Source organism: Rhinatrema bivittatum, chromosome 1 (genome assembly GCF_901001135.1).
Source record: "Rhinatrema bivittatum chromosome 1, aRhiBiv1.1, whole genome shotgun sequence".
Taxonomy (NCBI): Eukaryota; Metazoa; Chordata; class Amphibia; order Gymnophiona; family Rhinatrematidae; genus Rhinatrema; species Rhinatrema bivittatum.
Window position 1 is genome coordinate 72544074 of NC_042615.1, and position 72089 is coordinate 72616162.

Consider the following 72089-nt stretch of genomic DNA (forward strand, 5'->3'; position numbering starts at 1 on the left):
GTTCCCAAGCATTCAATGAGTTCATCCATGCGGGACATTGGGTATGCATCCAGCTTCAAAGTCTCATTGAAGTTCCAGAAGTCAATACAGAACCGGATACTTCCATCCGGTTTGGGTACCAGTACAATGGGCGAGGACCAATCGCTATTGGATTCCTCTATGACCCCAAGTCGAAGCATTTGTTTCACCTCAGCTTCTACTAACTGCCTCCTGGCTTTGGGAATCCGGTAGGGCTGTTGTTTAATTATTACTCCTGGGTTTGTAATAATGTTGTGACACGCTAAGTGAGTTCTCCCAGGCATAGTCGAGAAGACATCTTTATTCCGAGTCACCAGTTTATCTAGGTCCACTTTCTGCTTTATGGAGAGTTGGTCCCCATATGGGATCATCTGGGGCCCAGAAGTTTGTGAAATGTTTGGACCAAAGTCTTGTTCTTGGACCAGACTGCAAGTCGGAGCAACCCATTTTTTAAATAGATTCACGTGGAAGATCTGGGCCTTCTTTTGTTTGTCAGGTTGGGCCACTTTACAATCCACCAGGCCCATCTTCTCCAGTACCTCATACGGACCTTGCCAATGGGACATCAATTTACTTTCTGAAGTCGGTAGTAACACCAGTACGTGGTCTCCCGGCTGGAAGACCCAATGAATAGTGGAATGGTTGTATTGCTGGGCTTGGGTAGCCTGGGCCTTTTCCAGGCATAATCGGGCAGCCTCCCCTGCCCTCCATAGTCTTTCCTGCATCTGGATCACATAGTTGACCAAATTCCATCCAGAGTTGGGTTCCTCCTCCCAGGTCTGTCGTACTACATCCAGGATTCCCTGTGGTCTTCTTCCATATAATAATTCGAACGGGGAAAACCCGGTCGAACTTTGAGGGACTTCTCGAATGGTGAACAATATATATGGCAAGAGTAAATCCCAATTCTTGCCATCTTCCGCGATGAACTTCCTCAATATCTACTTGAGCGTTTTGTTAAAACGCTCCACGAGCCCATCAGTTTGTGGATGGTAAACTGATGTCCGCAGGGTTTTTACCTGAAATAATGTGCAAACTTGCTTCACCACTTTAGAGACAAACAGGGTCCCTTGGTCGGTTAATATCTCTTTGGGTAATCCCACCCAGGAAATCACCTCCACCAAGGCCGTGGCTATTGTTTGAGTCTTCATATCTCATAGGGGAATAGCTTCTAGATACCTGGTTGCATAGTCGAGAATGACCAGGATATATTTGTTTCCATGGCTAGACCTTTCTAAGAGGCCTACCAAATCCATAGTGACCCTCTCAAAAGGTGTCTCTATAATTGGCATGGGCAGTATGGGAGCTATGTGTGTTGCTGCCGGTCTGGTCAGCTGATAGGTAGGGTAGGATTGACAGTAGTCCTGAACATGTCGATATAAGCCAGGCCAATAGAACTGGGCTAGAATCTTTTCTCTTGTTTTCTCTTCCCCTAGGTGGCCCCCCAAAAGATGACTATGGGTGAGCTGTAACACTTGCTGACGATACTGCTGGGGAACCAAAAGCTGCTCAACTGTTTCGACCTCCAGATGCTCCTTTGCTACTCTATATACTAGATGTTTCTTGAGTACAAAGAAGGGGGGGGGGGGGGGGCTGGCTTTTGACCCTCTACCCCAGAGACTAATTCCCCATCTATCAGCTGTATATTCTCCCGGGCCCCTTTTAATGTCCCAGCTTCTTGTTGGGCCCACCTAAAATTCCCAGGGATTCCCTCACCTATCCAGTCTGAGGGAACCTCTATGGGTTGGGGAGCCCCCTCTAACTCCACAAATGCCTCTAAACCTTGGGGGAATAATTGTACTTTTCTATCCTATGTTGTCTACGAGGCTTGGGTGTCTTAGGATTATTAACATACAAGTCTAGGTCTTCTAACGGAAAGACTTCCGGAAATGAGGTCTCTTCCTTGCTGAAGTCATCTGGGCCCCCTCATGAGCCGGGCCCAAAGAGTCCTAAAGTCTGGATAATCTCATCCCAGTATCACCGGATATGGTATTCAGGGGAGCACTCCCAATTCTACTGTAGCTTGTCCCACTGGAGTCTTCAACAGGACCTGACTGGTGGGGTATTGTCTCTGGTCTCCATGTATGCAAGTGAGGGTCACTGTTCATAATCAATCTGTGTTCTTTTGATCAGTTCCCTCCGAATGAGAGTTTTTATACTTCCTGAGTCTACTAAGGCTTGGGTTGGGTCGCCATCTAGCTCCACTGGAACCACGAAGGTTGTAAACCCAGAGCGGGGAATATCCACAAATGAGCAGGAGTGAGGAGGCACCAAATTTACATCCATAAATTCATCCTCCACTCAATAGCAGTCCCGGGCAAAGTGCTCCCTCTCTCCACAGTTGAAGCAGGTCCCTCTTGGCTTCACTGCTTCTGGGCATTTACTCGTTTCGCCCTCAGGCCCTTCTAAGGTGCTATCGGGGTCTCGTGAGGTAGGGAGACTCTTCACTTCTCGGCCGATATAGTGGCTTAGTGTTCTGCCCCTCAATTCTCTCCTTCCTTTCTCCAAGCCCTTTATTTGGGAATTCTTCTCTGCTAGAGTAAGCCCATGGCCTGTGTCTGTATCATCCAAATAACGCTCTACTAGGGAAACGACATCCTTCAGGGTCACCGCTGTCTGTCGCCATACCCATTCACGCACTCAGGAGGAGAGAACATCCACAAACTGTTCTGCCATGACAGTCTCCGCAACTTCAACTCCCCTTTTATTATCGGGTTCTAGCCACCGCCAGCACTGGTTCTTTAATTTCTGAGCCAAAACCCGGGGTCTTTCTCCTTGTGTAAAGGTTAAGCCCCAGAAGCATTTCCACTAAGACTCCTTAGACAGTCCCAGTCTATCAATAGATGGGGCCCCATCTTTGTCAGATGAATTTCCAGTGTTGGTGGGGTTGGATTCTGTTCCATTCCGGTGTACACCCCAGTGGTCCCTAGCGCTGGTGTCCTTCGTAGTAACTGTCCGTTAAGCTGTGCTTGGGCTTCCAGGTGTTGCTGCAATTGTTGCTGGAGCTGTTGGTGCTGTGCATACTGGGTCTGAACGGCTGCCTGGAGCTGTTGTTGTCCCTCCACCAGGGCTTGCAGTAACTGTTCCATTTCTCAGGGAGGTTCCTGCTCCTTCAAGGCTGGAAACCTTTCTCCTTCTTTCAAGAAAATAAACAAATAAAAGAAAAGCCTGCTTCTCCAGCTCTGATTCACTTCTTCTGTTCCCTCCCTCCAGTGGAGCTTCTCTCCTAGCCGGTACCAATAAACAACCAAAAAAATCCTGTGTGGCTGCCGTTGCAGCTAGGCCCCCCTCCAAAAAAAAAATTTTGTTTTTTTCTTCTAAGAACATAAGAACATAAGAAAATGCCATACTGGGTCAGACCAAGGGTCCATCAAGCCCAGCATCCTGTTTCTAACAATGGCCAATCCAGGCCATAAGAACCTGGCAATTACCCCAAAACTAAGTCTATTCCATGTTACCATTGCTAATGGCAGTGGCTATTCTCTAAGTGAACTTAATAGCAGGTAATGGATTTCCCTCCAAGAACTTATCCAATCCTTTTTTAAACACAGCTATACTAACTGCACTAACCACATCCTCTGGCAACAAATTCCAGAGTTTAATTGTGCATTGAGTAAAAAAGAACTTCTCTAGTGTGGGTCCCTGTCTGTGCAGACACTTAGAACAGGTATCCCACTTCTGCCACCATATGTGATGCCCTTGGAGTGGTCAGTGGCTGGAGAAGGCTGCAGAACAGACCAGGCTGGAGAATGGTCTGCCTTTCATCTGTTTATTTTCAAAATCACATAACACAAAAGAAGCAAAAGGCTGCTTACCTCAGCAGACTGACATGCAAAGAAAATGTCCAAAACAAGCACAGCATTGGATTGCAGCTTCCTTCTCCTTGCTGGGGTCTGTCTAACTCTCTCAGGGCCTCACCTTTGTATCCCTTACCTCAGGGAAACTCCTCCACCTGAGGATCCCTTTCCTGTCTGACTTAAGGTGGACCGGGCCAGATAGCTGGAGCCAGTCTGTTAAGGCAATCTGAGGCTATCATATATTCTATCACAGTGCTTTTGAATTCTGTAATGAGGATATTTTTTTCAATTTCATTTTCTACACTTCTGAGGTACACCATGCATGTTCAAAGATGGTGGCTTAAACTTCAGCATAGGTGGTTCTTCCATCCCTATTTGTGGCCTGGAATGCAGCTTGATTGCTACCTCTCAGCAAATTCCCAAGGCAGATGGTCCATACTGACTCTGACAACCCTGCTAAGTGGGTTGTCATTCAAAATTTACTAGAAAACTATCTGGGTCCTCTACTAGATTCAGCTTAAATATCATGGGAGGCAGAGGGATAGACCAGGCTGGGGTAGCTTGCACAGCCTGAGCTATCTGCATCAGTGAAGTCTGTTGTTTGTCCAATTGCTCTTACAGGACTTGCTGCTGAGCCACTAGCCTCACATGATAACTTGTAGCTGCTGCTTCCCTTCTGTGAGAGTCTGGAGTAAACACTTTATGCTAGCTTGACATTTTTGGACCATAGCTGGAATCTCCCTGTACTTAGAGAAATGCAGCTGTTTCAAAAAAGGCATGGAAAAAAATTATCTTCTTTTCAAAAAGAACAACTAGCCTGTCCAGCTCTGACTAACTTAATGTTCCCTCTCTAACTGAGCATGGCTAGGCCCTTTAGTCCAAATGATCCAACTATTGATCCTGCTACTGCAGCCAGGTCCAGAAGCCAAAAGTGTTAGAGTGGGTCCCTTCTTCTTTGGTAGGCAGACAAAATCCCTCTACATGCCACAGATGTCAGACTCACTGGTCTGTAGTTTCCTAGATCATCCCTTGATCCCTTTTTACAATTTGGCATTACATTGACAACACTCCACTCTTCAAGTACTATAGATAATTTTAATGATAGTTTACAAATTACTAATAGCATGTCTGCAATTTAATTTTTCAGTTCTTTTAGCACTCTGGGATGTATACCATCTGACCCAGATGATCTGCTACTTTTTAGTTTGTCAATTTGCCCTATTACATCTTCCAGGTACACTGAGATTTTCCTGTTCTGTTGAATCATCACATCTTCCTCAGTAAAGACTGGAGCAAAGGTAGAAAAAGAGTAGGGATAAATGGTCAATTTTCTCATTGGAGAAAGGAGACTAGCCGAATGCTGCAGGAATCTGTGCTGGAACCACTGCTGTTTAACATATTTTTAAATGACTTGAGATGGGAATAAGGAGTGAGATGGTCAAATTTACTAATGATGCAAAATTATTCAAAATTGTTAAAACACAAGAGGATTGTAACAAATTGCAAGAAGACATTGCAAAACTGGGAGATTGGGCATGCAAACAGCAAATGAAATTTAATGTGGACAAATGTAAAGTGATGCACACAGGGGGTAATTTTCAAAGGAGTTACGCGCATAAATGTAACTACTATTGTAGCAATTTTCAAAAGCCATTTACTCACGTAAAGTGCACTTATGCGAATAAATCCTATGGACGATTCAATGGCATATATTGTAGCAATTTTCAAAAGCCCACTTACTCGAGTAAAGTGCATTTACATGCGTAAAACCCAGATTTACGCATGTAAATGCATTTTAAAATCCGCCCCTTAGTGAAGAATAATCCAAACTAAAACTACACAATACAAGGTTTCTTTTTAGGAGTCACCATTCAGGAAAAATAATCTAGGCATCATCGGTGAAGCCTGGAGAAGAGAAGGCTGTGGGGAGATATGATAGAAGTCTATAAAATAATGAGTGGAGTAAACGTTAATCAGTTTGAAGAGTATAAAGACTAGGAGGTACACAATGAAAATTACTAGATGATGCTTTTAAAACTAATAAGAGAAAATATTTTTTTACTCAATGCATAATTAAACTCTGGAATTTATTGCCAGAGGATGTGGTGAAAGTTATTAGTGTAGCTGCAATTAAAAAAAGAGTTTCTGGAAGAAAAGTCCATTCACCATTAAGCTGGTTTTAGGGAAATCCATTGCTTGTCCTGGGGATAAGCAGCATGGAATTTATTGAACTTAAGAATTCTGCCAGGTACGTGTGACCTGGATTGGCCAATGTGGAAACAGGATGCTGGGCTTGTTGGACCATTAGTCTGACTCAGCAGGGCAAAACTTAAGTTATGTTCTTATGTTGTGTTAACCAGAGAGTTCAGTCTACTTGATTGTTTTGAGAGCATGTCAAAACTGTAACCTTTCTATTTGTATATGTCCTAAACTCAGTCTCCATTGAAGTCTCTTGATTCAGATATGGCAGGTACCTACTGAAATTCATAATAAAGGTTTTATTTTTGTTTTTCCAGAACTGAACAATTGGTGTGGATCTCAAAATGAGTTAGAGTTTTTAAATCTGACGTTCAACTTTGAAGGATATTGTAGGGAGAAATCAGTACCATCAGTAGAACAGCTTGCCTCGGACTCAAACTTTCTTTAAACCTGTGTTGATATGGAGACTTCAAGATAGAGCCAGACTTCAAGCCAAAAAGTTCTAGATAGCATAATTTAAGAGTACAGGGGTTGATGAATTAGTTATACAGCTGGCTAGCAGATGGAGACACCATCTCCATCTTTCTTTCATTGGGGGGTCACCTTCCATCTCCATCTCCATTTTCTTTCATTGGGGGTCACCTTCAGAGACTGCCGAACACTAACCAACTGATTTTATCCTCTGGAAAATAGCACAAATTTGTGTTATGAGAATGATTCACTTGCGAGGCCTGAGGAATTACCAGAAAAATGCAGTCTATATAAAATGATGTATTCCAAAATAAGAAAAAAAGAAATTTATTTAGAGTTCAAAATTCAAAGTACAGTAAAAAGACAGAAAAATTAGCAAACAGTTCAAAGTGCACAAAACACAGGAGAAATAGCTTCTTAGATGGTTCACAAAGATCAAACTGATTACTCATTCTTCTGTCATGCAGCTTGAGTCATCAAATAGAAGAATTTTCCACAAATCAACACCAGGACATATTTCTTCCTCAGGCCCCAATGTCAGAATGGAAAACCTTTTCCCCTTTATCTGACACAGAGGCTTATGATTTCCACAATTAGAATGGTGTCCTTAAAGGTTAGGGATCCCACCCCTTCCAGCTAGTCTGATGCCTTTAGCAGAGAGATAGTTCTCTCCCCAGCAGACCTCTAAAACGCAATACTGGGCACTATACTGAGTAGGGATGTGAATCGTGTCCTCGATCGTCTTAACGATCGATTTCGGCTGGGAGGGGGAGGGAATCGTATTGTTGCCGTTTGGGGGGGTAAAATATCGTGAAAAATCGTGAAAAATCGTTAAAAAATCGAAAAATCGAAAAAACCGGCACATTAAAACCCCCTAAAACCCCCCCCCGACCCTTTAAATTAAATCCCCCACCCTCCCGAACCCCCCCCCCCAATAACTTAAATAACCTGCGGGTCCAGCGGCGGTCCGGAACGGCAGCGGTCCGGAACGGGCTCCTGCTCCTGAATCTTGTCGTCTTCAGCCGGCGCCATTTTCCAAAATGGCGCCGAAAAATGGCGGCGGCCATAGACGAAAAAGATTGGACGGCAGGAGGTCCTTCCGGACCCCCGCTGGACTTTTGGCAAGTCTCGTGGGGGTCAGGAGGCCCCCACAAGCTGGCCAAAAGTTCCTGGAGGTCCAGCGGGGGTCAGGGAGCGATTTCCCGCCGCGAATCATTTTCGTACGGAAAATGGCACCGGCCAGACGCGTATGGCCGGCGCCATTTTCCATACGGAAAATGGCGCCGGCAGGAGATCGACTGCAGGAGGTCGTTCAGCGAGGCGCCGGAACCCTCGCTGAACGACCTCCTGCAGTCGATCTCCTGCCGGCGCCATTTTCCGTACGAAAACGATTCGCGGCAGGAAATCGCTCCCTGACCCCCGCTGGACCTCCAGGAACTTTTGGCCAGCTTGTGGGGGGCCTCCTGACCCCCACGAGACTTGCCAAAAGTCCAGCGGGGGCCCGGAAGGACCTCCTGCCGTCCAATCTTTTTCGTCTATGGCCGCCGCCATTTTTCGGCGCCATTTTGGAAAATGGCGCCGGCTGAAGACGACAAGATTCAGGAGCAGGAGCCCGTTCCGGACCGCTGCCGTTCCGGACCGCCGCTGGACCCGCAGGTTATTTAAGTTGTTGGGGGGGGGGGTTCGGGGGGGTGGGGGATTTAATTTAAAGGGTCGGGGGTGGGTTTTAGGGGGTTTTAGTGTGCCGGCTCACGATTCTAACGATTTATAACGATAAATCGTTAGAATCTGTATTGTATTGTGTTCCATAACGGTTTAAGACGATATTAAAATTATCGGACGATAATTTTAATCGTCCTAAAACGATTCACATCCCTAATACTGAGGACTAACCTCCCAAGGTTCCTAAACAAGGGGTGATGCATTCTCAAGCCAGGCTCCTTAAGCACCTCTCTGTGCCTCATGGAAGCACCATATATACCACCCAAAATTGTTTATCCTCTTGTGGAAGAATCTTCCTATCATTCACACTACAATCCAGCAACCCTTCATTTTAAAGATTGGTTAACCCAGACCAGAGGGTCACATATGCTCTCCAGAAAAGCTCTTTTATCCAAAAAAGTAGTATTAGACTGAATTGTCATTCATTCCTACCTACCACAATGGATCCATGGCCAATTATCACAGGAGGGGATCTCCCGAAGATGCTAAGAGGAAAAGAGAAGGAAGAGAGTGTTGTTATGCTGGAGTACTAGGAGCAAATTATATAAAACATCTCAGGTTATGACCATATTCAACAATGTAATAAATGGTTTCCCCACACTTAGGCCTGGATTTTCTAAGTTCGCAGAACTTAGAAAATCCGGCGGAAATGGGGGTGGGGGGGGGGGGGGCGAAGCGGGGGGTGGGCCTGCGAAAGCCAGCAGTGATCGCACCACCACTCAAACCAATAGCGCCACCGTGAAAGGTGGTGCTATTGGCCGCGTTATTGACGGCGATAAGGCTCCTTACCTTTTCGCCATCAGCAATGTCTTCGCGGCTTCCACCCCGGTGCCACCCTGACTCCTCCCCTTCCGGTGCGGACGCTGCCCAGAACCCGCCCCGATCTAGGTAGCGCACACATGAGATACCTTTGGAAAATGACCCTCTTAGCAAGGGCTATCCTATTCTTGGCAAACTTCTCTGCTCCAAGAATTCAGTTTTAATATACTAATCGTTCTTGCTCCAGCTTTGTTGTCTGCTTTATGACTCTATCTCCCTTGCAGTTTCAGCGTCTTCCCAATCCTTGTTCTAATCTTGTGACTTGCCCTGCTGTCTCCTGGTTCAGTTCCACAGCACTGGTCTACTTTCAGTTCTGCTTTAGTTCCTGCTACCTGCAAATGTGCAACAGAAAAAGAGAGTGTTCATTGTGGAGGATAATAAGTACAGGTGCTGTTGGGAAAAGGGGGTAGAGCTGCATTGGATATACACATGTGCTGTGAGTAACAGGCAGTGCTGCTTTGACTAAAATAGATTTCCACAGTGGCAAAAATTTTGTTCAAACTTTTTGTACTCAGTTTCTGAAAATGGTACACGTGTTGCCATTACTCTGTATGCACTACCATAGCAGAAAGTACATCTTAACTAAGATTACATTCTACCTGGTGAGCTCACTAATCACATCCAGCATCTTGATGGCAATCCAAATTATCCAAGTTATCACTGCTTCAACTGGACTATTTTACTCAGCTAAAATACTTTAGAAATATCTCAGGTAAATATAATCAGCAAGCATATGGTATATTACCAGGTCAGTGTTATAAGATATAAATAGATGGCAGACTGAAATGGAAAACAGAAAATCTCTGATTTTATCTGATCATGGCTCAGGCCTGCTTGCTTGAAATTAAAATTTGTTTTCTATGTCTGCTAGACTGAAGTATCTCATTTCCTCAGTGCCCATAAGCAAAGCAATTAATTACCACTTGTCCAGTTCCACAGACTATGAATTATTTCGTGCAGATGGTTTGTCAAAGAATGTCAAAATGAATAGACATGGTGGATTAAAGGCATCCTAGTGTTTTCCTGTCTGTAGTTCATGGCAGATTCACAAATAAGTTACTATTCCATTCTCCACAATTTACATTGCAACTTTCACCTTGTAGAATAAAACAATGTACCGAACAACCTGGAAGTACAGGATAAAGAAAGTTTATAAATTGTATTTCTGAGATTTGTATTTGTTTGAAACAAAAGGGGAAATTTTAATAAGATTTCCCATTTCATTTCAATTTTGTTAAAAAAAAGAAACAAAAGAAAAATACATTTTGTTTGTTTTTATTTGTTTCATTACAAATAAATTAACACCATTGCTGCAGTCAAAAATAACCAACAATCCCAGGCTCATTTTGTAGCAGTTTATAAAACAGCCAACAAAAAAGAAAGTGGAAAAAACCTTATTGTGCTGGAATATAACACAATAGAGATGTGAATCGTGTGATCGATCGTCTTAACGATCGATTTCGGCTGGGGGGGGGGAGGGAATTGGATCGTCGCGGTTTTGTTTTTTTAAATATCGTGTAAATCGTAAATCGGGGGAGGGCAGGAAAACCAGCACACTAAAACATCCCTAAAACCCACCCCGACCCTTTAAAATAAATCCCCCACCCTCCCGAACCCCCCCAAAATGCCTTAAATTACCTGGGGTCCAGAGGGGGGGACCCGGTGTGATCTTTTACTCTCGGGCCTCCGGTGCATTGTAGAAATGGCGCCGGCGCTACCTTTGCCCTGTCATATGACAGGGCAAAGGTAGCGCCGACGCCATTTTGTTTTTTGTCCCCCGACGTCAGGAGCGTAGGAGATCGCTCCCGGACCCCCGCTGGACCCCCAGGGACTTTTGGCCAGCTTGGGGGGGGGGCCTCCTGACCCCCACAAGACTTGTCAAAAGTCCAGCTGGGGTCCGGGAGCGACCTCCTGCACTCGAATCGTTTTGCCGTACAAAATTGCGCCGGCCATACGGCGTATGGCTGGCGCCATTTTGTACGGCAAAATGACGTCAGGAAACGTCAAGAAACAAGTCAGGAAACGTCAGGAAACGTCAGGAAACAAGTAAAAGCACCATATTTTCAACAGGCATATCTAATCATAGCTGATCTTTTGTGGCCGCTAGGCTTTATAGTTTACAGGAATAATCATTATGGGTTTTTTTCTGTAATTATTTGTTTAATTCGTTTTTTATTGGTTTATTTTTGTATGGCAAAATGACGTCAGGAAACAAGTCAGGAAACGTCAGGAAACGTCAGGAAACGTCAGGAAACAAGTAAAAGCACCATATTTTCAACAGGCATATCTAATCATAGCTGATCTTTTGTGGCCGCTAGGCTTTATAGTTTACAGGAATAATCATTATGGGTTTTTTTCTGTAATTATTTGTTTAATTCGTTTTTTATTGGTTTATTTTATTTTTGAATTTTGGCCAGCTTGGGGGGGTCAGGAGGCCCCCCCAAGCTGGCCAAAAGTCCCTGGGGGTCCAGCGGGGGTCCGGGAGCGATCTCCTACGCTCCTGACGTCAGGGGACAAAAAACAAAATGGCGCCGGCACTACCTTTGCCCTGTCATATGACAGGGCAAAGGTAGCGCCGGCGCCATTTCTACAACGCACCGGAGGCCCGAGAGTAAAAGATCACACCGGGTCCCCCCCTCTGGACCCCAGGTAATTTAAGGCATTTTGGGGAGGTTCGGGAGGGTGGGGGATTTATTTTAAAGGGTCGGGGTGGGTTTTAGGGATGTTTTAGTGTGCTGGTTTTCCTGCCGTCCCCCTTCCCCTCCCCCTTCCCCCGATTTACGATTTTTGACGATAAATCGGGGGAATTCCTATTAAATATCGCCTCTAACGATTTTTGATGATTTAAAATATATCGGACGATATTTTAAATCGTCAAAAAACGATTCACATCCCTATAATACAATAATTATAATCAGTTCATAAAGAGACATGGATATGGTATCATAAATCCCCCAAATGGTCTCAAGAGATAAGCTCAATGTTTTAGAGCCAATATATTTCAATTTAAAGTTGGAAGCATTAGTAATTTATTTATTTATTTTCTAGATTTAGAACCCACACGATCCAGAGTACTTGGTGGTTTACAGATTAACATACATAATAAAAGACTAAAATTCAAAAATTCAAAAATAAAATAAACCAATAAAAAACGAATTAAACAAATAATTACAGAAAAAAACCCATAATGATTATTCCTGTAAACTATAAAGCCTAGCGGCCACAAAAGATCAGCTATGATTAGATATGCCTGTTGAAAATATGGTGCTTTTACTTGTTTCCTAAATGTAAAGTAACATTCAATTTTTCAAATATCATCAGTTAAGTTGTTCCATAATGCGGGGCCTACAACATAAAAGATTTGTTCTCTAGTTTCATCTAGCCGTACTTGCCTAGCTGTGGGAATTTCCAATAAATTCTGATTTGAAGATCTTAAACTGCGCACAGTTCGAGGTGTCATTGTTCAAGGCACAATGTCTTAAGATAACAATTTTAAACTGGATCCTGCATTTAATGGAGAGCCAAAAATAAAGAGGCAAACACCAAGATGAAGTGATCATATAGTCTTGAACCAGTAATTAATCTAGCTGCTGCATTTTTTACCATCTGTAAGCATTTTAACATAAGCTGGCACTCCAACATATAGGGGTAGATTTTCAAAGGGTTACGCGCTTAACCCCCGAAACCCTACCCAAACCTCCCCCCCCCCCCCCGTGCACACTGAGCCTATCTTGCATAGGCTGCCGGTGCGTGCAAAGCCCCGGGACGTGCGTAAGTCCCAGGGATTTCCTGGGGGGGGGGGGGGGGGTCGGGGGCGTGTCGGGGGTGTGTCGCGGCGACACATCATCAGGGGCTTGTCGGGGCGTGTCAGAAGGCGTGTCACGGCCAGCGCATCATTGGGTCATTCCAGGGGCATGGCCGCAGCCTCCGGACCAGCCCCCGGACCGGACCATGGAGCACTGGCGGCCAGCCCGGCGCGCACAAGTTACGCCTGCTTCATGCAGGCGTAACTTGTGCAACAGAGGTAGGGGGGTGTTTAGATAGGGCCGGGGGGGGGGGGGGCTAGGTAGGGGAAGGGAGGGGAAGGTGTGGGGGGGGGGGTGGAGGGTAGAAGGAAAGTTCCCCCCGATGCCGCTTCAATTTTGGAGCAGCCTTGCGCGAGCCGACCCCGTATTTTAATAGATACGCGTGGCTATGTGCATATTATTGAAATCTGGCATACTTTTGTTTGCGCCTGGTGCGTGAACAAAAGTACGCGCGCGCGTGGTTTTATAAAATGTGCCCCATAGTGTGTTGCAGGAATCCAGCTTTGAGATAACCAGATAGTTTGAAAGTCAGAGGTGATCAGTAATGATTTTAGTCCTCGCAAGGCCTTAAGATTTTAAAGGCACTGGTTGAAACAGATTTTTTTGCTCTCTGAGAAATAGATTGGACTCTTCAGGGTAGATTTTATAATTTTACGCGCGCACAAAAGTACGCCGGATTTTATAAGATACGCAAAATAGGCTCGGCGCGCGCAGGGGGGTTTTAAAAGTGTTACGCGTGTACCTTATGAGTGTAACCCTTTTAAAATCCAGCCCTAAGTTTACACCTAGGTTTCTTACTACAGGTCATATTTTTATGTTACAATTCTTAAAACTCAGATGGTAAGATTCTGAAGGAAATCTACACAGTGCAATAATGTTTGTCTTAGATATTGTAAAGGCTAACTTTGTTTGCCTCTAATACTGGATGGAAAAGAGTACATCGAACTATTTCCAATGTACTAATTATAGTAGAGGTTACTGGTACAAAGAATTGTATATCATCAGCTTAGAATCTGTAGCCCACACCCAAATTGGGGCGTGGGCTACAGACAGATTTGAGATACACATTGAAGAGCAGGGCAGATAGAGCAGACCCATGGGGAACCCCAGTTTTGGTTGTATTCCAACAAGAAATGTGATCACAGACCTTTGATTTGTATGTATGATTACACAAATATGAAATAAACCACTGTAAAACATTCTCTGAAATTTCAAGATCTTTAAGATGGTGAAAAAGAATTTGATGGTTAATTATATCAAATGCAGAAAAGGTATCCAGGAGAACAAGAATGTAACCATTGAGCGTCTGAAAACCACATATGAAGAGATTGAACATTGCTAGAAAAAGAACTTCAGTGCTATGACCATGGTAAAAACCAAATAGGAAAGGATCAAGAATCTGCTGTAGTTGTTGCAAAACTAATTTTCCAATCTGTTTGGCAATGAATGAAAGAGAAGAGATTGGACAATAATTTAAAAAGTCCATTGGATCAGCTTTGACTTTTTTCATCACTGGGTTAACTATGGCCTGCTTTAACTGGTCAGGAAAAAACCTTTCATCCAAAGAAGCATTCAACAATGTAACTAAAAAGGAGTCAAGTTCATCCCGCATAACTTTCAAGATTGCAATATCACATGGATTTAGGTCACAGGAGATATTGTTCAAATTGTTTAAAGTTTGAACAATTTCAGTTTGGGAAACATATTAAAATCGATCCCAATTCGCAATGTTAACTACATCAGAAGATACCTATTTATTATTTGGGAAAGATTTTCAAATTGCAAACATTTTTTGGTTGAAAGAATTAGCAAAATCTTCACAACTAATGGTACAACTTTGAACAGCATTATTGTAATGCGAATTACAACTATATGTAAGAGATTTCACAATTTAAATAATGCACTGGTAGAACTGCCCACAGCATGAATTCTTTGCTTGTTCTGTGCATTCTCTGTAATTTTTAAGAGTCTAAATAGAATTCTTTATCATGAAATTTACAGTATCTTTATTCAGCTTTTCTTAAATCTTTCTTTGCTTGCCTGGGCTTTTCATTAAACTATTGGGCAATGTGTTTACATTTTGGATAAATTGATTTTAAAGGAGCAATTTGTTTCTTTGTATTATTTAATGGTTTGTACCAATGGGAAACCAAAGACATGAAGTTATTCATGGTGGCTGTCATAAGATTGGATAACAATATTTTTTTTTAATTGCTCAGGAACAATATGACCATAAACAATAAAAGAGGAGAGTGTTTCACAGTGATTAGATATATATTTTTCTATAATTGGTATTTTTATTCACCATGATTGAGCAGCATTGAAGCATACATACATACCATAAGGGAGAATACAGGAAAAAACGCAGAAATAGTAAACAACCATTAATGATCTAACAATACCTCATAAATCATACAAAACAAATATAACATCCCCACTCCCTCCATGCATTATCTAATATTCATTTATGCTGTACCCACACTGTGGTATTTTAAATTTAACTACCAACCCCCCCCTAGATATCCTCCCTTTTTCCCTTTGAAAAGAACCCTTTTAAAATCTGGCCCTTTATTCTTATCCTCCTATATTACCATGTTTTTTTTAAAATTTATACTTTATTACATTTTTCCATGATTTAAACATAGGTACAGGTAATAGAATACAGATTATGTGTTATACTTCTCATAATTACACACCATAGCAGGAAAATAAATCTACATGATGAACCATAATCGGGGGAAAAAATTCCAAATAATTATTTAACATAGTAATACATTATGTTACCATACCATTCTAATCTGGATTGAGGAGAGTAATTTATTCTTTATTTTGATCATCTATATTACCATCTCCATGATTCCTATCTAACAAAAAGTTTTCTAGATGGAGAGGGTCAGAGAAACTAAATTTTTTCCCTTGATAGGTAATCAAACACAAGGATATTTCAAAAAGAAATTAGCACCTAGTGCTATTAATTTACCTTTCAGGGAAAGGAAATGTCTCCGTCTGACCTGAGTAGATCTGGAGATGTCAGGAAATACTAGTACCCTCTGCCCACAAAATGCTAAATCCTTATTCTTGAAAAAGGCTTTAAAGATCTTGTCTTTATCTAATTCCTGAACAAAGGCTACAAAAAGCGTTGATCTATTATGGATAATATCAATTGACTCCTCCAGGAATGTAGACACACGTAGAGTATCTGAGTCAGTCGGATCTCCATTCTGTGATTTAACTATATTACCCTTTTTATTATTAACAAGATCAAAAATCTTGGATATCTGAGGCATTTTCTCATCTTTATATAATAGTATTTCTTTTAAATATTTTCTAAACATCTCTAAAGTTGAGAGTGACCTGGTCTTAGGGAAATTGACCAATTGTAAATTTTTTGTCCTTAACAATTCTCTACATTTTCCATTTCCTTATGGATAGCCAAGCTATCCCTTATATGGATACTTTCTGTATCCTGTAATAATTGAACTTTTGTAGATAAAATACACAGTGAATTTTCCAAATCAAGAATCTTTTTGGCCTGCTCTTCAATCATTATTCTATTTGAATTTACAATTGAAGATAAGGAGGCATTTGTTTGCGAAACATTTGAGTCTAATTTAGAAATCATCCTCCATAGGTCTATCAGAGGCACACTATTTGGGATTTCTACAGGCTGTGTTCAAGCCTGTTCAATCCCTTAAGCGTGTCATCCTTATCTTTCATAGATGCCTGACTAGATGTTAAATAACCATCCTGAATAGTGGATTTAGAATTCTCCAATTCCACCTCTTCACCGGTATGTGAAGCCTGTATTTTATTAATATCAAATAAAGGATTTACCAATGGTTAGGGAGGTAAAGACGGTCCTTCGCCAGGACTAAGTGGCTCCCTCACTGTCCTCACTTGGTGTTCCAATCTGTCAAACGACATGATTGTCCATAGGGCCCCAGGCTGCAATTGGAGATGATGACATAATCTTTGCTTTTCTCTTCCTTCCCATTTCAAAGGTAGGGAAAAGAAACAAAATATTCCAATTGCAATTACTCTAAACCCAGCATTAGTCAACAAAAACATATAATATTAACAAAAACACAAAAAGAATTATTGCAGGTACCTGACAAAGCCGTGTGCCCCTTTGGCGCACGCGGCTTAGGCAGCATGCCGGCGGTGACTGCTCGCCGCACTGCTGCCGCTTTTTTTAAAAATTATTTATCAATTTTTTAACTGCCGCCAATTTTTAAGTGGCAGTCGGCCGCTGATGACGTCACCTGGCTCTGCCCACTAGATGGGCTAACCAGCTCCAGCTAGTTTCAGCGAATCAGTTCCTGCACAGCAAATCCCCAAATGGGGTAGTTGGTCCAATGCTGGGTGGCCCAGACTCTCCTCACTCCTCTAGAGTCCCCCACTTCTCCGCTGCTGATTTTAAAGTGGCAGTCGGCCGCCGATAATGTCACCCAGCTCCCCCCACTAGATGGGCTAACCAGCTCCAGCTGGTTTCAGCAAATCAGTTTCTGCACAGCAAATCCCCAAACGGGGTAGATGGTCCAATGCTGGGTGGCCTGGACTCTCCTCACTCCTCCCTATATTACCATGTTTTAGTTTCTAACATCCATGCTTGTGTTCCCTCACTGCGGACCCACCGCTAATGGCGAATTCATCAAAAGAATGCTGGCACATGTGCACTCTTTTTATAGTTAAATGCAGCAAGAGAGAGAGAGAGAGAGAGAGAGAGAGAGAGAACCTTACTATAGTGCCTATGCCCTAGACAGGTATTTGTATCCCTATGGGAGGGCCACCTACTAACTCGGGGTGGGGATTAGGTAAGAGCGTCGGGGGTTGGGGGCCACTTTCGCATTCCACATGAGACATACGGAAAGAACAGTGGTCCCTAGTGAAGATTTGCTGGCCGTCGGAGTGAGGACGCTCACTCCAAGAAGAGGTTTGGTCATAGGGATACAAATACCTGTCTAGGGCATAGGCACTATAGTAAGGTTCTCTCTCTCTCTCTCTCTCTCTCTCTCTCTCTCTCTCCCCCAGGATGCTGGAGCCTGAAATAGGCTGTCCAGAAATGTCATGCACCGTGATAAACCTTTACTGCCCTGTAACGCAAATTAAAGGGTTGTAGCTAGGAGCCACGCTAACACTGCGGCTGTTTCGCCGCACACGATACCTGTCTCCCTGCTTTACATATACTCCACCCCCCTGAATTACAAATTTGCATGTGTTAGCGTGAATTTATCGCGCGCGGTAACTGCTTGGAAAATGAGGCCCATAATGTCCCAGAAATATGGATCCTTGATAATTTGAAAAATGTAATAATGCATCGCATAATCATACATTGGCCAACTAGAGAATCTTTTCCAAACACTGACAATATTATGGGCCAGATTTTAAAAACTACGTGCAGGCGTAGATTTGTGTGTGCAACCCGGCACACACAAACCTATGCCCGATTTTATAACATGCGCACGCGAATCTTTTCCCTGAAGAAGGAGATTTTCCAGCCGTGAAGAAAACCATTGGTTTTCCTTAATACTATATTGTTGTACATTGTTTAGTCACATTTCCCAAATCTTTTTTTTACAAGAAACGGTACTTAATTGAAACGGTACTCAATTGAAACGATACTCAAGAAGCTCAAGCCCTCTTCACACCCCAGTGACACTCTACCCACCAAAGCTCTGCTAAGCATCCCAAACACAATCGCCAAGCCTCTTGCGCAAATAATCAACTGCACACTCACCACAGGCATAGTCCCGGTAACCTTAAAACAGGCCGTGGTCAAACCCATCCTAAAGAAACACAGTCTAGACCCATCAGACCTCTCTAATTACAGAGCCATTTCCAATCTGCCCTTCCTTGCCAAAATCATGGAGAAAGTCATCAATACTCAACTCTCAAACTATCTCGAAACAAACAACATACTAGCACCCAGTCAATTCGGTTTTCGAAAACTCTTTAACACCGAAACCTTGCAGCTCACACTTACAGACACTATCCTGAAAGGTCTAGATCAGGGCCACTCATACATCCTTGCACTATTAGACATAGGCTCAGCGGTGCGCGCAAGCCCTGAGATGCGCGTAAATCCTGGGGCTTCGAATAAGGGGCTGGCCGGGGGCATGCCTGGGGTGTGGCAGCGGGCTGGGGCTTGTCTGGGGGCATGGAAGTTGGCCGGGGGCATGTCCGGGGGCATGGCGGTCATCCGTGGGCGGTCCATGGGCGGGACCGGAGGCGTGACGGTGGTCCGGGGCGGGGCCGAGTGCCCCGGCACAATGGCCTGTGCCGGGGCAGGGAGCCAGCAGCGCGTGCAAGTTACGCGTCCATGAAATAAGGTAGGGGGGATTTAGTTAGGGCTGGGGGGTGGGTTAGATAGGGGAAGGGAGGGAAAGGTGGGGAGACAAAAAAAAAGTTCCCTCCAAGGCTGCTCCGATTTTGGAGTGGCCTCGGAGGGAACGGAGGCAGGCTGCTCAGCTTGGCGCACGCAGGTTGCACAATTGAGCACCCCCCTGCATGTGCCGACCTTGGATTTTATAACATGCGCGTGGGAGCACGCGCATGTTATAAAATCGGGCGTAGATTTGTTCGTGCCGAGTTGCGCGAACAAATCTGCGCCCTCACGTAAGTTTAAAGATTTGCCCCATTACACCTAAGTTCCAACAGTTGTATATGTCAATGAAAATAAAAATATCTTTCTTGCCTCACAGAGATGAAGGCCTGCCTAGTTTAATATAGGTGTTAGAAGTATCTATAGTAACAAACCTATCCTTCCTGCTTATACTGGCTATCTTACCTTCACAGGATCCTTGCTTCCATCTCCAAATCCCTTCATTGACCTGCCCACACTTATTTCTCAGAAAGACTCACCTTCTACTGGAGATTTGACTGCAAGTAGCATGGTTAGCCCTGTGTTCGCCAAGGAATGTAGGATAATATTCTCTTTGAGGGCTCTCACACAAAAGCTCCTTACAGTTTCCATGACATCACCCCCTCATCCATCTTCACCACTTGTAATCTGTAAGGACCTTCACACTTGAAGCCTTCAGAGCTGGGCTATCTCTTGAACCATGTTCAGTATTGTAATTTCCCTCAACTGCATCCCATGCAAACAATAATGACACCACAAAAATTTTGTAAGGTAGATGAACCTACACACACCCAGTAGAAACTATTTGCTTGATATATAGTAATACATGGGGCACATAGAATTTCCTTGGAAATAGTTTGTAGTTGAATTAAAGGTTTAATGAATAAAATGCAAAGCCAAAATATAAAACATCCAGGCTTCTGATAATGAGGTTATCATTTAAACATGCCTTGTTTTCCTAATACCCAAGATATACATTCTGGAGGTGAGAAAGCTGCAGGTGCCATGTCATCAGGGACAAACAGAGCTGGTTCAGGTATTACTCACATTGCAAGCTATAGGCATAAACATGACCAGCTTTGGATTTCCCTGATTCTATGGATCCTGCTGCTATCCTATTTATAGATCAAATCTACACATTCCCAAGTTGAAAAATTATGTGACTTCCACTATATTACAGTGGTTAAATGCATTTATGTTAAACAATATATGCAAGCTATAAGAAACATGCATACATTTGCTATGAATTTTAAAATGTACACATATAATTATTACTCACATAAATACTGCCCCTTTATGTGCACAAATACATATCATTTAAATGCAGATTTGGGTATAAAGGGCTTGCTCATAGTGCTTGTCTTCCTACTTGTACCATGTCTGGAAGGAGGGAAGCCCTGCATAGGAAGCCCGACTTCAAGCCACGGGAGGAGACAGGATGCTGGGCTTGATGGACCCTTGGTCTGACCCAGTATGGCATGTTCTTATGTTCTTATGACTGTGAGAGGATGAAGGCATCATGACTAGATCCCAGAATCCTGGCCACAATGTCCATGATGACATCCTTGGCATAACAGATCACCTGTATTTGAGGGTGTAGAAGGCCTTCTGGTTGTGTTAGGTGGCTTTGTTGGCTCTTGGTGCCCTTATAGGGTCATGAGTGTAATTGATAGCCCCCAAGACAGATGGAAAGCATGCAATGTAGTAGAAATCAGTCATTATGTGCTGTTGTTGCCATCTGCTCTGAGGAAAAGATATATAGTGCTTTGTTTTGCTGAAAAATCCAACCAGGAACATCTCAAAATGTGTGGAGGTGGAAAACTGGCTTATTCTAGCCATGACTTCTAGAGGGGGAAGGTGCCAGTGGTCAAAACTGCAGGGTGGTAGTGACCTTGACATATACTGGCTCCTGTGACTGGAAGGATGCAGGTGCTACTGTATCTGCTGGCATAGGTACAGTATGGTTTCCTTATTGAGTTTGAACCTATGCATATCTTGCTCCTCTGACAGATCCAAAAATTGTGCCCTAGTCCAGTGGTTCTCAACCTTTTTTCTGTCGGGACACACCTGACAGATGGTTCTCACATGCGTGACACACTGACCCATGATCGTCACAGGGCTAGATGTAAATGTACAGTTTGCATCCACGGGAACCCCCCTGATCCACAATAATGGATGTAAAGCAGAATTATGACATTCCCCATTCAACTCATCTACAAAAAAGATATTCTGGTTCTGGTGTCATCTCAGTAACAGCAACTCAAACTCCTTCTACTTTCAGGCTCAATAGCCCTACTTATGAAAAGACAGCAGTTTACCACCAATGCATGTCCTCTTGAGAAAACGCAACAAATAAGACTGATAAAACACTTACATGCTAGTAAAATATCTCTGTAACAGACACAGAACCGACCTAACATACTCCCAGGATCTGTAGTAATGCACATAAACTAATCCACACACAGTTACACCTGTATTATGGAATACACTCAAACAGGAGCAACCCTATCTATGAAAAGGCAACACTATAAATATTAAAATCAGGCCCTAAAAACCAATACACCTCTTATTAGGAAAACAGAACTAACAAGCAGCTATAGATCCCCACACAGAAATAATTGTAAAACTATACTAATAAGCAGAATAAATGTTTCACAACAACTATGAACAGAATAACATCCAACAATTAAAAACTCATAAAAACTATTAAAAATTCTCCAAACACCAATAAAATATTTCAAAAAAAGCAGACACATCACATAATATTAAATAATTAAAATGGCAGTCAATCAAGAAAAATAAACTTAAAAAGCCACCTTTACTTACCCCCTCCAGCAGCTGTCCTACTCCTCTTCCATGCAGGCTGTAGCACACACCAGAAGCAGCAGTAGTGGCTAAGCTCTATACTCATGGTCCTCTTCCTTAGGGCCCATGTCTCTCACACACACACACCATACCAGTCATGCCCCCATGACCAGTTTCTGTCTCTCACACACCAATCATCTCCCAGTCTTTGACAAACACACCAGTCACCTTCCTGAACAGTTTCTCTCATGCCATACACACACACACAGGCTTCCCACTCCCGTGTTCCACTTACATATATGGGCTTCTCACTCTCATAATCACTTTCTCTTTCTCACATACACTCACCAGTCTCTCACTCCCATGCTTGTTCTCTCCACATGCACAGGCTTCTCATTCCCATAATCACTTTCTTTCTCTCACACATACACACACACCAGTCACCTGATCTCTCTCATGCATACACACACACAGGCTTCCCACTCCCATGTTCTCTTTCAGATATACAGGCTTCTCACTCCCGTGCTGTATCTCACACACTCCCATGCTCACTCTTCACATGCACAGGCTTCTTATTCCCATAATCACTTTCTTTCTCTCTCTCACATACACACAAACACACACCAGTCACTTGATCTCTCTCATGCATATACACACACACATAGGCTTCCCACTCTCATGTTCTCTTTCAGATATACAGGCTTCTCACTCCCATGCTGTGTCTCACACACACACAGGTTTCTCACTCCCATGCCCACTCTTCACCTGCACAGGCTTTTCATTCCCATAATCACTTTCTCTCTCTCACACATACACACACACCCGTCACCTGATCTCTCTCATGCATACACACACACAGGCTTCCCACTCCCATGTTCTCTTTCAGATATACAGGCTTCTCACTCCCGTGCTGTATCTCACACACTCCCATGCTCACTCTTCACATGCACAGGCTTCTTATTCCCACATACACATACACACACACCCGTCACCTGATCTCTCTCATGCATGCATACACACACATACACAGGCTTCCCACTTCCATGTTCTGTCTTACATACACAGGCTTCTCCCTCCCATGCTGTGTCTCACACACACCCAGGTTCTCACTCCCATGCTCACTCTCTTCACATGCACAGGCTTCTCATTCCCATAATCACTTTCTCTGTTACACACACATACACACACACCAGTCTCTCTCTCTCATTTCCATGCTCGCTCTCCACGTGCACAGGCTTCTCATTCCCTGAATCACATTCTCTCTCTCACATTCACATACACACCAGTCACACCGTCACCTTACCAACCAGTCTCTCTCATATACATGCACACACACAGGCTTCCCACTCCCATGCTTTCTCACATACCCAGATTTCTCACTTCCATGCTTTTTCTCTCTCTCTCTCTCTCTCACACACACACAAACACACATCCCTGACTGTCTCACATACACATCAGTCATCTCCCTGAGCAGTCACTTTCATTGTCTCTCACATATACACATACATCAGCTCTCTGACCAGTTTCTCTCAATCACACACATACTCTCGATCAAATACATTCTCTCACTTACACACAGGCTCTCAATCACACACATTCTCTCACACACAGGCTGGCTGGCTGCTTCTCTCTCTTTCTGTCACTCACTTCCTCTCTCTCTCCCTCCCCCCCCCCCCCCCAACGGTAGCTGCTCCTCCTCCTCCAGCCCCCGCAGGCCAATAAGGAAGAATTCCATCGATCGCGGGAGGCTCCTGCTGCTCTCTCCTCTCCCGATTACCGTCTGCTGCAATAGCTTGGGGGCCGATGCTGCAGCGGCCGCTGCTACTTCATCACGCGGCACGGCCTTTCTTCTTCCCGCGCACCGCGTATCACTTCCTGGTCCGGGGGGGGGGGAATGCAGGCGCGGGAAGAAGAAAAGGCCAGCCGCGGATGCCACAGATTTTTTTTTTTTGCACCGCTGCCGTTGCCGCTGGGCTTGAACGTGCTGATAGCCCGGCGGCAACGGCAGCGGTGCAAAAAAAAAAAAAAATCTGTGGCATCCGCGGCTGGCCTTTTCTTCTTCCCGCGCCTGCATTCCCCCCCCCCGGACCAGGAAGTGATACGCGGTGCGCGGGAAGAAGAAAGGCCGTGCCGCGTGATAAACTAGCAGCGGCCGCTGCTAGTTTATCACGCGGCACGGCCTTTCTTCTTCCCGCGCCTGCATCCCCCCCCACCCCGGACCCGGAACAGGAAGTGGTGCGCGGGAAGAAGAAAGGCCGTGCCGCGTGAGAAAGGCCGTGCCTGCTAGTTTATCACGCTGCACGGCCTTTCTTCTTCCCGCGCATCACTTCCTGTTCCGGGTCCGGGGGGGATGCAGGCGCGGGAAGAAGAAAAGGGCAGCCGCGGATGCCACAGCTTTTTTTTTTTTTTTTGCACCGCTGCCGTTCCCGCTGGGCTTGAACGTGCTGATAGCCCGGCGGCAACGGCAGCAGGGAAGAACGAGCAGCGGGAGGGACCGGGAGCCACGCGACACACCTGCCGGTGCTTGGCGACACACTGGTGTGTCGCGACGCACCGGTTGAGAACCGCTGCCCTAGTCTATAAGAGGTACCTCTTCCTCCTCCTCTGTGCTCTCTCATTCCTCATCCGTTGTATCATAAGCCTATTAGAGTCATTTTTAAGTTAGAATCTACACTACTCACTCCCCACCTCCAGTATGGTCTAGTCCAGCCACACTCACTTCCACACTCCCAGTATGTCACAGTCTATACCAGTCACACTCATTCCCCCACTCCTAGTAGGGCCCAGTCTGTTCCGGTCACACTCCCATCCACAGTTTGCCCCAGTCTGTCCAAGTTACACTTACTCCCCCTACCCTTAGTCTGCCTTAGTCCATGCACCCAGAGAAGCAAGCCTGCTAAATCCAAGTCAAAAAAACACCATGGATTAAATAGCTGTAGAAAATCTACTTGCTCAGTGTTGATGACATTCATGCATAAGTCACTTTTAAAATAGCGAATTACACACATGCATTGAAAGCATGCCCCACTTTTTTGCATATACTTTTTATTCATGAAGGTGGATATTCTTATGTGCATTCGTGACCCATTTTGAAAATAAGGATTGTGTGTAAATGCTTCATATACATGCTTATATGTCCATTTTTTTGCACACAACTTTTTGAAAATTCACCCCTAAATGGTTTTCTAATTGCCACTACTGTAAATGGATTTTAATGTGCACTAGACCCATTTAGCATGTGCTCAAATGTTTTAGGGTGCACCAAAAAAATGACAAAATGAAAAGAACCAAATGAAAAGAAATGAAAAATAAAATTATGTCCCAGGCACACCTCTAGAATATGTTTGCCACAAATATTCATATACGAAACCACAAACTATACTGCAACCTATACAATCTCATTGCATTCAAAGACCCCAAATAAATGTTGCATAAAATATCATCATTAAAGTAAATTCAAATAGATCAACAAAATGAATACAAATAATTAACCTGAACAATAAAAAAAATCAAAATATATACATATAAGGTTTCATCTTCAAATTCAATAGACACCAGAATAATAACATAAATAACGGAGTAGAAATAGAAACATAAAACATCAACCATCTTCTATTGCAGACCTGCAAAGAAACATGCCTTGGCAATTTTCCTGAAGCATAGATAATCATTTTCTTCATAAACATTTAATGGAAGCTGATTCCAAAACGGTACAGCACAAGAAAATGATCTGTTTCTGGATTCAGTTAATTTAAGCTCTTTAATAGAATGAATGCAGACTGACCTTTAAAAGCAGATCTTAATAAATGGGATGGATTATGCTTTACAGTTCTGTTTCTCAGGTACTGGGTCCCATGGCATGTAATGTTTTAAAAGTGACAATCTTTTATAATTTTTAATTGAAAATGCTATATAATTAGAAGCCAATGGAGTTCATTCAGTATAGAGAGAGTTTTATTCTTATATTTGTAAATCACCTAGGCCACTGCATTTTGAATCAATTGGAAAGCATGCATTGATACATTTAAAGGAAGACCAATACATAAATGAGACAAGATAAGTGCATGTAATACTGTTTTGAGATTGATTATAGTTTAAAAAAATGATTCAATAGTTAGACTACACGTAACTTGTTGAATACACGCTATGTTACTAAAGAAATAGTCTCAATAAACACTTTTGAGTCAAGATTAATACCCAGGTACCAGATTTGCAGGTTTATGGCTAGGCTAAAACCATCCAAACAAATACAGCATTTAAATTTAGATATGATATAAGCCAATAATTCACATACAGTGCCTATGATTTCTTACGATTCAGGCTCAATTTATTTGTCCTCATTCATATATTAACACTGTAAAGGTTATTATTTATAAAGTTCTCTGATTTCCCATGATCATTTCTCTCTGTTACAAATTGCTATACATCATTGGCATAAATATTCTAATGAACACACACATTCTCCAAAACCTTCCCAAGTGGATTAAAATTAAAGTTAAGATGTACATTCCTCGGTCGATTCATTTCATTCATTTCGGTGGTACACACATATCTCATGAATGGATACTAAGCGTGCAAAATAGATAATGAGCATGCACTATCCATTTGTGAGATACACGCATACTGCCAAAATAAATGAAATGAATCGACCAATGAATTCATGTCCTTAATTAAAGTTAAATAGAACAACTTGGACCCCTGCTGTAGAGACAGCCGGGTGGCTGGTGGGTGTGAGGATTGCCTGGTAACATGCCTACCTGGTGCGAAGGTGGCGGACCTCACGCGTCACCTAGATAGGATTTTAGACAGTGCTGGGGAGGAGCCGACTGTCGTGGTACACGTGGGCACCAACGACATAGGAAAATATGGGAGTGAGGTTCTGGAAGCCACATTTAGGCTCTTAGATAGAAAGCTGAAATCCAGAACCTCCAGGGTAGCATTCTCTGAAAAGCTCCCTGTTCCACATGCAGGTCCCCAGAGGCAGGCAGAGCTCCAGATTCTCAATGCGTGGATGAGACGATGGTGCAAGGAAGAGGGATTCAGTTTTGTAAGGAACTGGGGAACCTTTTGGGGAAGGGGGAGTCTTTTCTGAAGGGATGGGCTCCACCTTAACCAGGGTGGAACCAGACTGCTGACGCTAACCTTTAAAAATGAGATAGAGCAGCTTTTATACTAGAACAAAGGGGAAAGCCGACAGTCACTCAGCAGCGCATGGTTCGGAGGGAAGTATCTTCAAAGGATACTAATGATGCATTAGAATTAGGGCATCCAAACAGTGAGGTTCCAATAATAAGAGAAGTAGTCCAAGTGCCTGTAATTAAAAACTCACCTGAGCTAAAACATTCCAATGTATCCCTATCAATTAAAAAGCAGCATGAAAATACAAACAAGAAATACACTTTGAAATGTTTGTATGCTAATGCCATAAGTCTAAGAAGTAAGATGAGAGAATTAGAATGTATAGCATTCAGTGATGACATAGACTTAATTGTCATCTCATAGACTTGGTGGAAGGAGGATAACCAATGGGACAGTGCTATACTGGGGTACAAATTATATCGCAATAACAGAGAGGAGCATCTGGGAGGTGAGGTGGAGCTTCATGTTCCTGATGGCATAGAGTCCAACAGGATAAAGTTCCTGCTTGAGACTAAATACACAATTGAATCTTTATGGGTAGAAATCCCTTGTGTGATGGGGGAAGAGTATAGTGCTAGGAGTTTACTACTGTCCACCTGGCCAAGATGGGTTAGATGGACAGTGAAATGCTAAGAGAAATTAGGGAAGCTAATCAAATTGGTACTGCAGTAATAATGGGAGATTTCAATTACCCCAATATTGACTGGGTAAATGTAATATCGGGACATGCTAGAGAGATAAAGTTCCTGGATGGAATAAATGACAGTTTTATGGAGCAATTGGTTCAGGAATTGATGAGAGAGGGAGCAATTTTAAATTTAATTCTCAGTGGAGCACAGGATTTGGTGAGAGAGGTAATGGTGGTGGGGCTGCTTGGCAATAGTGATCATAATATGATCAAATTTGAATTAATGACTGGAAAGGGGACAGTAAGCAAATCCATGGCTCCAGTGCTAAACTTTCAAAAGGGAAACTTTGATGAAATGAGAAAAATAGAAAAAAACTGAAAGGAGCAGCTACAAAGGTAAAAATGTGTAAGAAGTGTGGACATTGTTAAAAAATACCATCCTAGAAGCACAGTCCAGATATATTATACACATTAAGAAAGGTGGAAGGATGGCAAAACAATTACTGACATGGTTAAAAGGAGAGGTGAACGAGGATATTTTAGCCAAAAGATTTTCATTCAAAAATTGGAAGAAGGATCCATCAGAAGAAAATAAGATAAAGCATAAGCATTGGCAAGTTAAATGTAAGACATTGATAAGATGGGCTAAAAGAGAAAAGAAGTTGGCCATAGAGGCAAAAACTGACAATGAAAACTTTTTAAAATATATCCGAAGTAGAAAGCCTGCAAGGGAGTCAGTTGGACCGTTAGATGATTGAGGGGTTAAAGGGACACTTAGAGAACATAAGGCCATTGCAGAAAGATTAAACAATTTCTTTGCTTCGGTGTTTACTGAAAAGGATGTTGGGGAGATAGCCGTTCTGGAGAAGATTTTCATGGGTAATGATTCAGATGGACTGAACCAAATCATGGTAAACCTAGAAGATGTGGTAGGCCTGATTAACAAACTGAAGAGTATCAAATCACCTGGACCAGATGGTATGCACCCCAGGGTTCTGAGGGAACTAAAAAATGAAATTTCAGATCTATTAGTAAAAATTTATAACCTATCATTAAAATCATCCATTGTACCTGAAGACTGGAGGGTGGCTAATGTAACCCCAATATTTAAAAAGGGCTCCAGGGGCGATCCAGGAAACTACAGACCAGTTAGCCTGACTTCAGTGCCAGGAAAAATAGTGGAAAGTGTTCTAAAGATCAAAATAACATAACATATAGAAAGGCATGGTTTAATGGAACAAAGTCAGCATGGCTTTACCCAAGGCAAGTCTTGGATTACAAATCTGCTGCACTTTTTGGAAGGGGTTAATAAACATGTAGATAAAGGTAAACCAGTAGATGTAGTGTATTTGGATTTTCAGAAGGCATTTGACAAAGTTCCTCATGAGAGACTTCTAGGAAAAGTAATAAGTCATGGGATAGGTATCGATGTCCTTTCGTGGATTACAAACTGGTTAAAAGACAGGAAACATAGGTTTAAATGGACAATTTTCTCAGTGGAGGGGGGTGGGCAGTGGAGTGCCTCAGGGATCTGTACTGGGACCCGTGCTTTCAATATATTTATAAATGATCTGGAAACGAATACGATGAGTGAGGTAATCAAATTTGCAGATGATACAAAATTATTCAGTGTAGTTAAATCACAAGCGGATTGTGATAAATTGCAGGAGGACCTTGTAAAACTGGAAAATTGGGCATCCAAATGGCAGATGAAATTTAATGTGGATAAGTGCAAGGTGATGCATATAGGGAAAAATAACCCATGCTATAGTTACACAATATTAGGAGCTATAACCCAGGAAAGAGATCTAGGCATCATAGTGGATAATATATTGAAATTGTCGGCTCAGTGTGCTGAGGCAGTCAAAAAAGCAAACAGAATGTTAGGAGTTATTAGGAAGGGAATGGTGAATAAAACAGAAAATGTCTTAAAGCCTCTGTATCTCTCCATGGTGAGACAAAAAGGTACATGTTCTTCCATACAAACCAACTTTCAAAACAACCAATCAATAAAACTAATAAATTTAAAGAGCATGACTGACACTTGATACAACTAATCTCTGTACCTTATCCATTTCTCTAAAAAAGATGCAATCTTACTCATTTTGCTTACCAAAAGAAAAAAAAATACCATTCATTTAGAGACTTAAGTCCACTTGGCTCCATGGAATTTAAATCAAAAAATCAATTTTTGTTCCTTCTGTTGTAATAATAAATCTTGACCACATCCTATGTCAGAACAAGGCACTTCTTCAATTACAAAGAAATGCACATTTTCTAAACAATGTTGTTCTCTAAACAATGAACTACAGAGGAACTTCATAATGTTCATTTAACAAACAACTTTAATGTTCTATTCTTCTTGTTCTTAATGTTTTGGTGGTTTTACCGACTTACAATTTTAGATGGACACTGCATGACAAATATATCAAAATTTGATGAACAATTTGTAAAGCTTCTCAAAAATATTTTGTCTTGGTAATTAGATGTTGAAAACATTTTAACTGAATTGTAACTTGACAAGCCTGCCAACAGCCACGTTTGAAATGGCCTGACAGCACTCGATCATTATCAACACATTTCAAAGTTCTTACTGAAAAATGAGAGGAACCTAAAAGATCTTGAAAAAGCATGTGTTAGGTCTCTATTGAAGAAGGATGGCTAGATCCATTCGACCTATCTAATTATAAACTGGTCTCCTCACTACCTGTTGTTGCCAAATTGCTGGAGAACATAGTTTTATCTCATCTATCCATGTAGAGCAACATCAGAGTTTGCATCCATGCCAATCTGACTTTTAGAAGTCCTTGAGCATTGAAACATTTTTGTTATCTTTGGTTGATACATTTAAAAGGGGATTGAATAGCAGACATAGCTATGTTCTTAAACTATTGGATATATCATCAGCCTTCTACACCTTGGATCACAACATTCTCATTTTTTGATTGCAAGAGTTCATTGTATCTGGTGTCATTTTGCCTTGGTTCCTTCTGCCATTCACATCAAAGTTCAGTGAATCCCAGCAGAGGGAGGCTGATCTTAAGGAAGACCAAGTTTTCCACTAAATCTGGTGCCAGCCATGATGTTATAGACCTGCTCCCCAGAGGGGAAGAGTTATCAATCAGTTATAGATCTGCTCCCCCAGAGGGAAGGAGTTAGCAATCTGTTTTGAATCTGGCTGCGGATACTCCCATTGAAGGAGGAGTTAACAATCTGTTAGTTATTACCCCACCAGGGGAAGCGGAGTTACACTCTGTTATGGATCTTGCTAAGGAGTAGCAATCTGTTAGTACTCTGCTCTTCCAGAGGGAAGGAGTAGCAACTGTTATGCTTTGTTCCTGTAGAAAGATGAACCAGCAACCTGTATGATTCCCATGGGGAGATAGCTATCTGATATGGATCAGCTTCCGCAGAGAGAGGAGTAATGGTCTGATGTGGGTTGGCTCCCACAGAGTAGCAGATGATAATACCACTCTATTAGTGTAGGAAGTAACACTTAGTAGAAATAGTGAATCCCTGGGCCGATGTCAGATGACAGCGCCCTCAAGTGGAGATCCTGAGAGGGATCACCGGCTAGGCTGAAGTATTGAGACAAACACAGATAGTTCTTTATTAGACTGGAAGTAGAACCACCAGAGGTGACAGTAGTGAGTCGATATGCCCGGCAGGGCTGAAGTCCCTCTGATACTGGAACTACGATCTCTGAGTTGCTGAGCTGTAAGGAGAGACTATAGGTAGTGAGTAGACAGGGTATGCTGGGCATAACCAGTGGTAGAAGATACACTCACAATTGTAGATCTCTGTAGTGTCTTCTTCATGCAACAGAGAGTCTTCAGTATACAGGAACAGGAGCCATAGGTGAGTACTGGTTTGTATAGGTAGTCTGAAATAGAACTCACAATAACGGTATATGGGATGGCTTCTGGAATAGAAGAGAGGCTAGAAGAGATTTAGGAACGTAGGCCCTCGAGGAGCGAGTACCGGTTCCTATCTGTTAATCTGTAATAGTAATCCATAAGATATAGGTATGCGATATCTTCTGAGGAAGAAGAGAGTATGAGAAAGGAATTAGGAACATAGGCCCTCGTGGAGCAAGTACCGATTCCTATCTGCAATCTGCAATGGTAACTCACGATCTCCATATCTGCGATAACGTCTTAGACTGAAGGGAGCCTGAGATTAGGAACAATGGCCCTCATGGAGCGAGTACCAGTTCCTGTCTGTAATAGGACTCACTGTATTCACATCTGTGATCACCTCCAGGCAATAGGAGTTTTCTGAGTCTTTGGGAATGTAGGCCCTCGAGGAGCGAGTACCGGATCCCGTCCAACAATCTGAAAACAAGAGTAGAGAGAGTGGAGCCCCCGAGGAGCGGGTACTCCTGGTAAGTTTGAAAAGGCCGAGCAGTGGAGAAGAATTCCCCTTGCTAACTCGGAACGTAGTTGCAAGTAGCGTGGACTGCCAAAGCAAGTCCCGTTGGAGTTCCTTGCTAATTCGCTAGTAGTTAGCAAACAAAGACCTTTTAAATTGAAAACGGATGACGTCATTACGGGGGGAATGCCCCCGAGGTTTGCGCCCTTGCCGGTACAAAGGCTGGAGCGTGCGCGTGCCCTTACATCATCAGGAACATGGCGGATCCATAGCATCAAGCCAGCCCGGGGATACCGGGACCAAAAGGCGGGGAGAAGCCACGGCTGCATCTGTCCTTCTGAGCCGAAGGGTGTCACCACAAAGGTAGAGAGGGTGGAGCGAGGGCGAGAATAGGCACGAACGCAACACATGAACAATGTGGACTCACAATATCCCCTGCCATTGAGAATACTTTTTCACTAGGCATGTGTGTTAGTGGGTAGGGAAGGAAATTCTGGGCTACTGTGTTGAGGGTCGGGCAGACTGTGGGCTTGTGTCCATGACATCGAAGGGCTCTCCAAAATAACACAAGACCAATATTCAAAGGTATCCAGCTGGATAACTTGTGAGCTATCTAATTAAATGCCAACTTTTTAATATGTAAGGCACTTATCCAGCTAGAAATGAGAGTGTTCCATGGTGAATTAATTTTATCTGGCTAACGTAACCAATTTTAATCTGTATCCGGCTAAGTTAACTGGATAACTTTAAGACAACTTCAGAGCTTATTAAGCTTGGACACAAAAAAAAAAATAACAAAAAAAACCAAAAAACCAAGCCCAGCCCAACAATCATGGCTCCCCTCCAGCAAGTGGATTTCAATAACAGACTGAGTGGCCTATGCTCCTCACTGCCCAAGCTCCCCAAAATGTTTTAAAGAACAAATGTAAGCTAAATTTCTGTTTGACTTTACTATTATTAATAAGACTAAAATATTAAAAAAGTATCAGGCCAAGAAGGTGAAACATCTCCCCCTTCAGCGATTCAAAAACTCTGGTAGAGGTCGTTTCCTCCCACTCAACCAAGTCAACCCCATTCCTTCTCCAGCACCCCAAATGTCAAAGGTTATATTCTTTTAATAGAGCCGCACAAGCTGCTACCTTTTATCAGATAACTTTAAACCTAATTGTGATATTCAAAGATAATCAATTAGGGTTAAGTTATCCACTTAGAGGTATCCAGGCAACCTTTTCTGGGGATATTCAGCAGAATATTTATCCTGTCAATATCCTGGATAGCTGCTCTCTTTTGCTTGGGGGAGATCACTGGTCTCTGTTGCCAACTCCTGAAGCTATGGCCTGTGGTCGGAGGGTCTATAGAGAGGGAGGAGGTGGCAGATAAGGATAGGAAAGGAAGTGACAGCTTTCAGGGGTGCTGCTGATGCTGAGAGTACTGCAAGGGGAGCCTGCTCTTTCCTCCTCTGCCTCCCCACTGCCCCTACACCTCTGGTGTTGCCATTCTAGCCCGCACTTTTCCCCAAGGCAATTTTCAAATTATGTACATGCTTTCCTTATGAGAACTGGTGCAAAGCTCACTGGCAAAAATACTCACGGACTTTCTCATCTATATGGTTACTTTTAAAACTTGTCCTCTATATATAGCACATCTGATACTTGTAAATGAGCGTGTAAAATCATACCAAGTGAAAAGTAAAAATAACATCTGGTGCCACTGCCAATGGAATATAATAACTTTCAAGCTGAGTTATCTCAGAAGCTGCAAAAAAACATTTATTTTCTCAGCTAAGTTAAGACCATTAGGGGATGATGTTCAAGAATTTTTACAATAAAAACACCCAAAAAAACTGTTTTGAAAATATCCCCATTATATAGATAAACATGCATGAGCTATGGGCACACATTCTTTTACCCTTCCTAAAAAAGGGACAGAGTTAGACTGGGGGAGTGAAAGCACACACAGATATTTCATTTTCATGTACTTTCCAGAGAAAACATTATACTTGCAACCATGCAGTGTGCAAAAGTACCCAATATGGGGTAGATTTTAAGAGATATGTGCGCATCCATGTGCGTGGGCTATACAGAAAATACAAAAATAAAATAAAATAAAATACAAAATCCTGCACAAGGCTCTCACCACCATCCACAAAACTATCCATAATCAGCTACCACTAGACCTCCAGATCCCATTCAAACTTTACTCATCCTCAAGACCCATCAGAGAAGCATATAAAGGAAACCTACAAGTCCCACCACCTAAATCCACATGTCTTTCATCTACCAAAGAACGAGCATGCTCCACAGCGGGCCCGGCCATTTGGAATAACTTGCCGACTGACCTCAGATTGGAACCCTGCCTCCTAACCTTTCGAAAAAAGACTTAGCTTTTCCTTCAAGCCTTCCCTTAATTTCTAAAATGTCAATATTCCACTCAACCAGACTCCGCTTACCCGACTAGACACTCCCACCTAGTCTCAGAATTTAGTTTCCTCCCAGTTATAGTTTCCTCCCAGTTATGCCGTCCTTTTGCTTCCCGGCTACTCTAGCCCCCCAAGTTCTTTCTCCTTGTTGTATGTAACTTTTTGCTCTTTGCCCTCTTGTTTTTATGGTTAATTATTTAGTCCCTATGTTCCATGTAAACCGATTTGATATGATTCTTTTTTCATGAAATTCGGTATAGAAAAGTTAAATAAATAAATACGGACATAATTTTATAACATGCGTGCGCAGGCGTGTACATGTTATAAAACTGGGGGTTGGCGCGTGCAAGGGGGTGCACAATTGTGCACCTTGCACACGCCAAGCCGCGCTGCCTTCCCCCGTTCCCTCCCCCCTAGCCTGACCTTCCCACCCCTTCCTCTAACCTTTCCCCTCCAGGCCTACTCTAACCCCCCCTGACCTTTGTCTTACCTTTTGCGCCTGCCTCCAGGCAGGACTTACACGCGTCCCAGGGCTTTACGTGCATCGCCGGGCCTTTTTAAAATAGGCCTGGCGCACATAGGGCTTTTAAAATCTGGCTCTGTGTGTGCACTGGAGTCAGTATTGCAAGCTCAAATTTTTAGGTCTCTGGCTGGAATAAAAAGATGTATTCCTATGGAGTGCTACAGTGAGCCTCATTTTTTTCCTCTGAGAAAAAAAAAGTCACAGCTACTCTGCTGAAAAATGATAACATTGCCCCATCTATTCAGTTTGTTCATTATATACTATTGTCACTAGAGGAACTTCCATAAAGACACTTGCTGTGCACATCTAAAGCCCAGAAAATTATAATGTTCAGCAGTAGCCCCTGTAATTGCTATAATTATCAGTATTGAGATGGCTTACTGTGTTTGATGAATAGGCACTTTTTAATGACTTGGTAGAGGTGGATTCCATTTGATTGTATGTGGAAAGGCTAGAAGAGTTTAGCAACTGGACAGAGAGGTTATCAGGGACAAAGAGTGCTGTACTTATCCTACTGATAATAGTTCTTGCTCATACACAGCAATTATGTATTAATTAACAGCATATTATTGCACAGCATCAAATAAACCAGGTGGAAATGGATGCACCTAGCTGTACAACCTCTTGTCACTAATGGAAACCTTTGAACACTTTTGTTTTCATAATTACAAGCAATAGCTAACCAGGATGATACATTAGATCAGTGGTTCTCAACCTTTTTTCTGTCGGGACACACCTGACAGATGGTTCTCACATGCGTGACACACTGACCCATGATCGTCACAGGGCTAGATGTAAATGTACAGTTTGCATCCACGGGAACCCCCCTGATCCACAATAATGGATGTAAAGCAGAATTATGACATTCCCCATTCAACTCATCTACAAAAAAGATATTCTGGTTCTGGTGTCATCTCAGTAACAGCAACTCAAACTCCTTCTACTTTCAGGCTCAATAGCCCTACTTATGAAAAGACAGCAGTTTACCACCAATGCATGTCCTCTTGAGAAAACGCAACAAATAAGACTGATAAAACACTTACATGCTAGTAAAATATCTCTGTAACAGACACAGAACCGACCTAACATACTCCCAGGATCTGTAGTAATGCACATAAACTAATCCACACACAGTTACACCTGTATTATGGAATACACTCAAACAGGAGCAACCCTATCTATGAAAAGGCAACACTATAAATATTAAAATCAGGCCCTAAAAACCAATACAACCTCTTATTAGGAAAACAGAACTAACAAGCAGCTATAGATCCCCACACAGAAATAATTGTAAAACTATACTAATAAGCAGAATAAATGTTTCACAACAACTATGAACAGAATAACATCCAACAATTAAAAACTCATAAAAACTATTAAAAATTCTCCAAACACCAATAAAATATTTCAAAAAAAGCAGACACATCACATAATATTAAATAATTAAAATGGCAGTCAATCAAGAAAAATAAACTTAAAAAGCCACCTTTACTTACCCCCTCCAGCAGCTGTCCTACTCCTCTTCCATGCAGGCTGTAGCACACACCAGAAGCAGCAGTAGTGGCTAAGCTCTATACTCATGGTCCTCTTCCTTAGGGCCCATGTCTCTCACACACACACACCATACCAGTCATGCCCCCATGACCAGTTTCTGTCTCTCACACACCAATCATCTCCCAGTCTTTGACAAACACACCAGTCACCTTCCTGAACAGTTTCTCTCATGCCATACACACACACACAGGCTTCCCACTCCCGTGTTCCACTTACATATATGGGCTTCTCACTCTCATAATCACTTTCTCTTTCTCACATACACTCACCAGTCTCTCACTCCCATGCTTGTTCTCTCCACATGCACAGGCTTCTCATTCCCATAATCACTTTCTTTCTCTCACACATACACACACACCAGTCACCTGATCTCTCTCATGCATACACACACACAGGCTTCCCACTCCCATGTTCTCTTTCAGATATACAGGCTTCTCACTCCCATGCTGTGTCTCACACACACACAGGTTTCTCACTCCCATGCCCACTCTTCACCTGCACAGGCTTTTCATTCCCATAATCACTTTCTCTCTCTCACACATACACACACACCCGTCACCTGATCTCTCTCATGCATACACACACACAGGCTTCCCACTCCCATGTTCTCTTTCAGATATACAGGCTTCTCACTCCCGTGCTGTATCTCACACACTCCCATGCTCACTCTTCACATGCACAGGCTTCTTATTCCCATAATCACTTTCTTTCTCTCTCTCACATACACACAAACACACACCAGTCACTTGATCTCTCTCATGCATATACACACACACATAGGCTTCCCACTCTCATGTTCTCTTTCAGATATACAGGCTTCTCACTCCCATGCTGTGTCTCACACACACACAGGTTTCTCACTCCCATGCCCACTCTTCACCTGCACAGGCTTTTCATTCCCATAATCACTTTCTCTCTCTCACACATACACACACACCCGTCACCTGATCTCTCTCATGCATACACACACACAGGCTTCCCACTCCCATGTTCTCTTTCAGATATACAGGCTTCTCACTCCCGTGCTGTATCTCACACACTCCCATGCTCACTCTTCACATGCACAGGCTTCTTATTCCCACATACACATACACACACACCCGTCACCTGATCTCTCTCATGCATGCATACACACACATACACAGGCTTCCCACTTCCATGTTCTGTCTTACATACACAGGCTTCTCCCTCCCATGCTGTGTCTCACACACACCCAGGTTCTCACTCCCATGCTCACTCTCTTCACATGCACAGGCTTCTCATTCCCATAATCACTTTCTCTGTTACACACACATACACACACACCAGTCTCTCTCTCTCATTTCCATGCTCGCTCTCCACGTGCACAGGCTTCTCATTCCCTGAATCACATTCTCTCTCTCACATTCACATACACACCAGTCACATACCGTCACCTTACCAACCAGTCTCTCTCATATACATGCACACACACAGGCTTCCCACTCCCATGCTTTCTCACATACCCAGATTTCTCACTTCCATGCTTTTTCTCTCTCTCTCTCTCTCTCACACACACACAAACACACATCCCTGACTGTCTCACATACACATCAGTCATCTCCCTGAGCAGTCACTTTCATTGTCTCTCACATATACACATACATCAGCTCTCTGACCAGTTTCTCTCAATCACACACATACTCTCGATCAAATACATTCTCTCACTTACACACAGGCTCTCAATCACACACATTCTCTCACACACAGGCTGGCTGGCTGCTTCTCTCTCTTTCTGTCACTCACTTCCTCTCTCTCTCCCTCCCCCCCCCCCCCCCAACGGTAGCTGCTCCTCCTCCTCCAGCCCCCGCAGGCCAATAAGGAAGAATTCCATCGATCGCGGGAGGCTCCTGCTGCTCTCTCCTCTCCCGATTACCGTCTGCTGCAATAGCTTGGGGGCCGATGCTGCAGCGGCCGCTGCTACTTCATCACGCGGCACGGCCTTTCTTCTTCCCGCGCACCGCGTATCACTTCCTGGTCCGGGGGGGGGGGAATGCAGGCGCGGGAAGAAGAAAAGGCCAGCCGCGGATGCCACAGATTTTTTTTTTTTTGCACCGCTGCCGTTGCCGCTGGGCTTGAACGTGCTGATAGCCCGGCGGCAACGGCAGCGGTGCAAAAAAAAAAAAAATCTGTGGCATCCGCGGCTGGCCTTTTCTTCTTCCCGCGCCTGCATTCCCCCCCCCCCGGACCAGGAAGTGATACGCGGTGCGCGGGAAGAAGAAAGGCCGTGCCGCGTGATAAACTAGCAGCGGCCGCTGCTAGTTTATCACGCGGCACGGCCTTTCTTCTTCCCGCGCCTGCATCCCCCCCCCACCCCGGACCCGGAACAGGAAGTGGTGCGCGGGAAGAAGAAAGGCCGTGCCGCGTGAGAAAGGCCGTGCCTGCTAGTTTATCACGCTGCACGGCCTTTCTTCTTCCCGCGCATCACTTCCTGTTCCGGGTCCGGGGGGGGATGCAGGCGCGGGAAGAAGAAAAGGGCAGCCGCGGATGCCACAGCTTTTTTTTTTTTTTTTGCACCGCTGCCGTTCCCGCTGGGCTTGAACGTGCTGATAGCCCGGCGGCAACGGCAGCAGGGAAGAACGAGCAGCGGGAGGGACCGGGAGCCACGCGACACACCTGCCGGTGCTTGGCGACACACTGGTGTGTCGCGACGCACCGGTTGAGAACCGCTGCATTAGATGGAAGAGTCATGGAAATTGCCGAAAATTTGTCATTGTTTTGATGGAAAAAAAATTGCTTTTGGTGAACCCGCATGTGAAAATATCTATAGTTATTTAGATTTTAACCCTAAAATGTACCATAAAGAACATATTTTCTGTATCAGTGATTCATAAGAGCACAGCTAGGCATTAAGAAATTATTCACAAAATAATAAACCATGTGATATTAATTGCCAATATTATTGAGCCTTTGACAAAACCCTCATTCAAGAGCAAATGTCCACAAACTGTGCTGTGTTTGACAATATTCACTTATAAGGATATGTGATCTATAACAAAATATAAAGTGAACTGCTCACCACAAATGTTTTGTAATCATCGGGTTTGTCAACAACATGGAATTTTTTGTGAAGAAGATTCTATCTTGATTTTTCTTTTTTTCCGTTTTTTCTTTTTTTAACACTTTTTGAAAATATTTTAACACTTTTAAATCATATAGATTAGAAACAATTTCGATGCCTTGTAACCACAGAAAAAAAGAGGACACATGATGTCCTGCAGCGGCACCAGACTTAAAAGCCTTGCCTGGAACGCCTGATTGAATGAGGCAGCATTAGCTTTAAATGCTCTCTCTGAAACGCCTGACACTGCACGTGTTTCGTAGGAAAACTTCATCAGGGGCTCGGACTTCAATGTCACTATAAAATAAAAATCGTAATTAAACCATGATAATAAAACATTCTGTAAAGTCCATTTTTAAGTAACATATGCGTCTCTCTGTGAATGGAACTCCTTTCAGCGTCTTGTTCATGCTCGGAGTTTTCAAAAATGGAGCCGCCATAGAGAAAAAAGGGGGAGTATTTAAACTGATGAATGACTCATAAACCAACCAATGGGAGCCCAAAACTGAACGATTACAACCAATAGATGCCCTAGAAAACAGCCTTTTAAATCAAGGACATCCATTCAATATTATCATTCATTCCCGCTGGATACTCATTTGCTAATTTAAAAATGCAACGTTATTCTTTATAATTTAATTCAGAACGTTTATATTTGGTTATAGATCACATATCACATATCATTATAAGTGAATATTGTCAAACATGGCACAGTGTGTGGACATTTGCTCTTGAATGAGAGTTTTGTCAAAGGCTCAATAATATTGGCAATTAACATCACGTGGTTTATTATTTTGTAGAATTTGTTACATTGATACTACGGTTCATATCCAGTTTGTGTGTTACAGTACAATATTAAGAAATTATTAGCATAATTTGTAATAACCATAAATGTTAGTCTAAAATGAGCTTTAGCATAGTAGTATTAGCTAGATTTCTTCCTCTTTTGACCTTTTCCTACATCTCAGACTTTTTGCCATTATGTATTTCATTTGTATATTTCTCCAGTATTATAGCTGCACCATTGGTGGTTAGTGAACATAAGAACATAAGAAATTGCCATGTTGGGTCAGACCAAGGGTCCATCAAGCCTAGCATCCTGTCTCCAACAGAGGCCAAACCAGGCCACAAGAACCTGGCAATTACCCAAACACCAAGAAGATCCCATGCTACTGATGCAATTAATAGACAGAGCAGAACCAATTGCATTAGGCGTAAGAAAGAACAGGACCAATCATGTTTCATCACTTTCTCTTCCAGCTTATCCCTGCTGACAACTGTATGTCATGACTTCATTTTTTTTTTAGCTGAAAATGAAATTAGAAGAACTTTGAGCAGTAACCATTTTGTTCTCAGTTATTATTCTGTTGGATCTTAGAGGGAAAAGACAGAGATTCTGAAGCTCCTTCCTTCAAACTTTAGAATTAAAGAAAATCTTATAAAAAAAACCTATTCAGATTAATTTACAGGAGAAAGGAAAGTAAGTTATTAGAGTCAGTAATTGACACTGTACCTAGATGTGATTTGAAGTGCTATCACATAGTATGAGAAAGTCTGTAATCTCTGTGGGAGAGTTACAATGTGTATCATAAGGGTGAAACTATTACTACAGCTGCAGATAGATTCTGCCTTTTCTTGCAGTGTGTAACTTCAGTGACATAGAGGTAGTCTTCTGCTTCTATCTGTAAAAGAATCAGTGTGACAGTTTGTTGATTCTTGTGTATGTGACACTTGTACTAATTCTGACTTATTTTCTTAGTGCACATAGGGGTAGATTTTACATACTTGCGCGAACGCGTACTTTTGTTCGTGCACCAGGCGCAAACAAAAGTACACTGGATTTTATAAGATACGTGCGTATCTTATAAAATCCAGGGTTGGCGCGCGCAAGGGGGTGCACTTTTGTGCAACCTGCGCGCGCTGCCTGTTCCCTTCGAGGCTGCTCCAATTTCGGAGCAGCCTCGGAGGGAACTTTCCTTTGCCCTCCCTTCCCCTACCTAACCCACTCCCCCGGCCCTATCTAAACCCCCCCCCTTACCTTTGTCGGCAATGTTACGTGTAACTTTGCGCGCGTCGGCTGGCTGCCCCGCTACGTGGTCCGGTCCCGGGGGCTGTATCGGAGGCCGCGGCCACGCCCCCGGAATGCCCCCGGGCCGAAACCACGCCCACGTCGCCGCCCCCGAAACGCTGCGCCCCGCCCCCTAAACGCCGCGTCATCCCGCCATGCTCCCCGCCACGCCCCCGACAGGAAGCCCCAGGACTTATGCACGTCCCGGGGCTCTGCGTGCGCCGGCGGCCTATGCAAAATAGGTGCACTGGCGCGCGAGGGCCCTGCGTGCGTAAATCCGGAAGATTTACGCGCGCAGGGGTTTTAAAATCCGCCCCTTTGTCACTCAGCAAGCATAATTCACCGTGCTCTGTTTGTGAGAAAAGTGATTGACTGGTCTGTTCTGTGTGTGTGCATCCACACTAGCAGGGTCATTTTTCAAATCACGTTAGGGTGTTATCACAGGCGTTAGGGCTCTAACACCAGCGATAACACTATAATACAAGCGTTATTTTAGAATGCAAATTTTGAAAAATTATTCAAAGGGGATAGCACCTAGGTAGAGAGTGCATCAAGCTAGGGCGAGAGTACATTGTAAAAATCTCATCTTTGTGTTCATTTCCTCACTCCAAATCACATCAAATGTTCACTGATGTGTACTGTACTGTTCATACCTCTGACTGTGCATGTAAAACTGGGCCTCAAACCCTAGACCACCACCTCTCCCTCTCTCTCCCCCCTTTTTTTTAACCTGAATATTCTGACCTCCTGTACCCAAGGACAGACAAATCATCATAACCAGAACAAATCAATGAACTGAGACAAAGTTCTATAAAAGACAATCTGATATTAAACTCTGGCACATCTAGCTAGAAAACAGATGAGACCATATAGAAGTGGTCCTCTGCCTTCGGAGAGGCAACTAGAGGAGTCTTGGACCATTGGCCATGGTACAGGACACTTCACTACGGGAGTGGTAAGAGGGAGGAAACTGAGGGCATTTAGACAGGGACAAGCATTACACATTATATGGTTGGGGAACTATATATATACACACACTCACACACATACACACACACACACACCATATATAATCACACACATAAATGAGAAATAAAGTAATTTATATATATTATCCTAGAGTCTTTGGATTTGTGCAAAGTGCCAGAGTAAGTGTGTACTGCCTGGTGATAGGTATATACTGCCGTTTATCCTGCTTTCCAAGTGGGCTTCACCACAGGGCACATGATATATACATTTATCACACAGTAGGTGGGTGCCCAACCCTTTCCATCATTAGAAATTTCTGTAACAGTAACACTAAAAGCCCCTACCAACTAGTGATCTGTTTCAATAAATTACACCATGTCACTGGTATCAAGAGTCAAATGTGACAATGGGAGAGGAAAATGAAGGTTTTTCCTCCAGCTAGACCTGGGGCTAGCACAGGTAGCATTGGTGATGATGAAAAGCAAGGGTGAGGACCAGTAGCCCACTTATCAAGTTCAGAAGAAAGTTTTTTAAAGAGAGGGCAACTAGAGAGACAGGGTTAGCTAAGAAGGTGGAAAACTGTCTGAGAAATTGGAAAAGAAGCCACCTGCTCCTCTCTCCGCTATTAGTATGGTATATGGATAGACTCAGTGAAGGATGGAGGCACCAAAGGGGGTGTGCTAGGACTAGAATGGAAATAACCAAAACCAGCATAGAGGACACTGTTCCATTCTGACCTGTGCCAGCAGCAAATGTTTGCCAAACCTCCTGATTCAGATGAATCATGTGACGATTTTAAGAATTCTAATCAGACAACAGAATCAATAGACATATGACTGAGTGTGTGTGTGTGTGTTGGGGGAGGGATGTTAAAAGGAGTGCTTATGGAGGATTAGGCCATTGCTGAAAAATAAAATTATTTCTTTACTTCAGTCTTTACAAATGAAGATGATGGGGAGATAAGCACATCTTAACAATTTTTTTTAGGTAATGACTCAAAAGAACTGAATCTAATCAGTGTAAATCTAAAAGAAGTAAAAAATGAAAAATTAAATAGCAACAAATTACCAGGACTTGATGGTATTCACCCTAGAGTTCTGAAAGGAATTCAAATATGAACTTGCAGATCTATTGTAGGCAATCTGTAACCTATCATTCATCAAATTTGCCTCTATATTGAGGACTGAAAAGTAACAAATGTAGCTTGATGTTGGTGTCTGATAAAATTGTAGAAACTATAATTAAAAACAAAATCACTGGTCGTATAGATAAACATTGTTTAATGGGAAAGAGTCAACATGGATTTAGGAAAGTTAAGTTGTGCCTTCCTAACTTATTAGAATTCTTTGAAGATGAAAATTAGCATGTGAATAAAGGAGGGCTTAGTGATATAGTGTATTTGGATTTCCAGAAGGTGTTTGACAAAGTTCCTAAACTCCTCAGGAAACGAAAAAGTTATGGGATAGGAGCTGTTGTCTCAGTATGGATCAGTTACTGGACAGGAAATCAAGAGTAGGGCTTAATGGTCAGTTTCCCAGTGGAGAAAGTTGAATATTGGAGTGCACCAAGGATCTGTCCTGGACCAGTGCTGTTCAATTTATTCATTAATGATCTAGAAAAATAAGTAAGTGATCAAATTTTCAGATGACCACCAAAGTATTTGGGGGCGTTAAAACAAAGGCAGATTGTGAGGAACTACAGAAGGACCTTGCAAGAATGGAGAGCTCGGATTCTAGATGACAGATGAAATTTAATGTGGGCAAGTACAAAATAATGCACATAGGGAAAAATAACCGCAGTTTTAGATACACAATGATGGGTTCTGCATTAGGAGTAAGCCTAAAATGATAACCCTGGACTCTGTCTGGACTGCTATCATTTCCTTAGAAAATGCTATTATCTCTTTAACAACGATATTTGTGGACACTAATCGTGTCTTAGCTACAGAAGGCCAAGTTGATTCATTTGGTGTAAAAATAGGTGATTTGGAAACAAGAATTTCAACTGTGGAATCATTGCAACATAAATTAGTTCAATCTAATATAATCCACTCAAAAAAATTGGAAAACATGGAAAACACCTTGAGAATTTTAAGCCTGAGAATATTGAATTTTCCTTTTGTTAAATTGCTTTTTCCTAAAGATTTATTTAAGAATTACTTGGCTCAAATTCTTAAATTTCCTCCTGAAGGGACTCCTGTATTAACTAAGGCTTACTATCTTCCCATTCCAGATGAAGGGATAGCTAAGGACTCTTAATTCGATTCAGCTCCAAATTTATCGGATATATTGGAATTGTCCTTAGAGATGTGTAATCACTAGGATTACTCAAGAACGCAGAGCAAAGTTTAATTTGAGATATCCATGCAAAAGAGTGCTAAGATACCAGAACTCAAACTATCTGCTTTTTGAGCCCTCTCAGCTAAGGGCATTCTTGGACTTCCATTCCTAATGTTCTCCGCAGGTTGTTCAGCTGAATTGATTTTTCTGGGGGTGTTAGCTCAGGATTCTGTTATTAGTACTTCTGTTTTATTATTATAATAAGTCTTGGCCTCCCCTATTTCTTAAAATTATGAGATACATTTTCTTTGGGGATTTATCCAAATTTTGCTTTTTGTTTTGTTTCTGTTCCGCTTCGTGGCCGCGTCCACTCTGCGGCCCAGGCCTGCTCATCTTTCTCGTCCGTCCACGAGCTCCGGGCTCTCCCACTCTGCAGCCGCAGCCAGTTCATGGCGTCCCCAGCTCCTCCGCGCTCAGTCTCCCATCCAGGCCTCATGGCAGGGCTCGGCGTCCTCCATGGTGTTGGCCCCGCCCCTAGGCATGCGTGCGCAGACAGCCCGGCCCCTTAAAGGGCCATGGGCGGATCCCACCTCCGCGGCGCGCCCTGATTGATGCTGCATTAAAGGAAGTTGTCTGACACCACTTCCTCACCTTGACAATCGGGTCATACACCCCAGTGTGTCTAGTTTGCCTTCCAGCATCTCCTGTTCCAGTGTCTCTTGTTCCAGTGTCTCCTGTTCCAGCGTCTCTTGTGTCTCTTGTTCCAGCGTCTCCTGTGTCTCCAGTTCCAGCATCTCCTGTGTCTCCTGTTCCAGCGTCTCCTGTTCCTTCATCTCTCCATCCCTGGTAGTACCCTTCGGACTGATCTTACGGTACTGACCCTTGCTTGCTCCTGACTACTCTTGATTGCTGCCTGGACCTGACCTCTGCCTGTTCTCTGACTACTCCTGATCGCTGCCTGGAACCGACCTCTGCCTAATCACTGACTACTCCTGATCGCTGTCTGGAACATGACCTCTGCCTGACCTGACTACTTCCAGATTGACGACAGGTACTGACCCCTGCTTCAGCTGACCATTCTGAACTATTACTCTGGCCTTGTTCCTCGCTATCCACTCGGATTCTCTGTTCTGGCCTCCTGTGACCTCTGGACATTCTGGTTCAGACATCAACCATGCACCCTTGTTCGTAGTGGGCACTCCTCTGCACTTCCTCTTTAGGAGATCCTGTGAGGCCCACCTAAGACCAGGTGGCCCAGGTAACCAAGGGCTCAAACTGAGGGAACCCCGGATTGCTATTGGTGAAGCTCCAGCTAGCCTCTGTCTCCTCCTGTGCTTTGCCTCCTGGTGACAGGCGCTCTCTGGGTCCGATCAGAGGGCCATACCAATCCTGCACCAAGCCAAGGGTCCACCTCCAGCGCAACAGTTTCCACATTATGTATGATTATGTATGACTACAAAATGTATCTCAATTTCTGGTACAAGTATACTTGTAATATTGTGCAAAATTCAATAAAAAATAAATAAAAATAAACAACATTAATGAGTTTCCCATACTTATCCTGGGGACCCCACAGCCAGTCTGGTTTTCAGGCTATCCACTATGAATATTCTTATTGGCTCAATATTGTAACCTATCAGAATAGCTCTTGGGGTTACAGAACTCCAATTTATATGTTAAATCGTATTATAAGATTGCAAGCTGTTGTTGAAATAATTACTAATGAAACTGCTAAAGCACTGAGAATATTAGCCACTCAGCAAAAGGGTTTTCGGAATGCTATTTACCAGAATCGTCTAGCATTAGATTACATACTAGCTGCAGAAGGAGGATTATGTGGTAAATTTAACCTCAGTAACTGTTGTCTTCAAATAGACGACAAGGGTGAAGTGATTGAGGAAATCACCCGCAACATGATGTCAATTGCACATGTACCAGTGCAAACCTGGAAAGGACTTGATGTCAGTGATCCATTTGGATCCCTTGGCTCATGGTTTTCTAGTTTAGGTTCAGGATTCAAAATTCTAATTGGCTCCATGTGTACAATTGCCTTACTTGGGCTAGTAGTCTGCCTCTGCTTACCATGCCTCTGTATCTGCCTACGAAGATGCCGCGATCAAGTCTCTGAAATGCTGATAACACAGACCAGCACCCGGATCATGCTCAATCAAGCTGAAACCTTGAACCTGCTGCTTCTGGATTCCAACGATGACACTGAACCATTCCCCACCACCTGTGATGACTATCTGTGAAAAATGAGCATATCGGTACGAAGACGGGTAATGTCTCTAGCCAGTAAGGATTAGCCTTAACTAGGCTGGGCAACCTAAGACAGGCGATATGCGACACAGATAGGTGTGAAGGGCTCCTAGCCGTCACCCTTCAAAGGGGCGGATGTAAGAATACCTAATGCTGAGTGGATTGATAGCACTATGAAGCACTATGATAATTAAACTTACCAGAGGATCATCCAGCACGGATGACATCATTCCTGGAAGGATGGAACTAACTTTGTTATTTTTCTGATAACAAGAGCCTAGCCTATAGTAAGAGCAAGCTGCCGTACACATGTTAAAATATATATTGATTGGCTATTAAAGGTAATGGGTGTGGATTATGCAGATGTCTGGTATCAGCAATCCCAGGACCCTTATAAGTCTGAGCACACACGTTAGAGCACTGGGTAGATTCTGAATTATACACCATTTGCTTTGTATTCACTTCTTCCCCGGGGAAACCACACCTTTCCCCTTTTCCCCATTAATAAACCTTTCACTGCATAACTTCTTTGGAGCTGGTATTCATTGAATTATTGGTCAGAGGTTATCGCCATTAACAATATGCAAAAGATAAATCTGCATACATTCAATACCCAGTACATGCAGATTTATCTCAGGCATATTTTTGTGGATATACTCAAAATCTGAATGGTTATGGGATCCCCAGGTCGGATTTGGAAAGTCCTGGCTTAATACATCAGGACCTCAGTTCTCTCATTGAAGCCGTACAGAATACTCCCATTTTTAACATGTCAATTTTGGTTCCTTCTTTGACTTTCAGGGACATCAGGCCTTGGTTAAATACATTATCTAGGAATATATGTGGGTTTTTGAGGAAAGCAATTCTCTAGTTAATTTTGATGCTAGATCTCCCTTTTTTGCAGAAACTGTTTATTTAAATTTTCAACACCAGAATTAAAAGTACAACAGTGCAGATGATACATTCGTAACAATAAACAGCACATCGGAAACAGAGTACCAATAATATCTGCTGCACTAAATCTTAAAACAACCCCCCCTCAAAAGTCCTACCCTTCCCTCCCTTCACCCCCCCTGATGAACCCAAACATGAAAGAAAACATATACAAGATACAGCAACTCAATACTAGACGCTATTACAGATTACTTATTTACCATAGAGCATTAATCACTATCATAGAGGTGATAAAATGCAAAAAGTGTCTGGATGTGGACTCTGCCACGGAGGATATGTGGCATGAGAAGTTGTTAAGAGTTTCTGTGTTTGGAGTCTCAATCCATCAAGTCGTAACCTCCATCCTATCTATGGAATAATCTCAAGATCTGGCAGCCCTGTCTGAAGTCTTTATCAGAAGAGATCCATCCCAAGGTCTCCCTTTTAGCATGAGACCCAGCAAGGGAAATGATTAGGGGTGTGCAGGCCAAAAGAATTTCATGTCATGTTGTCTGGTGTCATTTAGGGGCAAATTTCCATGTTGTTTAGAAATTTTCCCAATTATTTTGTTTTTTTAGGTTTTGGAAATAGTGCACACTAAAAATGATAGAAGGGAAAAACAAAATTTTGTGTTTTTTTTCTATTGTATCATTTTGAAAAGACATGAAACAACTTAGGCAATGTTGTTGACATTATCTATGTTATTTCAAGTGAATGCTCATCCCTAGAAATTATTATGTTCTCTAAAACCTCTAATTCCTTTGAAGAGCATAGCCAATATCCTGATCATTATACACACTCTTTTCATTAAGGATCACTGTCATTTTTTGATATAACTCTTTTGCTAAACAATATAGTCATTTTAACAGACGTATTACTATGTAACCATGTAACCTCTTCTTTAATGTTGTTGTTAATATCAAGAAAGTCGTTCTTAATATGATGAACCTGCAGTTTCTATTTAGGGTTGCCAATTGGCTCCAGATTTCCAGGCCGGTTTGATCCAGACCTTGTTTTACTCCCCTTAATGCAGATACTTATAAACTTGCTTTTCTTAGGAATGCAGTAGGGAAATCAGAATAAGTCCCAACATACAATGGGGTACAACCAGGACTGGATCAACCTGTCCTGAAATTCTGGAGCCAGTTGGCAACCCTATTTGTATTACATTTCCTATACTTATGTTAATGAGATAGGGCCAGATTTTAAAACATATGCATGCGGCCTACATGTGTGCGGCCTCGGAGGGAACTTCCTTACCCCCCACCCCCACCCCTTCTCTTCCCCTTCCCCTACCTCCTTTGCCCTTTCCCCCCTACCTTTGATGCTTTCTTTTTTTATTTCAAAACTTACTTCAGTCCAGCGGCGGCGCAAAGGCCTCTGGCCACACCCCCACCCCGCCCCCGGACCACCCCTTTTGTAAAGCCCAGGGACTTACATGCATCACAGGGCTTTACGCGCGTCACAGGGCCTTTTGAAAATAGGCCTGGCGCGTGTAAGGCCTGTTATGCGCGTAAATCTTCCGGATTTACGCGCATGGGGGTAGATTTTCAAAAAGTGCGCCTTCGCGTACTTTTGTTGGCGCATCAGGCGCAAACAAAAGTACACTGGATTTTAGCAGATACGCGCGTATCCGCTAAAATCCTGGATCGGCGCGAGCAAGGCTGCCGATTTCGTGTTGCCGGCGTGCGCCGAGGCGCGCAGCCTGCCACGTTCCCTCCAAGACCTCTCCAAAATCAGAGCGGCCTCGGAGGGAACTCGCTTTCGCCCTCCCCTCACCTTCCCCTCCCTTCCTCTATCTAACCCACCCCCCCGGCCCTATCTAGACCCCCCCTACCTTTGTCGGGGGATTTACGCCTCCCGGAGGGAGAAGTAAATCCCCGCGCGCCAGCGGGCCTCTAGCGCGCCGAGACGGGACCTGGGGGCAGTTCTGGAGGGTGCGGCCACACCCCCGGGCCCGCCCCCAAAACGCTGCATCCCGCCCCCAAAACGCCGCACCGATCTGACACGCCCCCGACACGCCCCCGACACGCCCCCCTCGAAAAACCCCGGGACTTACGCGAGTCCCGGGGCTCTGCGCGCGCCGGTAGGCCTATGGAACATAGGCGCACCGGCGCGCAAGGCCCTGCTCGCGTAAATCCGGGCGGATTTACGCGAGCAGGGCTCTTAAAATCCACCCCATAACCTTTTGAAAATCCAGCCCATAATGTACCACTGCAGGTTTTAAATAGGTGTTAGTTCTGGATTTATTCTGTATTATTCCTGGGACACCAAAGGCTTGTGACTAATTCACACGACATCATTCAGGTTTCTGTTGGGATGGAGGGGGGATTTCTAGGAGTTTCAAGGAACCCCTTGTTAAATTAGTGTGCAAAGTGGTAAAACGTTTTTATTTAGCTTTCCCCTTTTCATTGCAGTGCCAAGTGAGTCGTAGTCAGGTACACTAGGTATTTTCCCTGTCCCCAGAGGGCTCATGATATGTTAGTACCTGAGGTAATGGAGAGTGCAGTGAGGGGGAGTGGGATTTGAATGACGGCATCGCTGGTTCACAACCTGCTGCCCTAACCACTAAGCTACTCCTCCACTCCAATGAGTGCCTTAGCAAATAGAACAGATCTGGTGAGAGCCCCTTTATAAGAACTTGGAGGCACAACACCGCTTCGTGGTGCACACACACTGTCAAAAATCCAAACCTTCACCTCATACCCAGGCCCTCTTCATAAAGTTATGGCCATATTCATAAAGTTTCCCGTTCAATACACCTGATTAAAGTTACCTGGATAAAGCTAACTGTGCTACTTTGCCACTGTCCAGCTTTCTGAATATATGAAAAAAAAAAAAAAAATTAAGCAAAGTAGTCAGGGCTGAATCTCCCCCTTCCTCCTCTCCCTCCCCTCAGATCAATAAAAAAGGATGGCAGGTCGAGCAGGCCAAGGAGCTCTTCCCCTCCCAATCTCATTAAAAAATTAAAGCCAGGGAGCAGTCCCTTGCTCCTGACCCCTATAAAACAAAATGTTAATGGGTAAGCATGTCCCCTGATCCTAATTAAAGATGGGTAAGTTGCTTCCCTCCCACCTCCAAAGCCGCACCTCCTAACCCATCCCAGGACGCCCAGAGGCACTGACATGGAGAGCGAGAACATTAGAGTTTCCTACCTCATCCTGCTCGCTTTTGGGTGAATTTTAAAAGCCCAGCAGGTACATAAATTAGGGGATGCGCGCCCAAGTCAGGCTTACACGCACTGCCCACATTTTAAAAGGTTCCCAGATGCGAGCACATTTCGCTGGATTTCAAAAAGAGGTGTGGTGTGGGCAATGGTCTGAGTGGGGTATGGCTGTTTTGGGGCAAGGCCAAGAGATGGAAATAATTACCTGCTCTTGCACATACCCAGGTCCACTGCTGCTAGGGAGGAGGTATAATTTAAAAAAAAAAAAGTTAAAACCAGGCATTTCTGCTGAGTTTAAAGGGTCTGAGGTTATTGCGGGAGCGCAGGCAATCAAACCAATGGGGTTTGGAGGACCCAGCTTTTAACTGGGTGAACTGGTAGATGAACTGGTGAAACAGGATTTGTGCCCACTTAAAACTGGGCGCACATGCGCGGGCGGGAAGGCTATTTTATAACGTGCGCACAAGTTATAAAATGGCCACGAATCTGGGTGCACGCCAATGCACGTGCTATAAACATGTGCCTGCACGCCAGTTCGAAAGTTACCACCCCTTTGCAGAAGTGCATGGCGCTCTGAAAGTCCTGAGCACATATATATTCATTGATTTACTTCACAAAGTCTAGCTGCATTGCTAGGACATGTATTTATTACAGTATTTGCAATTTGACAGACAGACCTATTCCAGCTTTCTAATTAAAACTAATCACATAACTGCCTGCCACTAGGCCTTCTAAACATTTCATATTAACCACTTTACCATTCATTCTGGCAGCTTCATTACTCGTTGTTGAATTAATTGAATACAGAACTTTAATATCACCTGGGCATGTCCCAAGACCTAAAGGACCAATCCACCCCTGGTTTCCATAATTGCCTCTTCTCTCCTCTAGAAAAAAATATGTTTTAAGATGCAGACCTTAGAATATGTATGCTTCTGATGCAAACCCTGCACCATTTTGGAAACCCTTTTCTGGTGACCAGGAATGGATTGGCCTGTCAGGGCTTTGGGCATGCCCCGGGGAGCCAGTTAGGCAGGTCACATGCCTGGTGTGGATCCCAGCCACTTCGATCAAACCCAGGCCCTGCAGCAGCTCTTCCCAGGGAGTAGAAGCCTTCGGAGGCTTTCCACTTGATTCTACTTATTTTCACTTTCTCCCTGGGAGCAATAGGAGCTTCCTGGACATGTGCCCGTTTCTTTCCTTCAGCTGCAGCAGTGGGAAACATTCAGGCTGCCTCCCCTTGCACCTGTTCTGCCTCTACCAAAGGCAGGCAGCTAATAGACCTCCGCATGACTGCTTTGAGTCCTCTACTGCTGTTCTCTGCCAGCGGCCCTCTCATCCTTGGACTGCAGCAAATAAAAAAAGCAAAACAAAAATTGATGGGGGGGGGGGGGGGGCCTTGCAGCCTGCCCCTTCACACTCCATCGAAGATCTCCTCCCGAAGCATTAACTGATATTCTACCCATTCTCCTGGTTCCCCACTTGGACCCCCATCACTGCCAAAGTTAATCTTTCTTTTTTTAATTATGTCAGTGAGTCACTGAGGTATGTGTGAGTGTGTCATTGTGCATGGGTGTGAGCATGTTGGTGTGTATGTGTGTGTGTGTATCTGTGAGCATGCATATGAGCATGTGTGTGAGTGTGTTATTGTGCATGGGTGTGACTGAGCAAATAATGTATGTCAGTGACTATGGAAGTGAGGATCTGTGTGTAAGCATATGAGCGAGAGCATGTGTGTGTGAGCAAACGTGTGAGTGAAAGTGTGTATGTCTGTGAGTGAGCATGTGAGCAAGTGTGCATGTAAGTAAGTCTGTGAGTGAGCGTAAGTATATGTGTGTGTGTGTGAGCATATGAGTGAGAGCATGTGTGTGTGTCTGTGAGCAAGCTTGTTAATGAGAGCATGTGTGTATGGCTATGAGCATCCACAACTAAGCCACGACAATCTCAGATTAATTGGATTCAAAAGTTCCCAGGTACGGAGAGCAGGGGATTTTTAATCCTTATTAGTTTTAACAATTTTGTGATGTGTCTTCTGTTTGGAAATATTTTATTTGAGTTTGGGAACTTTTAAACATTTTTATGTGTTTTTAATTATTGCACATGGATAATATTCCTCAGCAGAATTGAAATGTTTATTCTTTCTATTAGTATGGCTTTACTATTATGATTAATATTTTATATTTCTTGATTTTATTGTTTGATGTTTTACGAGGACTGGCAATTTTCTTTTTTTCTATTGTTGCACTGCATATACAGTCTGACTTATTACAGTTTACAGTTTAGATTTTGTTTGCATGTTCCTATTTTACTTTATAGTTTCTTTGGGCCTGATTTATTAAGGCTTTTCTCTCTTTCTGTGTCTATGAGAAAAATGTTTAGTAGATGAGTCCCTTTATTCTGTATTTAGTGAGGATTTGTGTGCTCTGAATGTCTGATCAAAGTACGGTATTTTGCTAATTTTTAGTGTTTTTGTAGGCATCTGTCACAGTCTGGCTTGTTCTCTTTTCCAGATCTGTTTGTGGCTGTTGAGGATTAGAGTTGGCCTCCCCTGCTAATTTGGTTCCAAGTGCCTATTTAACAGGGTTTTGTGGTTGGCGCCACAGTAGTGCATGTAAATATAATCCCCATGTTTTTGTAAGTGATATTTTTTTAACTCAGGAGACAGTATTCTCAGTTATAAATGCATACTTTTTATTTGTGTGTGTGGTGAAGGTGAGATCCAGATGGTGGATTCAAGGCTGTAAGGTTCATCTAGAGTGTTAATATTCTTGAACTGGCTCCATGTAGGAAAGCAGGATTTCTTCTAGAGCTGTGCAGCTTTGGTTGTCCTTTGTCTCAGCTGCAGCAGTGCTGTGTATGCTTTCAGCTATGGCTTAATTTTTTTTTAAAACCTCAGAGGAGTTCTATGAGTGTGCGGACAGTTCAGGCAACATGGGTTGAACAGCCTTTTGGCTAGGCCCCACTCTCAGGCTTCTCCTTTTTTGGTGCATGGTAGTCCACAATAGCTCGTTTGCATGCTTTTTAGTGTGTTGATGTGCGCCTGCGCGCATCTTTGTGTGTCTAACTCTGAGTCTTCTTTGAGTATGTGTGCCTGAGCATTTCTTTTGGAGCTTTCTTCAAACCTGTATCAGCAGTGCCTGGATTCTAGTGGAATTTGCCTCCTTCTGATTTTACCAACTCTGGTTCATCTCCTTGGTCTGAGGGGAGTGGGACCGAAGGTGACACGATGTTGGCGTCCCCTCCTTCAGTTGATAAACAGCAGTGGCTACAAGACTAATTAATGCAACAAGGCACAGTCTTAACTCAGCTAGCTGAGGCCCTGCAATCATGTTTCACAGCTCGCATTGTGAGGCGGACCACTCACCCCAAACGCCGGGCCTGATGAGAAATGATAGCACGCCACTGAAGGTTGGTAGGCTGCTACTAGGGATGTGCAGACCAAAAGTTTAAGTTCATAAGTCCTGACCCCCCCAAGCTGGCCAAAAGTGCCTTTTGGGCCCAACGAGGGTTCCGGGAGCGAACCCGAGGGGAATCACGTGACGCCGCGTCACTCCGACGTGGCACCGACGTCACGTGATTCCCTTCGGGTTCGCTCCCGGAACCCTCGTTGGGCCCAAAAGGCACTTTTGGCCAGCTTGGGGGGGCCTCCTGACCCGTTTGGGTCCAACGAGGGGTCCGGGAGCGGAACCGTGATGGACCACGTGACGTCGGCGTCACGTCGGAGTGACGCGGACGTCATGTGATTCCCTACGCGTCCGCTCCCGGACCCTCACGGAAGTTTTGGCCAGCTTGGGGAGTTTTGGTAAGTCTTGGGGGGGGGGGGATTAAGGAGGGTGAGGGGTTTAAATTTTTATTTAGATCAACAATCGCGATTTCCAACGTATTCAACATAGCTATGTTGAATAAGTTGGAAATCCGATCGTTTACGCTTCATCATTTTTTTAAGTTAAAAAAAAAAAAAAGTTGCGTTTTCCATTTAAGTTCAAAACGAATGCACACCCCTAGCTGCTACCACTCCTATTTCCCCTAATGTAACTCTAGGTGTGCGCACACCAAACTGGGGCACATTTAAAGGGCCTGTGGCAGGAAAGGACTCACATCTCCCTCAGATGACACAGACCCAGCTCTATATAGGGCCTCCTCTGCCTCATCCTCTCTACCTCAGGCAAAGGGTGTGACTACTCTCCAATAGAATGTCTTGCCATAGCCAAGCTGCAGCTTTGTATTCAGCCTCAGCCATAGCTTTAGCCTTGTGTTCAATCTCAGCCAAGTTGCAGCCTCATCTTCAGCTTTAGTCAAGCCATAACCTCACCTCACCAGAAGCCAGACCACTGCTAACCCTTCCTATTCACCAGAGATGCTCTCCTAAGACCAGCTGGCCCCCGGAACCAAAGGCTCAACCCGGGTTAATGGTGAAGCTCCCGTTTGTCTCTGCACCGTTTGTTGCCAGCTGGCAATGAAGACCTACTGGCCCTCCCAGTACGTGGCATAATCCTCTCTCCAAAATAAGAGCCCAAACTCTAACAACCTCAGGCACCTTCACCTTTGCATATCCTATTTAAGATGAAGGGAAGGAGGAGCAGGAGAGTGACAGATACCCTAATTTTACCTTGTGGTTGGAGTGGAGAGCCTGCCCGATGGAGGACCGGGGCGGTGAGCCTGTTTGATTGTTCGAGGACTTCCGGGTGACGTCACAGGGCGGAGCCGGCAAGAAGGGGAATAAAATCAACCCCCCCTGTGGCACAAACCCGAGGAGCAGGAGAGCGACAGATACCCTAATTTTACCTTGTGGTTGGAGTGGAGAGCCTGCCCGACGGAGGACCGGGGCGGTGAGCCCGTTTGATCGTTCGAGGACTTCCAGGTGACGTCACAGGGCGGAGCCGGCAAGAAGGGGAATAAAATCAACCCCCCCTGTGGCATAAACCCGAGGAGCAGGAGAGCGACAGATACCCTAATTTTACCTTGTGGTTGGAGAGCCTGCCCGACGGAGGACCGGGGCGGTGAGCCCGTTTGATCATTCGAGGACTTCCGGGTGACGTCACAGGGCGGAGCCGGCAAGAAGGGGAATAAAATCAACCCCCCCTGCGGCGCACAGCAGACGCCGGCGTGTGGCTTTGCCTGGAATTCTGCCTGAACTATTTGGTAAAAAGTTAGTTTGGAAGAACCTGACTCCACACCTAGAATGTAAGTGACTGAAAACTTATTTATCTTGTTACTCTCTGGAACCTCCTTGGGGATTCAGTGTTTTTTTTTGTGCTGGTTAAGGATAATACTTTTTCTATATTTCTTGATTACAATTGCCTGTGGTATAAAAAATGCCCCATACAAAGCGGAAGGGGAAACTAAGGGAGGTTACAACTACATCCTCCCCAGCGACTCCATCCCAGATTAAAATTGAAAAGTATTTTATCCCAGCCCCTGAGACAACTCCCGTTGAAGGAGGCGCTGTGATCTCTCCTATTGAGCAGAAGGAGAGATCACCTGCCTCATTAATATCATTAAGTCCGGGAGCACCGGTTACGCCTTCACCTCCTCAGACCGGAATATCTACTTTGGAATCGTGTGAATCCCAAGTTTCATTAGTAGAGGGAATAGATGAAGGTCAAGGAGGCAGCAATCACAAGAGAGTGATGGTTGCTGCAACCTTGGGTTCAGAGTTTGCTACACCCCCAAAATTGGAAAAACCTGCTAAAATAACATTAGATAGTGTTTGGACAGCTATAATGGTCCTGGAAAAATCTATCACTACACTTACAAATGTGGTCACTGATGTTAATAAAAGGACATTGAATATAGAACAACAGAATGATTTACAAAAGACACAAATAAGGGACTTGGATCAGAGAATTTCAAAAATGGAAAGAATACAGACTGGGTTAGTACAAGGAGAATTGAGAAATCATGATAAAATGGAGAGAATAGAGAACGATCTAAGATACCTGAATTTGAGGGTGATTAATTTCCCGCAAGTAATAGGAATCTCCGTTCAGGAACAATTCAAGCAATATCTTGGATCAGTTTTGAAAATACCGAAGGAATCATTTCCACCACTTGCAAAGATATATTTTTTACCAGATAGAAGAGGGAAAAATATAGATCTAAAGGAACAGCAAAGCCAGCGACTTGGGATACTGAATGTTACAGATCTATTGGAGTCATCGAATGAAGAAATTGTTCATAAGAGAGGAACAGTTCTTGTGCGATTTATCTTTCCTTCAGATAGGGAAATGGTGCTTAAACTGTTTCTGAAAAATAGATCTGTGAAATATTACAATCAACAGATTTGGATGTATCCAGATGTAACAAAATTAACACAAAATAGAAGAAAGGAATTTTTGGCTTTAAACAATTAGCAGATAAAGTGGGTGCACAGATGGTGGTTCGGTATCCCAGTAAGTGTATGGTGAAATTAAATGATGTAAATTATATTTACTATGAACCCTTAGATTTGAAACAGTTCCTAGAAGCAAAAAATTTGATGGGGGTAGCAGCTCATGATTAAGGTAACTATAGTATGAATTGATAAGGGGTTGTTAATACCAGCATTTTGCATAGATGAAAAAAGTTTCTTTTTATTGCTCAAATAGGGAGCTGAATCCTCTATTTACATTGTACTTTGAGTGATTATAGGTAAATGTTTTAAGTTTAAATGTTTAAATTTCTTCTTGATTGTTATAATCACTCAATTTTGTAAATGACAGTGTTATGTCATGATTAAACTGAAACTTAATAAAAATATAAATATAAGATGAAGGGAAGGGAGGACCCAGAGGTTTTCCTAAAGAATTTTGAATGGACCGCTCACCTCTGAGCCTGGACAGAAACCTTACTTGTCTAATTTGCTCACCAGCAAGATTCAAGTGGTGTCCCAGACCACCAATCCATATGGGAGAGCTTCCTATGAGGACGCCAAGGTCGGTATACTACAGAGAGCGGGGTACTTCCTGGAATACTATTGGCAGCAGTTCCAATGGGAGGCTCCACAGTCTGGGGAGAGGTCCAGAAACCTCTTTCATTGTTTGAAAGATGCCGGGTGGAAGTGGCTCCAGCCTAGATGCAAGGTAGGGACTGAAATTGGCTCATCAAATACTGCTGGAGCAATTCTATATGGTCTGGACCAGTCCATATGAACTGGGTCTATCAACACACTAGGCTCACCCTGGAGAGAACCCTGGAAGTGGCAGAAGCCTTTTACCAGGCACAGTCAATGCCCATTGGCATCAGAGGTTTAGAGAGACAGCCCAAAACAATTCCTTGGCAGGGTACTTAGGATAGAGGACCTCAGCAACAAACCTTCAAAATAGGGGTCTCAGCCTCCCTACCCATTTTCCAAATGCCAATCTCATCCACATGTTTTAACTATGGACAGAAAGGACACTTGGCAAGGGATTGTCGGTATGGCAGAAGTGAACCTATGGACGTTGGCCTGGTGACTCAGCGAATGCTCAAGGAAGAAGTTCACATACTTAAAAATGACTTGCTGAAGAAGTGAATACCTGCAACTGAGAAAAAATGGGGAATCTGGAGAGGCGGGAGCAACTCAGAAATGAGGCATTGCAGACCCTCTCTTTTTGTGTCCGATATGTGGAGAATGGGCACAAAGAAGACTGCTGTCCATATAGGCAGCTGGAAACCGAAGATTGTTTAAGAGAACCAGGGAGGGCAGAAACCCAACCAGCCCTATAGAAGTGCTTTCTGTAAAATAGATGGTCATTCAAAGGAAGAATGTCTTTGTCTTGAAGACCTGGAGTTCCAACGCAAGTTAGCGGATCAAAGTGAGAACGAGGAAAGAATGAGGATGGAACCCCAGAATGTTAATGATACATGCGAAAACGTTGGAAATCACAAATTGTCAAAACTCCAAACTGCAATTTTATGGGTGTCCTGCATGCAAGACAAAAGGACTTTATAATCCAGGTAGAACTGGAGGCAGCCTCTACCCAGGCCTTCATAGATTCCAGCTGTAGCAAAACGTTCATTGCCAGGACTTACTATTTCAAGGACATATTAACGATAAGAAAAATAGAGACAGCAACATGTATACATGGGGTTGAACAAAAGTGTTCAAATTCCCACATCCTCTTGATGACTGCCACAGGACAAGCCATGTTAGAAGCAGCTATCCTCTCCAAGCTTCCATACTCAATAGTTCTGGGACGAGATGATCCCCATTTTGTAACCTTATGGAAACAACTCATGGGTGTTGTGGACAATATAGCTAGATGGGAGGAGGCACTTAAGACAGAGCCAGGGAGTATCCCGGGCACATTTGGATGCTCAACCTGACAAGGCCAAGCTGAAGGGAAGGGTATGTGATGGAGTGTACAACAACTCTCTCATTCTACCTTAAGGAGCCCAGTTCAAGGAGTGGAGTAGAGAGGAGTGGTGAGGAGTATTGATGGGAGGAGTGGTGAGGAGCAGTAGAGGATTGCTCGTGGAAGGCATGGGGAAGGCATAGGGAGAGAGGGGAGCAGAGGCCTGAGGAGAGGAGGAGGGAGGAGAAGAGGGAGGAGAAGGGCAAGATTGGGAGGAATAGGAGGAGTAGGAGTAGGGACAGTAGGGGTAGAGATAAGGAGGGAAGGGATAGGAGGGGGAAGGGGCTAGGCAGGTGAATATGGAGGAGGAGGATGGCAGGGTAGGACTAGACAGAGGACAGGATGGGGGAGTTGTCAGGGCAGGTGCAGGAGGGAAGGAGGAAGAGAAAAGAGTGGGGAGTGGAAGTGAGAGTCAGGAGAGTGACACTACCTCTCAGGAAGTGGAAGTGGCAACCGGATCCTCTGGTAGCCAGGCAGCAGCTTATCTATGTCTGTGGGCCTACAAATTCAGCATGGAGAATACTGAGCAGCTCATTGCCAGTGTCCTCAAAAATTACAACCTGCTCTTCATCCTTATAAAAGCTACAAAGACTCTAATCTAAGTTCTTTTTAGTGCCATAACATGTGAACTATATGCTCTTGAAGCCATAGCATTGCACACTGTAACCCAGTGAACAGCGGAGGATGTACACAAACCCATTTAATGGGAGACTTTGAAAGTCTGGGAGCAAGGTGTCATTTACTTTGGCATCACAGCTGTAAAGCCACTGATAACATCCCAGACCACTACATTACTCACTCAGCTGACACTTTGCCTCATAAGTATGTAGGTCTCTGTAACTAGGCCTAAGTGGTATCTGTTATAACTGATCCAGAAAGAGGATCAGTGAGTAAAAGAAAGATATAGATGTGAGAAGCTAGAACCACTCTACTGGGCTCTCTTCCACGAAATAGGAAGGACTAGATGATGACTAACAGGCAAAGTAGAGTTGTATAACATAGAAACATAGAAATGACGGCAGAAGAAGACCAAACGGCCCATCTAGTCTGCCCAGCAAGCTACACACTTTATCCATTTTTTCCCCTTTTTTTCTCTCCCACCTGTTACTATAACACTTTTCCAAAGCTGGCTGCCAGTCCATGTGGTCTCCCCAGCTTCTGCAGGGGAACATAGGGGATCCTGAAGTAGATCTGGAACAAGGTCAACTGGGATGCCATAAAATAGAGCAAGATTATGAAATACACATCAGACAAGCACTATCTCTGCTACTCTGGGTAGGGCATACATTAAAGCTCCCTCTGTTTTGTCCAAACAGCGAAATTTACCTTTTAGAGCTCCAAAGACATGTTCAATGACACAGCAGTAGAACATAAGGCCTTGTTGTACCTCATCTTTGCTGGTATGTTTGGAATAGTGACAGGTGTGAGAAGCCAGATCCTGCACCCATATCCCAAATCTCCTGCAGCAAAGAGAGAATGGCAACATCACTCACACCCCTAGGACTTTGTTATATCTGTGCTAACCCACATCATGCTATAAGACACTTGAAGCTAAGCTATGGATTGACATAAGCCATCAAAATCTATTTCCAAACCCTAATTCTATGTCATTTTTCACTTTAACACTATATACATGCAATAGCACTTTGTTATGCTGTATCAGATCTTCATGAATAGAAAACTGCATTTGGGATTCGTACACTATGGGCCAGATTTTAATATCTACGCGCGGGCATAGATTTGTGCGCACAACCCAGCGCGCACAAATCTACGCCCGATTTTATAACATGCGCGCACAACCGCGGGCTTGTTCTAAAATCCGGGGTCAGCACGCGCAAGGGGGTGCACACTTGTGAATCTTGCACGCGCCGAGCCCTAGGGGAGCCCCAATGGCTTTCCCTGTTCCCTCCGAGGCCGCTCCGAAAATCGGAGCGGCCTCGGAGGGAACTTTCCTTCTGCCCCCCCCCCACCTTCTCTTCCCTTCCCCTACCTAACCCGCCCCCCCAGCCTTACCTAACCCCCCCTTACCTTTATTTAGCAAGTTGCGCCTGCCTCCGAGCAGGCGTAGGTTGCGCACGCCAGCCGAGTGCCGGCGCGCAATCCCTCGGCCTAGTTGGCCCTAGGGAGGCCTCTGTGACAGGATCCAGCTCCCCTCTGAAATCGTGATATAATTCCATGATAGACTGAGAGTTCAGATGGTATCTTATAACCGTGTTTCCTCTGGCATGCCCATCAATGTGATGTTGGTATGAAAGATACGCTTTCTGTAGGGCCTGCATGACCTCTTGCATGGCAAGCCCTGACATGGGCTATCCCACTCCACTGGTGGGCCTTGCAGCTCTGGCTCTAATGCGGGTACTTACCTAAGAGGCATTTGAACATCCCTTGCCTGTTGTTGTTGTTGAGCAGCCTGAAGCAGCCAGTATTGCACTATTAGTACACTTCCCCCTACCATTGTGGCTTTAGGAAAACAGGGCAGGTAACAAAAGGTGTTTTTATTGGTTCACCAGGGACATGTAGGTGTGTCAGAGAGAAGGCCTCATATTATTGCATGCGATAATTGCCACTACCATGCAATAACAGCCGCTACGGCATGATAAAATCTTTTTTGCCACCCTATCGCAAATAAAAGAGATACTGTTATTTCCCACATTAAATCCAGCATTAGTATGTAATATTTTATCGTGAATGGCAGTGAGAATTTATCAGGTGCAAAATTTTCTTGACTTTGCAACTCATTATTTAAATACTAACACATATTGTGATAATCATCGCACATTAATATCATTTTATCGCACGCTAGACGCTGTCTAGTGCACGATGATGCCCTAACGCATCTTGATTAATGACCTAGTTAGATTGTAAGTTTTCTGGGGACAAGGAAATAACTACAATACCTGAATATAACTCGCCTTGAGCTCCAATGAAAATGTGTGCACTAAATAATTAAATAGTTTCTCTTGAACTGAAGCATCCTTACTAATATGTATATGATATGATATATGTTCTATGCTTTTGTTTAGAATCAAGCAAACTTTGGGAATGAAAAGCATTTCACTTATTTTTTAAATCTAAATTTTGAATAATTTCAGAAAATGTAAAGTATGCTTACAGAATACAGCTTGTAGTTCAAGCTCTGAATTCACAGAGCCAAGAGAAAGGGTTTTTAATAGGTTGCATCAAGGCTGTTAACCACTGTCTGTATTGCCTTTGTAAGCAGTGTCTGAATAATAATGCATCCTGCCATGACCTTTGTTTTCTGAAGCTAGACAAAATAAAGATTACTGGGATGCATCACGATTCCTTTTTCTCTCTAATGCTATGCTATCAATGACCCCAATTGAAATGAGAACAATTTTTACAGAAATATACTGCGGTTCCACACACTCCAGCATATGGGAAGCTATCCACAAACAATGTACCTCAGCCCTTGTACTATTAAAAAGGCATGTGGTTTGCTTAGTACACTTGAAGGATGAGTATATTATTGTGGTTTAAACAATATATTGCAAAAATAAAACCACAGATGTGCTCATTTACAAAGCGTGAGCACTGGTGCTAAGGAGTTACTGCTGGTGTTAACAATGACTGCACATTTTCAATGCAGCCCTATAGCCTGTAGCACTGAAACTAGCATTGCAATTTTCAGTGAAAGCTGATAGCCCTTCATTACCACCTGAATTCTGTACTCCTTATGGAAACAATGTGCATATACTTCCAATAATAGGAAAACAAAATTTCAAGGGGAGGGCAAATAGCCCTACATATAATTCAACAAGATGTGGAAATACATGAAATGACCCCTGCCTTGGCATTCTTGCACTCCAAATTTACTACTGCTGACAAGCCAGAGAAAATTTAATGGCACTGAGGTCAGAATTCTGGAACGAGCGAAAGCAACTAACTACATCAGTCCCATCCTGTACAAATTACACTGGCTACCAGTAGAAACAATGATGAAATTCAAAACTCTCAACTTTGTCTTCAAATGTGTGGACAAACAGGCTTCAGAGTATCTTTCCCTTCTTCTTGCCGCCCTCTTTCACCACTTCCAGAGATCTCCATCCTACCAAAAGGCCCTTCTATCCTCTCCCCAACCCCTTCCCCTCGTCATCCATGAAACTGAACTCTACAACTTATGCGCCCTGAATCTAGGACAAGGTACCATGCAAAATCTGGGATTAGGTACCACTACCACTACCCCTTCACCTTGAACCATGCTACCTCACTTTCTGGAAAAAAAATCCAAGCTTGGCTGTTTAAGCCTTTTCCCAGCCTATTTATTTTTATTTATTTATTTCAACGTTTTTTTTATACCAGTATTCATCATAATATCATATCAGTTTACAAATAACATGTAGTTATTAACTATTAGTTAATGAAGGGCTAATATCCACCATGCTGTGACATTTATGCAAGTCTGATTGTAGACAACAGTATAACATATGCTACTATTAATAACATAGTAACACAGCAATGGCTGCAGAAAAAGACCAAGTGGTCTATGCAGTCTGTCCAGCAAGTTTCTTTTGGCAGTAATGGCCACTCTGTGCAGGTTAACCCCATGCCTTATGTTAAGGGTAGTAATATTTACAATCAAATCCAAGCAACTGTCAACCCTATAACAAAATACTACTAGCAACATTTTTACGGGGTGAGGAGCCTTCTTGATAATTCAGATGATACTGCTTGAATATGTTTTGCTTTTGGACTCGGCCTTAGATGCAGTCCTGTGTTTTTTCATTAATATCTGCATATCAATTCCCCAGACCATTAAAGTTTGACCCCAGTGTTTGCTGTTGTCTGAATCCATTTCCCTTTTTTGCCTTTTGCTCCTGTTGTTGAAGCAGAGAACAATGTTGCACGTATCAACAGCATGAAGGCTAATTGATTAAGGGTAGTAATCTCCAGGCCTTCTGTTAAGGGTACTATCTGCCTCTCAATGCAGGTTACACTCATGCACCTTTTTCTTCATTTCTAACCTCTAGCTTTTTGGGATCCGCATTGTTTATCCCAGGCCCTTTTGAATTTGTTTACTGTGTTTGTCCTTACCACATCTTCCAGAAAGACATTCCAGGCATCCACCACCCTCTCATGAAGAAATATTTCCTGATGTTGGCTCTGAGTCATCCCCTCTGGAGTTTCGTTTCATGACCACCTAGTCTTACAGTTTCCTTTTCCAATGGACAAGGTTTGAAGTTTGTGTATCATTAACACTTTTCAGGTATCTGAAGATCTGTATCATATCTCCCTTGCACCTCCCCTCTTCCAGGGAATACAAATTTAGATCTTTTAGTCTCTCCTCATAAGTCTTCCGATACAGACTCCACAACATTTTGGTCGCCCTTCTCTGGACCACATCCATCCTGACATTATCCTTTTTGAGATACGGCCTCCGGAACAGAACTCATTACTTACCATGGACCTGTACAAGGGCATTATCACCTCCTTTTTCTTACTGGTTATTCTTCTCTCTATGCAGCCCAGCATTCTTCTGGCTTTAACTATCGCCTTGTCACATTGCTTCTCCACCTTCAGATCATCATACATTATTACCCCAAGCTGCCTCTCCCTGTCTGTACATATTAAACTTTCACCTCCCATCACATACCGCTCTTTTGGATTACTGCACTCCAGATGAATGACTGCACTTCTTGGCATTGAATCCCAGCTGCCAAATCTTTAATCACTCTTCAAGTTTTCTTAAATCACTTTTCATTCTTTCACTCCTTCAGGCATGTCCATTCTGTTGCAGATCTTAGTATCATCTGCAAATAGACAAACTTTTCCTTCTATGCCTTCTGAAATGTCGCTTACAAAGATAGGGGTAGATTTTCAAAGGGTTATGTGCGTAAGATACGCGTGTAACCCCCGAAAACCTGCCCCTGTGCGCGCCAGCCTATCTTGCATAGGCTCGGCGGCATGCGCAAGCCCCGGGACGTGCGTATGTCGTGGGCCTTAAAAAAAGGGGCGGGGCCGTTGGCGGGGTACCGGTCCGGAGGTGTTCCGGGGGCGGGGCCGAGGCCTCTTCTGTTGTAGCCCTGCTGAGGGATGGCATAACTTCGACAATAAAGGTCAGGGGGGGTTTAGATAGGGCTGGGGGGGCGGGTTAGGTAGGGGAAGAGAGGGGGAAGGTGGGGAGAGGTGGAAGGAAAGTTCCCTCTGAGGCCACTCCGATTTCAGAGCGGCCTCGGAGGGAATGGAGGAAGGCTACGTGGCTCGGCGCGTGCAAGTTGCACAATTGTGCACCCCCTTGTGCGCGCCGACCCTGGAATTTATAACATGCACGTGGCTGTGTGCACATGTTATAAAATTGGGCGTAGATTTGTCCGCACCGGGTTGCGCGAACAAATCTATGCCCACGCGTATATCTGAAAATCTACCCCATATTGAACAGAACTGGTCCCAAAACAGATTCTTGTGGCAGTCCACTTACCACAGTTCTCTCTTCAATGTATCTGTGAGTTTACTTTAAGCTGAATGTGTTCCTTTTGGAGGCAATTCTTGGAAAAAGGAAGAATATCAAATGTTTGCAAATTAATTAATTAATTAATATTCGGCAAAGTGGCAAGCAAATATGTTAGTCAGATAAAATCAGATAAAAAATAAAATCTAAATAAAATAAGACTTTCAATTAACTTTACCCGGATATTCAGTGGCATTTATCGAGGTAAAAGTTTCTCTAGTTATACCTAGATAAAAGTGAAACTCTGCCCTGGGAATGCCCTCAGTACTGCCTATGAGGACAATGATTTGCCCAGACCAAACTGAGCCAGTGAGTGGGGGTGGCATGTTATTCCAGCACTGGGGTTTGGCTAACTCCAAGTTTTGAAAGCCTTTTCTCCTTAATGTGAATTGGGTAAAAAAATATGTATAATAAATAATTAATTTATCTGCCCTGGGGGAACTATGTCCTGTTCAGGTGTTGTCTTTTTTATGGGGTATATAGTGGACCCGATGTTGTGTTGGGGCCTGGAGGCCCATAAAAACTGGCCAGATTTTTTAATTTAACTTAGAAGCCTGGGAGAACTAGGGACTCGGGAAAGGCCTGAGAGCCTGGCTGCAATTTTTTAGATTTAACTTAGGGGCCCGATAGACAAAGCAGAGTGATATTGCCTATGGCAGCTAAATGGGAAGCTGGTGAGATTGCAGCAACGGCTCCGAGACTCCATATGCAGCTGTTGGACCTATCCAAACAAACAAATAAATACATAAGAACATAAGTTATATCATACTGGGTCAGACCAAAGGTCCATCAAGCCCAGTTTCCTGTTTACAACAGTGGCTAAGCCAAGTCAAAGTACCTGGCAAAGAAGTCACAAGTATCTACACATTATATAGATCCCATGCTACTAATGCCGGCAACAAGCAGAGAGAATTCCCTATTGATTAATAATTTATGGACTTCTCCTTCATGAACTTAGCCAACCTTTTTTTTTAACCCAGCTACTCTAACTTCCTTAATCACATCTTCTGGTAATGAATTTCACTCAACCCCCAATAAAGCTCTGGAATTTGTTGCCAGAGGATGTGGCTAGTGCAGTTAGTGTAGCTGGGTTCAAAAAAGGTTTGGATAAGTTCTTGGAGGAGAAGTCCATTAATGGCTATTAATCAAGTTTACTTAGAGAATAGTCACTGCTATTAATTGCATCAATAGCATGGGATCTTCTTAGTGTTTGGGTAATTGCCAGTTTCTTGTGGCCTGGTTTGGCCTCTGTTGGAAACAGGATGCTGGGCTTGATGGTCCCTTAGTCTGACCCAGCATGGCAATTTCTTATGTTCTTATGTTCATAGAGTGCTCCCTAGGCATTGAATTATCCAAAAGAGCAAATAAATGATTCACATTTACCCATTCCTTTTCATGATTTTGTAGACCTCTAATCATATCCGCCCCCCCCCCCCCCCCCCTTAGTCTTCTCTTCTTCAAGCTGAATAGCTCTAACCTCTTTAGCCTTTCCTCATAGGCGAGCAGTTCTATGCCCTTTATCATTTTGGTTGCCCTTCTCTGTACTTTCTCCAGGGCAACTATATCTTTTTAGAGATGTGGTGACCAGAATTCCACACAGTATTCAAGGTGCGGTCTCACCATGAAGCGATACAAAGGCATTATGACATTCTCTGTTTTATTTGCCATTCCCTTCATAATAATTCATAATATTCTGTTTTCTTTTTTGAATGCCACCGCACACTGAGCCAACTGTTTCAATGTAACATCAACTATGATGCCCAGATCTTTTTCCTGGGTGGTAACTCTTAATATGGAACCTTACATTGTGTAACTACTATGAATGTGCATTCGTTCAGGACGAATTAGGCAATTTCAATTGTTTCGGGTTAGTGCGCACTAACGGGTCTCTCCGAATTTCAAAGGCCTGAACCGAGGGAAATACGATATTTCCTGCGTTCAGCCGAAAACAAAGCCCGAACTACCACAATGGTTATTTATCCATATATGCATTACTTTGCACTTTTCCATATTATATTTCATCTTCCATAAGGACGCCTAATATTCCAGTCTTGTAAGGTCCTCCTGCAATTTATCACAATCTGCTTGTGATTTAACTACTCTGAATAATTTTGTGTCACCTGAAAATTTGATCACCTCACTCGTCATATTCCTTTCCAGATCATTTTATAAATATATTAAAAATTAATTCTGGCTCAAGTACAGATCCCTGAGATACACCACTGTTTACCTTTTTCCACTGTGAAAACATACTGTTTAATCCTTCTGTTTCCTATCTTTTAACCAGTTTGCAATCCACAAAAGGATATTCCCTTTTATCTCATGATTTTTTAGTTTTCTTAGAAGTCTCTCATGATGGACTTTGTCAAACACCTTTTGAAATTCCAATTCTATCAGTTCACCACTATCCACATGTTTATTCACTCCTTCAAAAAAATGTAGCAGATTTGTGAGCCACCATTTCCATTGGGTAAATCCATGCCGGCTGTGTCCCATTAAACCCTATCTATCTATATATTCTGTGATTTTATTTTTTATCATTGTTTCAAAGATTTTTCCCAGCACTGAAGTCTATAGTTTCTCAGATCACCTTTGGAGCCCTTTTTAAATATTGGGGTTACATTGACCACCTTCCATTCATCAGGTGCAATGGATGATTTTAATAATATGTTAACAATTACTTGTAATTGGTTTGAAATTTCATTTTTGAGTTCTTTCAGAATCCTGGGATGTATACTGTTTGGTTCAGGTGATTTGTTACTCTTAAGGAACTGTGTTGCCACGTGGTAAAAGCAGCAGGGTAGCAGCAGCACTGGGGATGCTGCCGCTACATAATAATGGAAGGACTCAGCATTGGGGTCTTGGGTAAGCCCCGGCTTAATGCAGATGAAGGTCCAGTGGTCCTCATTGTCATGTGATAACATTAGCTCGCGGGTGTGCAGGCGGGCCTGCAATCATTTTAAAATTAATTAAAAAAAAAAAAAAAAGCAAGGCCTGTCAATTAAAAAAATTGTTCCAAGCAGAAGATTCTCAAACTATTACTATGAAGTCATAATAGCAACTCCATGGTAACCAAACTTTTACCTGATATTAGGAGTAAACAGCCTCGGGGAATTACATTTAATTTTGGGCAAAGCACAGGAATGATTTTTAGATAATTCTTATTTAAGGAAGTTTTAATGATCCCTAAATTTTCCTTTTGACATAATTACATACACCAGGATGTTTCTATTCAGATTCTGAAATATTATATAGTATATTTAAACAGATTGGGAACTATTTTATGTGACACCATTAAGATAGTGTCATCACAGATAAGAAAAACAGTGAGCTGAAAGTTTAGAACAGCTTGGAGAAACTGAAGCTGTGATGAGGGTCACAGAAGCTGCTAGAGCTATTATTTAAGGCTTAGCTAAAGTAAAAAAAAACACTCAGATTAGAAAGGGAACATATAGAAGTGTGTGTGAATAAATGAGATATTGCATTTTAATTTGAAGAAAAAGGTTAGAAAAGCAGCGTTATTTAAATATAAAAAACTGCCAAGCTGCGGATCTGTTGGCGTAATTAGAGGCTTAAAAGTGAAAACTGACTGCTGTAATAGTACTTTAACAATGAAGATTAAAATAAGAATTTGAATTTTTTAGAGAACAACGTCCTTATAGTTCAAGCTTATCCTTCCTGTAGATAAAGGATAAAAGGATTCAGCATAATCCATAACAGGCTGGCCTTTTCCTGTAGATAAAGGATAAGGGGACACAGACATAGATCATGTGTTGCTGTGAGTGGAGATAGATGTGGTTCTACTCTGCTCTCTGGGCCTCCCCACCATTTACTCCCCACCTAGTACATTTGGCTATTTAACACCCTGGGTCTGTCCATAATCGGCACATGGAGGAACTTTGATTTGATATTTTCTCAGGTGATGCGATGACCAGCAAAGTGGAGAAAAAAAGAAAAGGAAAAGTGCAAGGTAGCCAACCACAAGATGGCAGATGGCAACGCAGACGCTGTGACTCGAGAGGCAGCAGACAATGGACCTTTGATCGAAGCAGTTACTGAGGCTTTTAGAAAAGCTCTAGATAGCAAGCTAGACATGAAGTTTGAGATGGTCTTGGGGAAATTCGATGTGCTGTTAAACACAATGTAAAACTTAACTCGGTGAGTGGAGGCCATAAATCAACGTATAGCTGATGCAGAGGATGGAGCCCATGTGACATCTGATGCAGTGAGTAAGGCCGCAGGTCACCTCGATATGGTTGAAGCTAAATTAGAATACCTCGAAAATCACTTGCACCGAAATAATTTGAGCTTTATTGGCCTCCCAGAAACTTTGCTAGATTTTGAACTACATGCATTTTTGGAGAAATGGCTACCCATTGTGCTGCAGTTGCCAGACAGTCTGGGGCCATTGCAAATTGAGCAGGCACACCGCATTGGGCAGTGGCAGGATAACCGAGAGCCAGCGTTGTCATCGCTCACTTCCTGAACTTCATGCAAAAGGCAGTGATCCTTCAAGCGCTCTGTAAAGGCATGCAGGAAAGGAAAATCCTTATCTTCCAAGTATGGTCGGGCATAAATGAGCCTTCTCCCTGATTTGCAGCAAATTCTTTAAAAAAAAAAAAAAAAAAAAAAAAGGTTTGTTTTGCAGTTCAGTGCCCTGCTAAGTTCGGGGTAACACATGCTGACAAGACAAAAATCTATAATGCTTCAGCACTTTTTACAGTCCCTAGAGGAAGTATAACTATCTGATGGTGACCTGTCTGACCTGGTGCTTTGCATTTTAACTGCGATGGCAGACTGCTAGGACTACCACAAAGGGTTCTACAGGCTGGTTTACTGCAAGTTTCTTGAGCATAATATATGAGCCATTGTTTTTCATATGTTATACCAGCATACTTCGGCATGGTGCATATCATTATGCAGTGTGTCCCTAACTTTGTCCCTGGAGCCAGGAAGGTTGAACCTAATAGACTGGAAGGCAACCTCTGTGTGTGTGGCATTTCATCTGTTTTTTATACACACCACTTTTGCCTAGGGACCTTTTGTTGTACTGATTGCTATGTGTCTATTTTTCATACTTTTTCCTCATTGAGAGGGAGTATACTGAAAACTCTCTCAGACTACCTTAAAGGACCGAGCACAGCTGTCTCACCCAGTCCTCCTTAAAATACTAACCCACAGGGAATCCCGGATGAAGCAAGGAGCCCCTCACCAGAGTTTAAGAACTCAGGGCCTGGAAGGTTCAGACAGGCCCTGGGAAGCAGGCAGGAAGGCAGAATACACCAAGACCAGTCACGTTTGACTTTGTTTGTTACCAGTACTTGAAAGTGAGCAGTTCCTTTCTGTTTTTGAATTTTGCTCTGTAAATAAATTGTATGTAAGGAAACAGTCAGTGTTTGCCTCCTTTATTCTACTGGCTGTTTCCCCAGCCACGACCGCCTAAGTTACCACATATGGTGATAGTGGTAGTGGGATATCTTGCCTAAGTGGGAAGCACAGCCAAGAGCCCACAGCTACAGCAGCAGAAATAAAAATGCCCTGCAGGTTTTTTTTCCCCTGCTTTCCTGGGGCCTCCCCATTTCAGTAACTCATCTTGCACAAAAAAGGCCACCGGGGCTAGCCCTGCCTGTATAGTCAGGGAGTCAAGCAGTGAGTAAGGGACACACAGGCCAGCAGGTTTTTTTGTTTTGTTCTGCTCTCCTTTCCCTGAAGAAGTACATGGTTGGGAGGTAGCTTGTAAAGAAGCCAGGTCCTTGTTACAGGGCAGCAGCAATTGCAGACCTCCCTGCAAACCCAAATTAATCAGGAGCAGGCATTACAAGAATAGGTGATGCAGCAGCATATGGTACTAAAACAGGTAGCACAAGCAAACCCTGGTAACCAGTCCAGCTCCCATGTCACCGACCCAGTTTAGGGAAATGGA

General features: G+C 43.4%; 1 long non-coding RNA gene across 2 annotated transcripts; it reads right to left on the reverse strand.

Moving 5' to 3' along the window:
• Positions 1–6321: 6321 nt before the first annotated feature.
• LOC115079981 lies at positions 6322–40120 on the reverse strand. Of its 2 annotated transcripts, none has more exons than XR_003853476.1 (4): positions 39670–40120; positions 9116–9358; positions 8644–8692; positions 6322–6696 (listed from the first exon to the last, which is right to left on the reverse strand). It is a non-coding gene; the product is annotated as an uncharacterized LOC115079981 (long non-coding RNA). The 2 variants fall into 2 exon arrangements; XR_003853475.1 differs by lacking the exon at positions 39670–40120 and adding an exon at positions 22020–22073.
• Positions 40121–72089: the final 31969 nt, after the last annotated feature.